This window comes from Vigna angularis, chromosome 11, assembly GCF_016808095.1.
Source record: "Vigna angularis cultivar LongXiaoDou No.4 chromosome 11, ASM1680809v1, whole genome shotgun sequence".
NCBI lineage: Eukaryota > Viridiplantae > Streptophyta > Magnoliopsida > Fabales > Fabaceae > Vigna > Vigna angularis.
In genome coordinates this window covers 5,547,189-5,619,277 of record NC_068980.1, presented here as the reverse complement: position 1 = coordinate 5,619,277, position 72,089 = coordinate 5,547,189, and the positions used below count along the sequence as shown (strand labels likewise).

General features: G+C 29.3%; 6 protein-coding genes and 1 non-coding gene across 9 annotated transcripts; 5 read left to right on the top strand and 2 right to left on the bottom strand.

Annotated features, from left to right (window-relative positions):
• Positions 1-16,332: 16,332 nt before the first annotated feature.
• On the bottom strand, positions 16,333-19,425 carry LOC108332527 (probable ribosome biogenesis protein RLP24). Of its 2 annotated transcripts, none has more exons than XM_017567826.2 (5): positions 19,294-19,425; positions 17,257-17,364; positions 16,999-17,112; positions 16,783-16,919; positions 16,333-16,692 (listed from the first exon to the last, which is right to left on the bottom strand). In XM_017567826.2, the coding sequence occupies exons 2-5, from the start codon at positions 17,335-17,337 to the stop codon at positions 16,524-16,526; spliced, it is 501 nt and encodes a 166-aa protein (XP_017423315.1). In that variant the 5' UTR covers positions 17,338-17,364; positions 19,294-19,425; the 3' UTR covers positions 16,333-16,523. The 2 variants fall into 2 exon arrangements, with proteins under 2 accessions (XP_017423315.1, XP_052726804.1); XM_052870844.1 differs by lacking the exon at positions 19,294-19,425 and adding an exon at positions 17,576-17,674.
• Positions 19,426-21,839: 2,414 nt separating this feature from the next.
• Positions 21,840-23,396, top strand: LOC108333673 (uncharacterized). Its single transcript, XM_017569149.1, has 5 exons — positions 21,840-22,050; positions 22,287-22,381; positions 22,475-22,519; positions 22,888-23,028; positions 23,120-23,396. Exons 1-5 carry the CDS (start codon positions 21,924-21,926, stop codon positions 23,273-23,275), a joined length of 564 nt encoding a protein of 187 aa, XP_017424638.1. The 5' UTR covers positions 21,840-21,923; the 3' UTR covers positions 23,276-23,396.
• Positions 23,397-24,488: 1,092 nt separating this feature from the next.
• On the top strand, positions 24,489-26,372 carry LOC108333495 (uncharacterized). Its single transcript, XM_017568959.2, has 2 exons — positions 24,489-24,879; positions 25,579-26,372. Exons 1-2 carry the CDS (start codon positions 24,611-24,613, stop codon positions 26,105-26,107), a joined length of 798 nt encoding a protein of 265 aa, XP_017424448.1. The 5' UTR covers positions 24,489-24,610; the 3' UTR covers positions 26,108-26,372.
• Positions 26,373-32,322: 5,950 nt separating this feature from the next.
• LOC108334346 (nucleobase-ascorbate transporter 12) lies at positions 32,323-38,623 on the top strand. The gene is made up of 10 exons (XM_017570132.2): positions 32,323-33,047; positions 33,199-33,296; positions 33,608-33,778; positions 33,933-34,033; positions 35,113-35,248; positions 35,341-35,391; positions 35,483-35,770; positions 36,435-36,669; positions 37,087-37,373; positions 38,004-38,623. The coding sequence occupies exons 1-10, from the start codon at positions 32,558-32,560 to the stop codon at positions 38,223-38,225; spliced, it is 2,079 nt and encodes a 692-aa protein (XP_017425621.1). The 5' UTR covers positions 32,323-32,557; the 3' UTR covers positions 38,226-38,623.
• Positions 38,624-51,780: 13,157 nt separating this feature from the next.
• Positions 51,781-53,486, top strand: LOC108333013 (arogenate dehydratase 3). Its single transcript, XM_017568323.2, has one exon. The coding sequence runs from the start codon at positions 52,122-52,124 to the stop codon at positions 53,397-53,399; it is 1,278 nt and encodes a 425-aa protein (XP_017423812.1). The 5' UTR covers positions 51,781-52,121; the 3' UTR covers positions 53,400-53,486.
• A 9,030-nt stretch (positions 53,487-62,516) lies between these two features.
• Positions 62,517-62,597, bottom strand: TRNAL-AAG (transfer RNA leucine (anticodon AAG)). The gene has a single exon. It is a non-coding gene; the product is annotated as a tRNA-Leu (tRNA).
• A 6,865-nt stretch (positions 62,598-69,462) lies between these two features.
• Positions 69,463-70,433, top strand: LOC108333680 (putative phytosulfokines 6). Of its 2 annotated transcripts, none has more exons than XM_017569159.2 (3): positions 69,463-69,694; positions 69,816-69,895; positions 70,121-70,433. In XM_017569159.2, exons 1-3 carry the CDS (start codon positions 69,604-69,606, stop codon positions 70,226-70,228), a joined length of 279 nt encoding a protein of 92 aa, XP_017424648.1. In that variant the 5' UTR covers positions 69,463-69,603; the 3' UTR covers positions 70,229-70,433. The 2 variants fall into 2 exon arrangements, with proteins under 2 accessions (XP_017424648.1, XP_017424647.1); XM_017569158.2 differs by having other exon boundaries at positions 69,466-69,694; positions 70,118-70,433.
• Positions 70,434-72,089: the final 1,656 nt, after the last annotated feature.

Below are 72,089 nucleotides of genomic sequence, written 5' to 3'. Positions count from 1 at the left end.
AGCAAGTAACAACCTAATGGTGACCAATCGAGCAACTGGTCCAAATGTATCTGAGTAGTCTACACCAAAAATCTGTGCATAACCTTTCACTACGAGTCTTGCCTTGTGTTTGTTGATAGAACCGCCAGCATTTAATTTAGTTTTATACACCCATTTGACCCCAATTACTTTTCTGCCTTGAGGTTTTTCCATAAGAATCCAGGTTTGGTTCTTCTCAATCATTGACAACTCCTCCTTCATTGCAGACCTCCAATTTGGACTTTTCTTTGCTTCTTCATAATCTGCAGGTTCACAAACAGAAATATTGCATCTTTCATAAATCTCAGATAACAATCTGGTACCTCTTACTGGATCATCATCTAGTAATTCATTTTGCCAGCTTTCATCTTCATTTTGTCTTGTGTTTGAAGATTTGAACTTCACATCTGTAGAAACCAGATTTGTCTTCCTTTTATCATCCCAATTCCATTCTTCATCTTTCAGAAAGTGAACATCCCTGCTAATAATTATTTTTCCGATTTGCGGCTGAAAGATTTTATAGGCTTTGCTGACTGTACTGTAGCCTATAAAGATACCCGGTGATGTTCTTTTATCCAGCTTATCTCGCTTGCTCTGTGGAACATGAGTAAAGCACAAACAACCAAATATTTTAAGAAATTTCAGAGATGGTTTATAACCATGCCAAACCTCAAATGGTGTTTGATCATTCAAAGCTTTGGTGGGGAGTCTATTCTGAAGAAAAACAAATGTATGTGATGCTTGTGCCCAAAATTCTTTTGGTAAATTCTTTTCATACAGCATGCATCTCGTCATCTCCAAGATGTATCGGTTTCTCCTCTCACTAACCCCATTTTGTTGTGGGGTATAGGAAGCAGTTAGTTGATGTTCAATGCCAGAATCATCACAAAATTGATTAAATCTTTCAGATGTGTATTCAGTGCCATTGTCTTTCCTCAAAATCTGAATTTTTAAACCAGTTTCGTTCTCAACCTTGGCTTTGAACTTCCAAAAAATTACAGCCACCTCTGATTTGTTCTTGAAGAAAAAGATCCAACACATTCTGGTAAAGTCATCAATAAAGAGAACATAATAAAGATTACCTTTCAATGAAGGTGTTCTTTGAGGCCCTGCAACATCTGTGTGAATCAATTGTAGCTTCCTTGATGCTCTCCATGTAGTCTTTGGAAAAGGTTTTCTGCTTAGCTTCCCAAATTGACAGGCTTTGCAGTTTGAAGTTTGATTCTCAAGCACCGGAGTATCAAGTGCTAGCTCTTTTCCACTCATTTGCAGTAGTCCTTGATGATGATAGTGTCCGAGTCTCTTGTGCCAGATTTCTGTGACATTTTCCTTCAAAGAAAAAACAACCTACTCCTCCTCCAATGGATTTAGAGCAAAGCTCTTTCCTTTCATTTTTACCTTAAACATATCTTGACCAGCTACATCTTTAATCAAACAATATTTATCTTTAAAAATAACTTTAAATCCTTTTTCAATCAATTAACCAACACTTAATAAGTTCTGGTCAATTTCAGGAACAAAAAAAACATCATGAATGAACTTTGTGCATGTACAGCTTGTGATTCCAATTGTCCCCTTTATTTTGACTGAGATATGATCACAGTTACCTATTCTGACTTTAGTGACATTAATTGGTCTCAAATCTCTTAAAAGAGCCTTGTTGAAGGTCATGTGGTTGGTACAACCGCTATCTATCAGCCAGCTTTCACTCGATTCACTGCTCAAGAAACAAGTAGCTACAAATAGTTGGTCCTCCTCCTCCTCCTGATCAGCAGCCTTAGCTTCTTTTTGTTGATTTTTGCTCTTGCATATGATTGCTTCATGTCCCATTTGATTGCACTTGTTGCATTTAGCATCAGGTCTTTGCCAGCATCTGAATGGAGGGTGACCCATTTTGCCACAATGCTGACAAGGTGGGTAACTTTTCTTTCCACCTTTTCCTTTATCGTAATTATTTGTATTGCTCTAACTACTGGCTGGATGATTCTTCTTGTAGTTTTTGGCTTGTTGACTTTTGACTAGAAGAGCACCTTCAATAGCATGATCTTCCCTCATCGAACTTCGTTTCTCTTGGGCTTGGAATGCATGTAGCACTTCTGCAAATGTGATTTTAGACAAATCCCTTGTGTTCTCCAACGAAGCAATAGATGCTTCATACTTTTCTGGCACCATTACCAAAATTTTCTCAACAATTCTGGAATCAGGAAAATTGATGCCCAACAACCTTATCTTGTTGGCAATACCAACCAATTTGTCTGAGTATTCTTTGATTTTTTTCAGACTCTTTCATCCTTTGCAATTCAAATTCCCTCATTAAATTAAGCACCTGCATGCTTCTTATTCTTTCATCCCCAGCGTACTCTTCCTTTAGATAATCCCAAATTTCTTTGGCTGATTTAAGAGTCATAATTCTTGTGAAGATGGTTTGAGAAACACTAGCAAATAGACATGATTTGGCCTTTGCTTTTCTAGTTTTTTTCTCCTTGTGAATTTTGATATGGGCCATGGTAGGATTATCCAGCAGCTGAAGAACTTCATACTCTGCTTCTACAGCTTCCCAAAGATCTAGAGCCTCCAGGTAAGCTTCCATTTTGACAGCCCAAACATCGTAGCTTTCTCCATCAAAGACTGGAGGTGTAACTTGTGAGAAATTTGATTCAACATCCATTTTCACAGGTCCGTAAGAAAAGGGTTCTGATACCAATTGTTGGTTTAAAATGAGAGCAGCAAGAAAAACAAAGAGTGAAGGATTGAAACCCGAAGAGTATATAAATTGAATGAAAGATGATTGAGAACTCTTATCTTATTCAAATGTCAATTACGTACATTTATAATATTTGCCCTAACAAATAAACTGACTATAAAACAGAATTGTTTTCTGCTAAAGTTTAGGAATAGAAAAGACTTATTCAATTAACAAAAATAATAAAGATAAATTAAATAAATTTGTTAGGTGCAACAATGTTCAGTTCAAAAACAAATATCTAACAATTATGAATTGATTTTACATTTTGTTTGAATCTCTAACACATTTTTCTTACATCAAAAAATATATATTTATTATTAAAAATTTAAATAAATTTATATTTTACATTGAATAAAAATGAGAAAGTTAAACATTATATAAGGATAAAAATCTAAAACTACATCAAAGTATCTTATATATAAGTTAAACTCATATCTTATTAGTATTGTTTTTTCTAGTTATTTTTTCTCAAAAGATTTACTCACAACAAATTTATTAAAATAAGTTCTGATATCATATTAAAAAATAAATTTATATTTAACTAATATTTAAAATAAAATTTGTTTCTATTTATATGGTAAAATTGATCTTAACTCAAGTGCATACAGGATCTCTAACACTGCAACGATCATTTGAAACAAATTTATTAAATAACTAAGAGAGTGAGTGTAAGACCCATGAAAAATATTTAGATTTAATAAATAGTAGTAATTTTTAATTTTTACAGATAAAAATAAAATTATGGCAAAAAAAATTAAAATTTATGATATATAATAATTTCAGAGGAAGGAGTTTAAAATTTGAGAATTTATTTTAGAAGATTTTGAAAAAAAAATGAATAGTAAAAAAAATTGTGGAAGAGATAAACACTCCACGTAGAATTGAATCATCAGAGATAAGAATTTAGCAAATGGTGATTAAAATAATATTTTTGAATAGTAAAAATGAATAGTAAAAATGAATAGTAAAATTTTTTTGGCTATAAATAGCAAGGGAGGGAAGGCTGAAACTTGCACCAAAATTCTACAAAAATTTGTGAGAGAAGAGAGTTGGAGGAAATTCTAGTTGTAGAGGGGAAATTTTGGAAGTTTTCAGAGAACGGTTTCAGAGGAGGAGATTAAGTCTGGAATAGAGGTAAGGGGAGCTAACCTTGAATATTTCGTTTTGTATTATCTTGAGTCTTGAATATGCAATATTTTGCTTTTGTCTGATCTTAAATCTTGAATATGAAGTATTTCGTTTCTGTATGATCTTGAATTTTGAATGAGAACATGCTTCTGTATTTAGATCCAAGTGTGATATTTGTAAAATGTGATGTTGATTATGTTATGCCATTTGTATGTTATTAGTTGTTTATTTTTGTATTTTTGGATGGATTAGAAGTTGTCTAACCGGCTCTACCAGATTCAACTTCTTGTTTCCCCAAACTTTTTTATTGCTTTCCTTATTTATTTATATTGTATTTTTGGAAGGATGAGAAGTTGTTTAACCGGCTCTGCCAGATTCAACTTCTTGTTTCCCCAGAACTTTTATTGTTTTATCTATTTTCAATACATCTTTTTGGAAGGACGAGAAGTTGTCTAACCGGCTCTGCCAGATTCAACTTCTTGTTTCCCCAGAACTTTTACTGTTCTATTTAATTTTTATTGCATCTTCCTGGAAGGATCAGAAGTTGTCTAACCGGCTCTGCCAGATTCAACTTCTTGTTTCCCCAAGAATTTTTATATATTAAGATTATTTTAATGATTGCCAAACATTTGATTCTTCTCCGGTGACCATTTATAGTAATATTTTATTATTGTTATTTTGTTTGTAATATATTTATCTTGTATGATTTCTGTGATGAATGTATTTTATGATGTTGATATGAAATTATGCATCTGAACATGATATGAGTGTTATGGGGAGATTTTGTAATGGTATAATATGAGTTGAGGAATATGAGCATGATATGTGTCTAATGGAGAGATTCTGTAATGATATGGTATTAGTGTATATGTTGATGTTGAGGGTCCTGTAGTCGGAGGTTATCCTGATACTTTAATAATCATCCAGTCTCAAGTAGAGAAGGATGAATTATGTGGTGAGAGGGGCAGGAGATCCTGGTCTATGTGCCGGTTTTGGACATAGTGTTGAGGATTAACCTTGTGAATGGTATGGAGTATTTTGGAAGTATATTTGTAAGAAAAAGTAGAAGTCATCACAAGTGCATAACCTCCCGCGACCACTCATCAACGTATCATCCGGATGAGTGTCTATTGGGTATTGTGGTGTTTATTGGGTATTGTGGGACGAGTGTCTAATAGGAATTATGGTATGATGGTATGAGGATGTCTAACATAAAAATTATATGATGTTTATATCAAAGCAATTATGCATGTTTTATAAATGATGTGTTAGATGTTAGCTCACCCTTACTTATTTGTGCATGTACCGGAAAAATCATATTTTTGCGATGATCGTATAACATATTTGTTATACGGGAGCAGATGAGGGAGTGTCGTCTAATCCAGTACAAGTGAAGATGGAGGAGGAAGGATAGTAAAGAAAAACTCGGGTTGTCTTTAAGTTGAAATCTGAGTTTAAAATATGTAATTAATGTGAAATATTTTATATTTCCAAATGAATGACTGTAAAAATGTTACAGTTTTCATTTTATTTATGAAAGGTTTAATCATTCACTAAGTCCCTATTTTCGCATGGAATCTCAATTTCGTCCCTTTCTTTCTGAAAATCTCAATTGGGTCCCAATTTTATGAAAATTGCAACAAATCGATCCTTTCCGTTAATTTGGCTGGACGGCGTTAAAAAAATTGATAAGTGAATTCTGAGATGACGAACGAGCGCTCGTCCAGCAGCGAACGAGCGCTCGTCCAGCAGCGAACGAGCGCTCGTCCAGCAGCGAACGAGCGCTCGTCCAGCAGCGAACGAGCGCTCGTCCAGCAGCGAACGAACGCTCGTACAGCAGCGAACGAGCGCTCGACCACCGAACGAACGGTCGTCCAGTGTGGAACGAACGGTTGTCCAGCAGTAAGAGGTCGACGAGCGTCCGTTCTCTGGTGGACAACCGTTCGTTCCACACTGGACGACCGTTCGTTCGGTGGTCGAGCGCTCGTTCGCTGCTGGACGAGCGCTCGTTCGTCATCTCAGAATTTACTCATCAATTTTTTTAACGCCGTTTGACACTATTTAACGGAAAGGATCGATTTGTTGCAATTTTCATAAAATTGGGACCCAATTGAGATTTTCAGAAAGAAAAGGACGAAATTGAGATTCCATGCGAAAATAGGGACTTAGTGAATGATTAAACCTTTATGAAATATCAAGTGTGAGAATTTGGGATGTTACATTGAGATCTTATATTAAATCAATAAATATTTCACTTTACGAGGATTGATTTAGAAAGAGAGAAAAGTTTAATAGACATACATGAAACTCTATCTAACTCTATAAAAGAAGAAAAGAAAAGAGTGAGAAATCATTTAAATCACAATTTTATAACAGGTGTAGCTTAATTATGCGTTTTGTTTATTAAAGGTTAATAAAATAATATATAATTATAAGTATTATTAATTGAATAAGACGAGTTTGATCCCACTCTTTTTCTTTTTCTTTTTTCATGTTAATTTAACATCAATCGAATGAAGATTCCAAAAGGGTGATATAAAACTAAACGTGAAGGTGACAATTCAAAAGGGATAAAGAATCCTACTGAAAAGAAAATTATAGTGTCTTGGCCTTATGTAAATACCAAAAAATTCTCTTCAGAAAGATGTCCACCAAGGCATCTTTTACCACCACAACAACAAAAACTGCATTCATGTTTATATATCAAATTATAGGTAACATATATATGAAGATATTTTTCAGTATGTAATCATTATTAATTATAGTGCATTTTGTTAACCTATTTTTTTATGGAATAAACTATACTGCAATGAAATTAAGGTCATATCTCTTTCATTGTTCTTAATTTTCGTATTTGTATAATATTTTTTGATAATTTATTGATTGATCCTATAATGATTTTTTATGGTCTAAGTTATATTTAAGTTTTTATATTTAAAACAAAAGAGTTAGTGAAATATAACTATAGTATCGTACAAAGATTGGTCGAAAAGTTGTAGACATGTGATAATCCATTAGCACCTAATAGCACCTAATAGCACCTAATAGTAAATAAAGAAATATCTTCTTTTAAATACAATTTTTAGCTAAAATACGTATAAATATTAAAAATGAACAGTTTTTTAATGGGAGTTTGTACTTATCTCAAGATATATTTTTATTTCTGAATTAAAAAATGGATAAGGTTGTATTATGATGAATTAATTATTTTGGTCATATATACAAGTTAAAGTGGAGATTGGAAAATAAAAAGTTGAAAAAAAAAAGAAAAAGGAAAAGACAATGTTAAACTTGTTCGAAAAGCAACATTAAAAACTGCATCTGTATGTTAACAAGGTGCAAAACGAATGACAGCTTGGTTTCTGACATCAGATTTTTTTATTATCTTAATCTAGAAAACTTTTTCAACCAAAAACAAGTTAGAAAAGTCTTTGTCAAGCTTATTTTATTTAAATATTTAAATCCAAAAACATCATCTTCTTATAACAATATCGATTCAACAATGCATAAAGTAAAATGCCTTCTTTTTAAATGTTGCTTGTCCTAAGTTTTGGCTAATCTCATATTTTTCTCTCCAAGCATCTATCACCTCTGTGATATGCTCTGCAAAATATTGTTTTAGATTAGATTAATCTCCACTGATAATTTTTTGTTATACTATAATCTCCTCTAAAATTATTGAAAATCCTATTATTTTTAAAAATAAATTGATCAACCTCTAAATAAATACAAATATTATCTTAATAATGGAATGTTTAATATAATTCTAATAGTCTATTTTACTAAGTTTTGTTAAATTTATTAGGTTAAAAGTTTAGTTAACTAACTTTGTGTTCGGATGCAAAGTATTCTACGGTTAAGTAGATTTACCAAAACGGATTAGCAATGAAATGTCGTATTCGGTTTAAAACACTTAAGAGTAATTTAAGGCTGAATCTCATTTTTACCTTTATTCAATTTTTATAATTTTAATTTTTTACATTGAAAATCTAAATACATGAACAATAATAGATTCCACATAGTATATATTTGATTTCATGTTTTGGTTTCATTAATAGTAATAATAAGTATAAATAATAAAATAAAATAATTATCATAATAATAATATATTAAATAACAATAAAAGAAATAAATGGTAAATACATCCATGCAGCAGAGTATAAATAATAATTATATCACAACTGTCTAAATTATATCCTCAACAAAATGATTTTTCAACAAAAAAATATTCAATTTTTCTATAAAATATTAATTATTTTAATAAATTTATTTTAATTTTTTTTGTTATAAATAATTTTTACTAAATAATTTTTATATTATTATTACTAAGGATAATTTGGTAATCTTTTTTTCTATTTATTAAAACATTTTTTTAATCTATTATATATGTCAAATCCTATTCAAACTTTCATAAATATTTTTTGAAATCCACACTCAATCATTTCTAATTTTTTTTAAAAAAATACATAATTTATTTTTAAACCCTCTCAAATTTATCCACTATCTTCCCCTTAAATCTTCTCTCTTAAGTGAACACACTCAAAATAAAATTAATTTTATTTCTATATGTTCAATAATACTTTGTCATTTAGAAGGTGATTAAGTTGAAATATTTTTTCTTTTCATTATTTATCGAAACATTTTTTTAAGAAAAAATCGTGTCACACAAAATCTGAAAAGAAACCATAGATCAAATGTATGATTACTTAATATTAGAAAAGTAAAGATGATAAAAAGAGTAGATTACTTTAACTAATAGATATAAATCTAACCAAAATTGTAAAAGTGGGATAGAAATGAACTTGGCAGTTGGGTCTCATAAAAGAAAGGAAGGTCTTTGCATGTGAGGCTGGGCTCATGTGCCAGTACCCATAATTGCGCGCAATTTTAAGTACAAGAATAATTCATAAACATAAAACTTTGTTACAGGAAAGAAATCGAAATAAAAGAAAGAAAGTAGTAGTAGCTTTTTTAAATATGTTTTTGTCCCAATATCTAGAACAATCCGTCTTTTATAAAAATGATTAGGGCAAAAAGCTGTTTGGTTGACTGTACTATAATGCTCTGAATAAGATGCAATTTTGGGCTGTGTGTTAACACTATGGTCGTTGAAGTACTAAACAAAACTTTGGTTATTAATGTTCCATCACGTGGACTTTAAGGTGAACTAATTTATGTGAACACTTCATATTCAATGTTACTAAGGGCCACTGTCTTTTACAGGGAAGGTTTCAGCTGCAGCTCCTGTACCAAACAAAACAGGTTAATGCCAAAAATCTTAAATTTCAAAAGAATATTAAATAAATGTAAGTGTTCGCATCATATACCATTCAACAGATGCAACTTTTCCACTTTTGGCAATAATTCTAAGTGTTTTCTGCAAAACTGTTACCACCATGGCTTAAGATATACGTTTGTCCGAAAACATGGTTTGGGAACTAACTATGATTTATGACGGTGGAACAAGAATTCAAGAATAAATAACTGCAGGGAAAGAAACAATTCACCCATAAAACTCATTAACAAAACAAAACCTTTTTTTTCTCTTTGTGAAATGACAATTTTAATGAAAATTTAAGTGTAAATATAAGTTTTATACTAAGTAAAAATTATTAAGATATATCAAATATTTTATTAACTATAATTTAGATTTTATCATAATTTTTTTACGTTGTTTTTTTTAATAGATGAGAAATTATAAAAGATTTATATGTATGTATCATACATTATTATTTTGAATAATACATCAGAATTATTTTTTAATATTTTTATGAAATAAATAAAATAAAACATTATGTAAAAATGAATTATATTTTTATTATTTTAAAAAATTTAGTTAATAATAATATTAATTTATTGAACTGAGATTTTATTAACGTTGTGTGACTTAGTAAAACTTTTCTTTCAATCAAATCCTAAAATTTTGATTTTCTTTTCCTTGAAGTTTATAACTTTTGATAGCGAAGATCTGTAAATGATGGTGGGTCCTGAAAGATTCATTAAATATATTGCATGTGCAAGAGAAATATTAGTCTTGCAAGCTAATCTCTTCCAAAGAGGAGTAAAAAATGAGAGGCACAATCAAAATAATAAATGTCTTGTTTTGAAAGGCAATTTTGAAACAACTATATATGTGGAGTGCTTTGTTAGGATTTTTGTTGTTTCTTTGAAGTTTGGTGAAGAGTCATTTTTCTTCTTAACGAGACCTGCGTTTGATTTAATTCAAGAAAATGACACTTACAAATTCCAATGCTTCTTTCGACACCCTAAATTTCCCTTAAGCATAAAACAAAATCTTTGTATTACATCATAATGTCGGCAAGAAAAAATTACAAATCAACATCAAGCAACAAGTTTTGTATGATTGGACAGATTAAAATAAACTCTGTTCTCTTGACAGAATACAGAATACCTTTTAAGTTATAAAAAAGTTGTACATGAACAAATCAACCCAATAAAAGAAAAATAAAAACATGATAGCAAAGTTCTTAATAGAAGACCAATCCACGGTTCAACTTATTAAAACTCTATTAAAATTAAATAATCACCATGAATTTTCCTATACAATTTTTGTTATAAACTCAAAAGTTAACCTGTGCAACAATAAATAAATAAATATATATATATAATGTAATTCTTAATTAAATTATGTGTTTGGTTATTTGTTGTGTGTTTGAATTTATTTCCACGACAAATCTCCTGAATTAACTTAGAATTGATTATTTTTAATCTCGTCAAAATGGGTTGAAATATGTGAACTAATTCGGCTCATCATGGGTTTGAACTGGGTTGGATTGAAAAAAATATGAAAATTTTGATGCGAGCCAATTTTAACCCGGCTCACCCGGGTTGGCTTACCAACCCACCTATTTCTTTTTATTGAAATCAAATTAATTAAATTAATTATTCAAATCCTTATTTTTTTTGTTGAAATCAAATTAATTAAATTAATTATTCAAAATGCACAATCTTTACTTCGCAATAGAGTTTTTCGTGTTGCATTGTACTGTTGTCTATCCAAAAGTTTCCCTTTAGTGTATATTTTTGTTAACGGCTATATGTAGTTTCTTGGTCAAACGGTTGTGTATGTCTCATTAAACTAAATTGAAAAAAAATTATGTTTGATAGCTTAGAATATATAACAATAGAGTTCTTTTTGTTTCATTTTTTTATATCAATTGGTCCAATTATTACTGTTTCAATTTGATCGATCAAAGTAACATGTTATAAAAATCTCAAAAGAAGAGGGTGAAGAAAAGTTAAGTGAGCCAATGAGCCAACCCGTTTAACCCACCAACTCGTTGTGGGTCAGGTCGAGTTCAAATTTTTTCGGCTTGCTAATAAATGAGTCGGGTTGAGTTGACTTACTAAGTGACCAACCTGTGGTGAGTTGAGTTGGGTCGGATCGGATTACCCATTTTGATAGCTTTAGTTATTTTGTTCAATGTCTCAACTAAAATTTAAGGATATATATCAAATGAATAAAAAAAGTAGGTGTTGCTTCGTATTGATACAGATCTTTTAAAACAAAAAAAAGATAGTACCCGATTTTCAATCCTCTTAATATTATTAATAGAGGATTTTCAATCCTCTTAATTTAGGGATAGGTGACCTTCTAGGAAGTTTTCCCGGAAAGTGTGCGAGTGAGGACAAAGCACACTGGAAAGCCTGGTGGTGATTTGTGGGGGCAGTCAATGGTCCCTGTAAGTTGCCGGGACGTTACAGATGGTATCAGAGCCTAGCCTCTCCCAGTACGGTGTGGTTCGAGGACGAACCAAGCGGAAGTTGGTGGGCATGTGACATCCGGGCACTGACAAGAGGGCGGGGAGTGACGCCCGTGCAAGAGGCATGGTGCAAGGGGCACTGACAAGGAGCGGCTCCTGGCTTCCGGTGGAAGGGACACATGGATGAATCGAACATATACCGGAATGAGAGGGATCTAGAGACTGTATAGGTATGGGACTATACAGTTGAAGGATAGCTTAAAGGGATTGATTTGGCTACTCATATCATCAAATGTATTTGCTTTTCGATAGCCTGACCCATAAAAATTCCATGGTTAAGCGTGCTTGGCTTGGAGCAATTTAGGGATGGGTGTCCCTGTAAGTTACCGAGACGTTACAGATGGTATTTCCATTTCCCTGTAGATCTTTTGGACAATATATAAAGGATTGGAAATAAAAGATATAACATGATTTATAAAAGAAAAATGGAAATTGATACAATGCTTCTAAAATATGAATTGAAAGAACGTAATGAATTACTTGGTTTAACTTTGTTTTAGTAAAATTATACTAATTAAAAAAATATTTTTATTATATTATTTGATATATTTGAAGAAACCTTAACTTGTATAAAAGTATTTCTTTTTTTTCCTTATAATTAAAAGTAGTGGTAATATATGTGAAAATTTCATTCATTGTGAATTAATATTGAAATATTTATTACACATTAGGGTGTTTCTTTTCTTTAGTTCCATAAAATTTGAATTAATGTTGAAAAAGCTTCACCCTCTTTGGTCACTCCTCGGTAACAGCGGTGTCCAAATTGATTCTTTTTCCATAGCATATGTTATATATGTATATATTACTAAAGATAAGGATTATTTTGTTATTCATGAATTTAACCTATAAACCTTTAATAAATATTTATTGGACCATGTGATTCTTCATTTTAACTTGTTTTTGGGAAATTTGGATGGCCACCAGGTGTCTTTATTATCTGCATTTATTAGAAAAATTAATTGCAGTTTGATCTGCTTTTATGATATATATTTATTTTATTATTCAATAAAAAATAATCATTCAACTCTAATTGTAAAATACAACTATTACAAATTTTAAAATAAAGCTAGGTAAAGTTCAAGATTCAGACTACACTTACTTACAAATTATAATTTTAATAATTTCGTAAATTGGTAACACTTGAACTAAAAAAAAATACATAAATATAAATAAAACATTCAATCAATGTAACTAAATTTCACATCAGAAGAAAAACTCTTATTTTATTGGAGGTTTTTTCCATAACACCCTCACACGACGCTGAAATATAAAAAAAAAAATATTATTAATGAATGAAACAATAAATTAATATTAATATTAATATTAAATGGAACAAAATAAATAAATATAAAATTTTAAATAGGAAAATATAATTGGAATGAAACAAAAACAAAATAGAACAAAACTTCAAAGCTCTCGAAACAAAAATGGTTTATAGAATTATAAAAAAAAAACGAAAATAACAGATTTACATAAAATAAAAAATAAAATAAAACCAACTATTGAAGAATGACCACGAGAGTGTTTAGCAAAATTTCTCTTATTTTTTTTCACAAAAAACAAGCATGTAAGACTTTATTGGAAGAAATTTAATTCAATAAAATTAATTTTAATTTATTAAATAAAATTCAAGAATTTAAGACACATCAGAATCAAAGTAATATTGGGCAAAAATATTAAAGCAAAAAAATTCTAAAATTGGAATTACGAAAAATCCAGAAAGATGAATGGAACCCATAAAACACAGAAAATAACAAGAATCTGGAAATTTGAACAGAAGAACAAAACAAAAATAAAATAAAATGTGCATTGCATTAAAGTCTGAAATAAAATCCGCAGAAGTGTAACATTGCACTCTTTGAGCTTCTCTAATGGCTACCCCTCTACGCAGTAGAAGGTTAAAACCAGAGGAAAAGTATCTACGTTCCCACAGTATACATATAATCTTATTATCCTACTAATCATCGTCCTAATCTCAATTATAACATTCCAAAATCTTTAAACATACAATGATTATAGCATCAAAGCAAATCGACACAGCATCGTCTTATATATTTACCCTAACAATAATATCCACAAGATTGGAATTCAAACATCAAATTTGAAATCATGGCTCTGCACTTTAAAACACACACAAGGGGTGGAGGTTAATACAATTGGGAGGTTCGCAAAGTAAAAGAAAAAACAAGTCCATAAACATAAGGGATGTGGGGTTAACATGGTGTAATTGGAAGATAGGGGTGCAGGAAAACTAAAATGAAAGGGCAGCAAGACAAATCAGGCCCAATGTCTCCACACCCATTAGCACCACCACATTGACTTTAGGTGAGTGTCACTCCCTCCACCAGCTCCCTACACTTCCTTATTTCTCTTTTGCCCCTCTAAATATTTAATTTATGGTGGTTAAAATATATTTACCTTCACCTAACACTTCCACGGAAATCTGATTTCTCTTGTTTCTTCTCTTCTCTAACTGTGATATTATGAATACAGAGTCCAATACCCTTAAACGGATATGGAGTATCCGTAGAACACTTAAACGGATCTCGGAATCCGTCGGCGGATATCGACATATGTTTAAGTGTTCTACGGATATCTCATATCTGCTGTCGCCTTTCACGTTTCTCTTCTTCTTCATTTAACACAGAATAGAGACACATAGCGACACCCAACACACGCACAACACCCAACACACAGACAACACGTGTTCATAAAGAATCTTGACAAAAATAGGAAATTGGAAAAAGATAAAGATAGGAAATTGGAAAAAGATAAAGATGGAAAATTAGAAAAAGAAGAAAAGGATAATAAAAGAGGAAAAGAGAAAGTAAGACTGTGGTGGGAGTGGTATGGTATGCAGCTGAGTGAATAAGAATGAAAAATTAAGGTTTTAAATAAAAGTTAAAAAAGGTAAAGGATAAAAGTAAAAATAATATTTTTAGAATTAAAAAAAATTAAGAAACTATAAGAAACCCTGTGTGGTGGTGGGAGTAACTCTCATTAGGTTCATAAAGAACTACTCCTACGTGAAAAAAAAATAACAAATCACTTCTAAATCATTTATATAAATATATATATATATATATAATAAATCATTAAATATGTTATGATTATTATATTTTATTAATCTATTATAAAATGATGTAATTAAGTAAATGTGGCTAAGGACATATATGTTAGGAAATGTTTATTATGTAAAGACTAGCAATAATTTAATTTGTTTAGTCCATAAACATGTTTATTATTTTTATTTTTTTCTCTTTATCCCGGTTAAGAGAGAAAATCAAGAAGGAACCCCTAAGTGTACTAAGATTATAGATCAATCCAGATTGATTCATTAATTATTTTTAATGGTCAATTCTTTATGTATGTTTTCGATTTTCTATTCAAGTAAGGAATGTGGAAATACTCTATTTAAAATAGTTTATTGCTTATGATAGTTATTAATTTGTATGAATTATAAATCTAACCATATTCAAATTATGTCTATCTTCTCTAAATTTGATGAATTTATTTGAAAATGTTTTCAACACTAATTAACCATTGGTATTTGAGATGTTGAAGCATTGTAACAATTTCTATTTTTCTTTTATAAATCATGTTAGACATCTTTTATTTTCAATCCTTTACTAAATATGCATTATCTTTTACTTTTATAAATCATGTTGTTACATAAAAGAACTATGAAACTTTAATTTTAATATTAATACTTTTGTAATAAAATTCTATCAACACTTTGTAGCTATATTATGAAATTTTTTAAAATTCAGTTATAATAAATAAATTTTTTTATTTAAATTATATTTCAAAGTAGTATCATAGTTGAGTTTTGAAAATTTTTTGTAAACATGTGATATCCCTTTTGAGGTATTACATTAAAAATATAATTAGAAAAAGAGGGCTATCTTAAACTTTTAAAATATCAAATTAAAAATAATATTTTTATTAAAAACCAACTAGTGAAAGAAAGCAAGACTGTTTAGCAGAACTTCTCTCACTTTTTTTTTAACAAAAACACTTGGCTGTAAGATTTTATTTGAAGAAATTTAATTCTATAGAATTAATTTAATTTATTAAATATAATTGACCCATATTAATTTAAAAATAGATATTTTGTATTCATTATTTTAACTCCATCTTCAAAACTAATATCAATATCTCTTTATATTTAAAATTTAAAAAAGAAGTATGTATTTAGCATCTAAAATTTCTTATAAAATTAGAATTTCTTTTCTTCTTAAATTTTAAAAGTCAAAAGTAATATTCATCACCAAATGACCTGATATTAAAAATGTGCATATATGTATATTCACGTTATCTCGTGATACATTTATTATAATAACAAAATTCAATTTCACAAATTTAAAAAATAAAAATATATTTAACTTTTTAAAAAAATTATAAACATTTTAATTTTTAAAATACATAAAAAATAACATCTCTTATCTTTTCAAAATAATTATAAAAAATTAATCCAATGAACTTAATTTAAATTTAAGTATCTTAAATAATAGTTAAAACATAAATAAAATAATAAATAATACATATATTAATATGCAAAAATTAAAAAAATATTACAAAAAAAAAATTTAATAAAATTTGAAACGCAATTAACTAATTTTACATTAAAAAAAGTTTTTCAATGGACATATGTTGTGAGTAACAAAAATGAGAAAAATACTTAATTTTCAAACTTAATAAAAAATGTTATCTCAGAATACCTTCGTCTAAGACCCACACCATAACTTTTTATAAAAATCATGTACCAAAATCACAAGGAAACTTATCAGGACCTTGTGGGGAACTAATCTAACAACACATTAAAACTAAATGAAACATTGATAAAACTACTCTTCCATGGCACGATTCTCCTCTGATTGCGGTTGAGAAACCTTGATCTTTGGCAAGGTAAGAGACGGATCCTGTTGAAGCACTGAAGGAGCTTTGACCAAACTGATGCCCTGCTCCAACTCTCTCACTGCCTCCTTCAGCAGCTTTTCCTTTTTGCCTTTCATCCTATTCAAGTTTTTACACAATATCAACAAAAGACCAAAGAAAATACTTTGTAAGCCTTTCCAATATAAATAAATAGGAATGAAAGAGGACCTATTCTTATGGTGTCTTTCCTCCCTGGTGACTCTGATCTTATCAATCTTTGGAATAGCCTTAAGGACATTCTCCGCAACATTCCTGTCATATCTTTCAGGCCTGTTTCGCTTTCTCTCAAACTCAAAGGTCGAGTCCTAAAACAAAACACAACAGCTGTTAAGTTTTTCTATAACAAAGCAATTAAATTAAAAGGTACCTATGCAGACAAATTACCTGTGTCATATCCTTTCCATGGACTCTACGGTATGCCTTGGTCCATTTTACCTTGCGGGGATTTCTCTTCATTTTAAAGTTTTTGTGGCATTTCGATCGACAAAACCGAAAAATCTGCAAAACAGAAACAGGTAATCTCATCTAATCAAACAAGACCAATCAATAAGATATAAAATACTGTTGCACAAGAGAATGAATAAACAATAGTAGAATACTCTTAAGAGTCAAATCCTAAATAAAGAGTGGTCTTCATTTTACCTTTGCATCATTCCGAACAAACTGGATTCCATGTCCAGGATATACAGTCGAAGAGCAAAACCAGCATTTTTCCAATCTCATTGTGTTTCAGAATAAAGGCGCACTTCACTAGAAAAAAAAAAGTAAACCACCAAGATCAGAAACAATAAGAGTATATCAAATACTGTTGCACACAGCTAAAAATACTGTTGCATCTCTGTGCTGAAGTTTATTCTTTGGAGATTTGTCTTTTCATTTTTAAACACCTTAGCTCAATGTTGTTGTTGTAACCTTTTTTTTTAAGTCAAACAAATAACAAACGATTTATAAGCATTTATACCATCATCTTATGGTTTCTTCTTTAATTTGAGTGTGAAAGGGAATGATCTTGTTGTTGAATCTGTGTGAGGTTCAATATGCCGACCCAGACCATCACCCCTGAGCTACAAAAAGATTTGAAATTGTTGAAGGTGATATTGACTTCTAACATCTTTAGCTTTTTATTACGTTTCGTCCTATAGTGCTGTTTCGTATACGGTCATGTGTGATGCATTGTAAAATTAGCTTGGACTGAGCTAATAATGATATACACTAGTGATAATTAATATTTATGGTGATTTATGTGATATTATTCAAATTAATGAAGTTACTTATACATAATGATGTTCATAGTTATCATTCTAATTTCTTTCATAATTGAAAGCAGAAGCCATTAATGTAGATGATTTTTCTTTTTCATGTGATTTGGTATTAGAGGTACAAGTCGGATTTAGCTTTCTTTATTACCATTGTGATATGGAATTTGGGTGAGATAGATGAAAGAAACAGAGAGGGGTAGCAAGAAATAGAAAGACAGGGAAAGAGGAGGGGAAGAGTGGACAAAACAGAATGGGGAGGTTTAAGAGAAAGGGGAGACATGTGTGGTCAAAGAATATGTGCACTGAACTTCTGTAATTAGAATTCGATCTAGATTCAGCTGCCCAGAATACAACAACCTACCTTATTTATGGATAACTACCAAACAGTTATGAACTAACAATAGCTGAATAACTAACTTAGGACATCCTTGTTTTATTTATATTTACATAGGATGTTGTGCAATGAAAATTTTGGACCTTTATCCATTTAAAACCATGAAATCATTGTGACTCTTATAGGTAAAAAATGGGCCTGTTGAGGGAGATGGCCTCAAAGGCATTGAAGGTTTATGTCAGAAAAAAGAAATAGAGTTGATCTATTTGTATTGCAGCATAGACATTAACAAAATTATAAATTATGTTTTATTAATAAGTTGTCTTTTACATGCAGCAGTTACTATCAATAGGTGGCAGTTATTGTTTGGCATTACATGGCATATGTTGTTTAGGAAGTTATCAGAGGGAAAGCAGCGTTTCGTTGAAAAAGGAGACTCCTGTTAGCGGAAACCCTGTGTGTACTCAGATTTTGTCTCAAACCAGATTAATTAGTCATAAAAATTCCAGTATCTGTGTAATCATTATTGAGTCTAAGAGAGTTATGATCTGTAATTATTTCATGTTATGGTGTTAACTTCCCCAGATGGGATGTTGAGATATAAATATTGTTAGCCCTTATTAATATCATCACAGAAAACTCATCACTACTAATATCATCACAGAAAACTCACCAGTTAAATAGAGCCAATAAGATATGCAACAAAATCAACATATATTAAACCACTACATATACAATAGAAACTATCAGTCGGTAAACAATCATCACCCAATAAAACCAATCCCAAAAACACTCTATTTTTTAGAATAACCGTAAAAACCCACAGATATTGCGGGCACCAGTAGCAAAGTATTGCTTTTCATATTACTCGGTAATAGAGAAAAAATATCTACGTTCCCACAGTATACATATAACCTTATTATCATCATCCTAATCTCAATTATAGCATTCGAAAATGTTTAAACATACAATGATTATAGCATCAAAGGAAATCGGCACACCATCGTTCTAAATATTTACCCTAACAATAATATCGACACAAGTGGAATTGAAACATCAAAGTTGAAGTTATGGCTTTGCACTTACATGATTGCTGCTATGGTTGCTCCGATTCTGTCCAAGCCTCGCGGTGGCGCTGGCGCTGGCTGAGGCTGTGGATTCAGAAGATAAAACTAGTAAAGCCCTAGTTCTAAAATCTTTTCATTCTTATTAACGAATTATTGCGGGTAACCCGAATGAATTTGAACCCGTTTCTGATAATGGCCCTTTTTAAGTCCAATACACATGACAAGGCCCAAACTAAGGGTGTTACTCCCTCCACCACCCCAACTTGCTTCCTCCACCACCACATTTCTCTTTTACCTTTTTCTTTACTTTTTTCATTTCTATTTTACTCTTATTAAAATTTTAGAGTTAATATTATTTAAAATCTCACGTGGACATTCATTCTCTTTATCATTATTTCCTCTTTCTCTTTATTATTTTTCCCAGGTTGTCTCTTAGGTTTCACTACCCTTGGGTTGTCTCTCATGTTCCACTTCTTCTTTTCTTTTATAGAATTGTGACGTGAGAGTGTGGTGGAGTTTGTGTTTAGTAAGATTGAAAGTGAGAAAAGCAATTCATCTTCAACCATCAGTGTGGTAGTGCTTTAAGGTGCTGATTCAGAAGCGTGAGAGCTTCAGAGCCGTGAAGGTGCGTAATAAAACCCTAAAATATAAACGGTATAATCTTTAAACGGATGCTCACATCCGTTTAAAGATTATACCGTTTATATTTTACAATTTTTTTTATATTAGTTTTGAAGATATTTAAATAATATAATTTATATTTTTTTATATATCATTTTTGAATATATTTTGATGTATTTTAATAATGTATTTTTGAGGATCTTTATTGTTATTAGTATATATTTAGATTTTTTTTGTGAATATATTTAGGATTAAAAAGTAAAAAGGTTATTTTTGTAATTATAAAAGGTTAGTTTTATAATTCAAAAAATATGTAATAGAATTGAGGAAGTGGAGAGAGAAAATGTGGTGGTGAAGGGAGTAACACCCCCAAACTAAATATGTTCAATTGTTCAATCAGTCCACCATGGATACCCCCAATTACACATGAAACAATTTTTTCAGTCATTTGAGGTCAATTATGTTAATTTCCATATATTAAAATTATATATTTTTCTCTGATATATTTTTCAATTTAAATATTAATCAAATATAAAAATTTACTGGTTTAAACTTTTAATAACTTTATAATAATTTAATTAAGAGTCAAATGTATTTTTACGCTCTTAAATGTTGAAATTAGTTAATTTTTGAAACTTTAATTTAACTTATTTTTCCAATTTTAAAAATGTGTGAATTTAATTTTTTAAAATAATTTTTGTTAATTTATTTAATGTTTTAAATATATTTTATGATATTAAATATTATAACATGTAACTTATATTTATGTATTATTTATGATTGTAAATATATTTATGATTGATTGTAAAACAACTTATCTGAAAAAAAAAATATTATAACATGTAACTAAAAATCTGCTTTTAGCAAAGGTTGGACCTAAGTATAAAACAACGTATATGTATTATTTTTAACCTTAAAATGGTCTCATGCTATATATTTTCTATTACCATTATTTCATCTGCATAACTTATTTCATCTGCATAACTTTTTGTAGGTGACAAAGTTTCTATAAACATGATTTACTTCCAACTTTTAATATACTTTTTTAATTTTAACTACGCACAAGACAAGAATAAAGTGAAGAAAGTAATTAAATGTATTAAATATAAAGATTAATAATTAAATAAGTTAAAAATTATATTATAATTAAATTACAAATTACAAAATAGGAATGAAAGAAGATTAAATAAATTATAAATTACAAACTAAACTAACGAAAATAATTATAAATTACCATTATTTTTCTTATTGCTTATTTTTAAATTGATGTGCAACTAGCATCCAAATTGAACTAATTTTTTTATCAATAATTATTTTGCAATGTAAACTTATATAAATGTATTAATATTTCATAATTTTTTATTTTAAATTTGGTCATATTTCCAATAAAATTTCTTTTATTGATTTTTTATAATAAAAAAAAGATTTAACTTCCTAAGCATGCAGAGCTGTCAAAATGAGCCCACCACTGATTCAAGCTAGGTTGGATTTGAAAAAATTGTATTTTTTTTATGAGATTATATTTCAACCCCGCTTATTTAAACTTAGTTCATGTGGTGAGTCAGGTTGGTCCACCCACCTACCTACATAATTTTATTTTATTAAAATTTAATTTTAATTTTGTAAAAAATATTTATTATTATTTTTTTGCTTCAAAAAATTATTTAAATTCTTTATTTTCATAATTAATTAAACACATGTTGAGAGTGAAATTTATTTATATTTGAATTATAGAAAGTTTGTAAATTTTTTTATTTAAAAAAAATTGTAATTAAGTGATTTAGTGAACCAACCCGTTTATCCACCAATCTCGTGGGTCAGGCTAAATTTAAATTTTTCTGCCTCGCTAATAAAAGAAACAGATTGGATTGGTTCACTGGTAGTGGACGGGACGGGTCTGGCCAGTGACCGTTCTGACAACTTTATAAGCACGTTTGAGAATTATAACTATTAGAAGCTATAGGAATTTGAAAAGTTCTGGAATTTAATTTGAAACGGTTGCTCTATCACTGTCACTGAGTCCTTCAAATGAAGCCTTCAATGGTGAACTCAAAACTCTTCTTCTTCTTCACTCTACTCATCTTCTTGTTCATCATGTTTGCACTACACAAACAACGTCAGCTAGATCAACTCAAGTCAAGGGTTTCACTATTAGGTGAATGAGATTTTTATAAGATTATTTCATTTCAAATGTAATGTTGGTTTAGTTTTAGTTACACGATGACATTTTAGGTACCAACAATTAAGGATTCCATACAAAGTGATCGTGGTCCTTTGTTCCTTGAAAATGTTACTTTTGTTGATATTGAAACTCCAATGAAAAACTATGTGAATGGATGCTTATTTTTGTCTGTGATTCTGATAACTAATCTTCCTTTTACAATAAGAAAGAATCCAGCATTGAGAACAGGGAGCATGAATTGCGAAATAAGGAGACTTTTGAAAAAGAAATTGCATCTTTGAAGGATAGGGTTGACTCTATTCAGGTAAGCCTTCTTTGTTTTTCCCTATAGCTATTCAATTATTATTTTTGGTAATCATCTATAGTTACATTATCAAAGCCTTCTTCCATTATATAGTTGCAGGACAAGTCTGATATAGGCCAGTGTGGCACCAATGATCAGGTATAAATTCTGATATCTTTTGTTCATATGTTTCAATGATGGAAAAGAAAAGAATGTGTATAATTTGAATAATGATTTTGACAAAACTTAGTTGCATTTCTTTATCTTCTTTTAGTGTTGTTTTGCTATCAGATTTGGAGTTCCATCATAGTAATGTTGATTTTTAGAAGCAAACTTTAATGATGCCGATTACCTGTATGATGAAATTCTATTTTTTAGTGAAAAGAAAATTGGGCATCTAAGTTAACATTTTGTAACCAGGACTTGCTTGTGATTGTTTTGTATGTATAAACTTTTAGCTGAAGTTCATTGTTTTTAGCATCTAACCAGCATCTAAGTTCATTGCTTTTGTCTTCTGCTTCTTTTAGCTGAAGGAGGAAAGCATACCAAATGTAAAGCCTCTCTTTGATTTTCTAACTGCTAGAACTCTTGAGGCCTACCATGTGTTCAAGAAAACTTTATTATCACTTCTTGTCAAATTCCTAAAATCTGCAATACCATACATGCAGGTAAAGATGAACCTACATTACATCCTTTTAGTTTATTTTCATTATTACCTGTTGGTATTTCACAGATCTATCTTCACATCGTTTTTTACAGAAATTGTACCTTTCTGCCATGCCATCTTTTGATCAAACTGTATCAGTGATAAAGATTTTCCTTGCTTACTCAAGAAAAATAATTACCTTTTTACTCAACATACTCAAGGAGCGACTGAATGATTTACTTCAAGAAAACTTGGAGGGAGCAGCTTAGCAATGATTGTAAAGGACTCAGATGCAACATCATTAGTGTGTAATTTATGATAGTGTAGGATCTTGGTTGAACTGTTTTCCATTCAGTTTTGCTTTATGTTGAAAGGTGCTATATTATTCTCTTTCTCAGTGTCATAAACTCTGCTTAAAGTTAATATTGAAAGTATCAAAATATTGGTTCAGCAAAACCAACATGCACTTGAGAATGGGTTGAAAACTGTCTTACCAATGTTTTGAAGTGATTTGAATGGGTTAAAAATAGTCTTACTATTTTTTAAAGTGACTGAGTTCACGTACAATAATTTATATATATAGCATAAAAGAAATCGGTAAATCACTTCAAACCACGGTGGAGTTGTTTTTTATGAGTCTATTGGGTTTCTTTGACCAATATTTTGATGCCTAAGATCACCAAAGTATAATGTTCACTACAGCTAGAAAAGATGTACTATTACAGTTAATAGAAAAGCATAATTATTCAGAGATAATAAAGATTATTAATAAGGGGCAAAATGTGCGAATTGAAATGAATTATCATTAAATTTAATTTTAAAAGCTGTTTGAGAGGACTGAAATTGAATTAATTTAAATTATATGAATTTTTTAAAATTTGTTGATGATGAATTTCTTATTTTGAAGCGTATGTATTTTTATTTTACTATACACCATTTTATTCTAAATGATTATATCTAGTCATTTTTTTAACAATAAATTATTATAATGCAATTTTTGAAAGAAATTCAGATTTTCTTTTAATAGAATCAATATCATATACCAAATAGAATATTCCCTTAAATATATAACTTATTTAACTCTTAAATTAAATATGCTATTTATTACTTCATGATAAAAACGAAAGCAATTGTCTCAGTCTCTCCTAAAATATTGGTTTCTAAAAATTACTTTCTAGAATGAAAATTTTTAACACTCCAAAAAGTAGTTTTGAGATACTTTTTAAAAGTGTTAAAAAATTTACACATTTAAAAAATATTTTATAATATAAAGTTAAAATATATCAATAAACTTAGATAGAATTTGTGCAATAATTGAATCTCCCAAATCCACCAAAATTGGGCTTGTAAAGGAGTACAAGACAATTTTGGGCCTCAGTGGATCACTACTGTTAACCCAACTGAAAGATTCAAATTGGCGGAGGAAACTGTTTAGTAATAATAATAAATAAAAAAACTCTGCACCAGACAGACGCTATTTAATTTCAGGTCAATGCAGTTTCTTTTAAATAGATTGGAATCAGAGTACCATATTATATTCTGTGCGAGTTTGTTTGTGCATAGCAGGTGTTTGAAGAAATTCCCCATAACCACAAACGAAACCCATGGGCAAGAAAGGAGGAGCGAAAAAAGTGGAGTCTGTGTCTCATGCTCCAATATCATTGAGAGAAGAAGCCACTGGAAAAATACAAACCAAGGCAACCACTAACACCAAGTCCAAATTGAGATTTGATCACTTAAAGAACCTAGCCGTATGGGCCTCCACCAGCGACCCTCTCATACCGTCTTTGGGTGCCTTCTACGGACACCAATTCGCCACTTTTGGAGAAGCCAACGGGATACCTCCTGATTCTTCTCTAATAACTTGTCAAAGGTCTGGTTTGCTCAGTCCCTATTTCAATTTTGCTTACTTTTATCTTTGCCCTTCTATGTAGTTTCGGTTCAGAAGTTCTCTCTTCAATAAGTAAATTTAATGGGTTTAACCACTGGTGACGAACTGAATTTGCTGAATTAATCTTGCTGCGACACTTTGAATAATAATGCTGAACAATGTGGTCAATTTATTGTTTATTATCTGATCAAAAATAGCAAAAGTGTTATGTTTATTAGCCACTTTCATATGTTATATCAGCAATTCTAATTGGTGAATAGTAACAGAATTCCATAAATAACATGTTTCAACTTTCTTATTAACTATTTAATTTGTGAGAACTATGTAATGTTTGCAGAGGGTTTTTTCTGTACTTCTTCTCTATGCTGTTTTGTTCGTCAGAAGTTTTAATGCTTTTAGGTTACAGAGTGATCTGCTGCTTACTTACCTTATCTGTGTGGTATATTGTTGAAGAATTTAGTCATCTTTCATTAATAATAATTTAATTTGAGAAAATTAAAAAAGAATGAGATAGTTCCAAACTGTTCAAAGATTTTGAAGTTACATTTATTTGAGATTGTTTGAATATCTGATCAGATTCATGTTCTGAGGTATCTTTAAGTAGTTTATGCTTGGAAATTGCACAAGATTTTTGTGTGAACATGTGTTTATCAACCCCAACAATCGTTCACTGGTCTGCAGATGCGAAACTGTTCTTGAACCTGGCTTTAATTCAACTGTAAGAATTGAGAAGAATAAATCGAAGGTCAGGCATAAGAAGAAGAAGTCTGGTAGCATCACTCAAAACAATGTAGTGTACAAATGTCATTTCTGTTTGCATCAGAATCTGAGGAGAGGGACTCCCAAGGGACACATAAAAGGAATCTACCCATCAAAAGATAAATCAAGGTTAGAGACAATACCTCCATCAAAATTCCTCACAAGTGGAACTTCTGAATTAGAGAAAGACACTGTAAGTAATGGTGAAATCAATGAGATAAATGTGTTTCCTTCAAGTACAAATACAGTATCCTTGACAGAAGGAAGGAAGAGAAAGCAAGATAGTTTATTGTCCAAGAATGCCATTAAAACTACCAAAGAAGTAGCAAAATCTGCAGGTACGTCCAGCAAAAGAAGAAGAAAATCTTGGACTAGTTTAAAGGAAATTGCACAAAAGAATGAGCAGAACAGTCAAATTGCTAACTTCACAATCCCATTCATTTTAAAGTAGGAAGATTTTCTGTGTATGGTTAATTGAATTTTTTTTACAGTGTGTCAACAGACTCTTTGATTTCTCACTTGTTGCACTTTCAAGTAATTTTTAGATTCTGTAAAAGAAGTTCTGTTCTGATGTGTGTATATCAATTTTTTATATATAATTTTGACATAAAAAAGGTGCAGTGAAACATATTGTAGTATTGGGAAAAAGGGTTTGAAAATAGAATGGAAGTAAGAGAGAAATTGTAAATGAAAAGAGAATAAAATAAGAATATCTTTGGTCCCAACAATCTTTCACAAGCTATTTTTATTTATTTATTTATTTAACTTTTTAATTTTGTCCTAAGTTGTGTGTGAATTTTTAAGTTTGAAAGCCACCAATTCCTTAATTACCATGAAATTAAGAATATATGAATTTGTAGGAAGATGAAACATTGAATACCAAAAATTTAAGTATTTGTAGAGAAATATCTGGAAGAATTATTGTAAATTTTTTGACAGTAAAAAAGAGACAAGTGAGATGAGTCGTTATCATCCTCAAACGGCTAGGGCATTGCACAATTGCTTTCTTCTTTATGTACTTTCCACCTACTATTTTCCTTCTCTTTCCTCTCTTCTCTCTGTATTTTTATTTTTTTTCCTTTTCAAAGCATTAATCTTTCAACTCCACTCTTTACCATCATTGCTTCTTTTTCTTCTCACAATTCTCAACATTAAGAATTTTTTTTCTTATTCTTCATTATTTAAAATTATTATTAAAAATTTAATTTATTTAATATTTTATTTTAATGTGCTATTTGATCATAGTTTTATTTTTATTATTTATCGTTGAAGAGAATAACATGGTTCTCATAACTTTTGTCTAATGAAGTTTTCAACCATTTGTGATTCAAAATCTCAAAGTGAACACCCATTTAGATAACCTTATATTGCTTATAAGAAATAAAACTGTTATCAAGCTACTATTGTAAGAAAAAGGAAACTTTTTACCAATTTCATGTAGAAATTTCCTAAGCATCCAGAACAGGAGACTAAAGATTCATCCAAATATCACTTGAAATAATAGAAAAAAATGCATAAAAGGTTTCTGTAAATAATATAATTATATATATTATTAGGTTAAATCATAAGTTTAAAATTTGGATTTTGCAAAAGCATCTCATTAACGCAATCGTGTTCGCTTGAACAGATTTTACTATTCAGAGGTGAATGCGAGCGATGAATTGAGAGTGAGAAGGTGTTCGTTTGTGCGGATTTGCGAGCGACGAAACGATGTGATTTGCGAGATGGGGTTGTTTTTTTCATCCCGCTAAAACGAGGAGATTTGCGCTGATTTCTTCACAAATTATGTGTGTGCCCTCGTGATTTTGTTAACTTCACACTTTCACTGTGCAACGCTCTTAGCCCTGACTGGCGAGATTCTCTGCCATTGACACAGCCATTCAAGACGAAGAACGAGGTTGATTGTAGCTTGATGTTGAGGACAACTTGATGCATGAAGATGAAGTTTACTGAAGCAGCAACACTTGAAGAAGAGGTGGTTCATGGGCATGTATTCGGTTCCACGAATCTGGTAACCGGTTACAGTGGTAAGATAACCTGTTACAGTGGTAAGAAGAAAATGAAGATGAAGTTGTATTCGGTTCCATCACGCGTATCCAGTTCCACTCCTTCAAGAAATTGCAGAGAAGAACGTACTCCTTCAAGAAATTGCAGAGAAGAACGTACTCCCTCAAGAAATTGCAGAGAACAACGGTTCCACATTCTTGTATTCGGTTTCAGCTTTGAAGAATGCGTGTGCAGTAATCGGTTCCCCAACATTCTTCCTCCGTCGTGCATGGCTGATGCGTGTTGCAGGCTGATGCGTTTTTGATGATGGTGGAGGTTGGAACGATACAGCGAGCATCCATGGTGGATGATGATGAAGACGAAGCTGATAGGGATGGTGGAGGTTGGAAGGATATAGCGAGCATCCATGATGGATGATGATGAAGACAAAGCTGATAGGGATGGTGGAGGTTGGAGAAGGATACAACGAGCATCCATGGTGGATGATGATGAAGACGAAGCTGATAGGGAAATGGGGACCCAACTCTTGAAGAAGACTTCAATGACCACTTATTTTTAGTACGTTTCATGATTCTAATACTACTAGAGTTTTCTTTTGGGAGAAAATCTTTGCCCGTGTTAGTATACTGGATACAGATGCAGTGAAAAATCCCTAATTATGATTTCAATGAAGAACATTGTTGGTTTGGAAAAGTTGTAGTCTGTACAATTGATTTTGATTAGAAGTGGGTTTCGGTGATTTAATTATATTTTAGATTATTTATTTAAAAAGTGATTTTGACATGATGTTTTTTAGATATTGTTAAAACAAAATCTTTCAAATATATAACTATACAAGAGGATATACTTTTCTTATTTGATATTTGGTTGCTGAGACAGTAACATGATGTTAAGTTAAATAATATTCATGTAAACACATACAAATCTCGGATATACTCATTGCGAAAGGTAACAAAAATTATAATTTTTTTACTTTTTAAAAATTAATTTTAATAATTAAATTTAATTTTTTATTCTTTATAAAAATATTTACAATTAAATATAACATTAACAAATATCATTTTATATTATTTTAATAATTAGGGGTATTTTGGTAATCGATTACAACTCATTGGTAAACAATTACACGAACAAAATCCTGAAGTCTTGAAACTTATGCACCAAAAAATACATCTGTAATCGTTTACAGATGCTTGGTAAATGATTACACGAACAAAATCCAATATTTGTACAGAAACTTGTACTAGAGGAGTCAATTGTGGTAACTTGGCAAACATTTCCCTAGACATGAACAACCAAATAATTTTTTCCTCTTCATAAACATTTTTACAATTAAATATAACATTATATAATAACATTTTATAATATTTTTATAACTAGGGGCAATTTGGTCATCTTCCTTTTCTACCAATTAAACTAATTTTTAAAATCTATCACATCAATCAAATCCTACACTAATTCTCATAAACTTTACTTCCAAATCCACTCTTAATTACCCACAAATCCACTCAAAAAAACAACTAAAAAATTACCCTCAAATCCACTCAAATTCATTCAAATCATCTCCCCCAAATCATCTCTCCCAAATTCCCCCAAAAGAACACACTCTAAATTATATTACATAAGATTTAAGACTACTAGTCTTAAATAACAACATGGACTTTAAAAAAAATCGGTCTTAAAAATATTAGCAATTAAATAAACATTAATTAAAGTGTAAGTATTATATAAGTTTCTTATGCAATATCTCTTGGCAAATAAACTTTTTAGATCTATAATATAAAAGAGGTATTACTGTAGACGAACTCTCAATATCTCAAAAATAAATATCATTTTGTATCCTCAAAATAATAAAAATTAAATTGAAAGACCTACAAAAATTTACTTAAGAACTTAAAATGAGATATACCATTAGGACAAAAGTTAGATAATATTTTATATTATATATATCACAATGGAATTGACAAAAAATATAACATAAGATTTCAAAATTAGTCCTTGTACCAGTGAAATTGTCATCATTTTGACTCTACAATATTAATTCTCATTTAACCGTAATCATATGATTAATTTTTACAAAATGACAATGGTTCAATATAAATTAATAGTTTTTAATGAATCTTAGTTGTTTCCAATAGTCAATTACACTATTTAGAGTGATGCTCTGATCGAAGTAAAAGTTAAAATACAATTTTAAAAATGTCCTCACAATAGTAAAAAAAACTAAGAAATCATATAATATTTATAGTGAAATTTCAAATAAATTAAGACATGTATATGTAGTTATCAGTGAATAAAATTTATAATAGAATTGATATCCGAAAATATTTATTATCTTCGTTCTATTTAGATGTTTAAAAAAACTTAAAATAAAAATTTAATTTATATTTGATTAAGTTAAATTTAATTAAAATTAAAATTAATTTATATTTTATTAAGTTAATTTAATTAAAATTAAATTTTAATTTATATTATATTTTATATTTTTCTTTATAATTTTATTTAGAATTTATTTTAAAAATTTATAAAATATAATTTTTAGATATTTATAGTATTTATATATATATATATATATATATATATATATATATATATATATATATATATATGCGAATTTTAAAAATATTTTTTAAATAGATATTTGATAAATTATACAATAAATAATAAATATATCTTTTTTTGTTAAGTGTCAAATAAACATTATTTATATCTAATACAACATTACTATTTTTTTGTTACCTAACATTATATAATGAAAACAAAACAAGATTTACCAAAACACAATTGTGTGTGTACGGCTAAAGAGAGCTGGTTTCTGTTGGAAAAAAGACAGGATCCTTATTTAAATAACTGATATGTTTTGGAACAAATATTGTTAGAGATCATGATGGAGTTAGATTCCAATGAACCTCACAAACAAACTACACACCTTTCCAATGAATGTGCCATGACTTATGCAATTTGGAAATCTCTTTTCCTCTGCCTTCTTACGTTATTTACAAAAAAAAATGGCATCATACCAAACAATTTGTTCAACATTTTCTATTTATTCCACTAAAAACAAATTCAACCCTCGTTTTACTCCTCTTCACGAGCCTTCTTTTCCCATCTTGTGTGAAATTTCATGTGATCAGTTACTCTCATTGGATAATTGCAATTCCAATGAAGGTATGCATGTTTTGATGAATTCAAATACATTATTCATCATTGAAGTCAAATTTTCATTCCTCTGAATTTGTTGTTCAATGCATAGCTGGCATTTTGTTTGAACTTTAAGTTTTCACTGATTACTTCTCATCCTTTCATTTGCGAAACTAAAATACCTTTGTTTTGGACTTGAATGAAAATGTTATGAATCTGAGTTGCAGATTAAGTATTATGGTAAAAGTAAAAAGGTTTATCAAGGTATAAAAAAGAATTTAGATTCTGGTATCAATTTTTTTTATATAAATTGAACTGGTGTTTTATTAATATTGTTTTTAATAAATTTGTCTGAAAAAATTATTAAAATAGTAGGATTAAATATAATTTTATTCTAAATTTTAATTAAAAATTGAAATTTATTATTAAAAATTTGATACGGTCTTCACACTTTAAAAGTCAATCATAAAAGACCATTTAACCAAAAAGAAATAGTTAATGTCATTTAATTTAGAAGGGCTATATTCATTTATTATTTTTATTTTGAAGATTAAAATATACCAACATTTGAAATAAGTATGAGTTTTAATTTTACATTTAAATTTATAAATTAAAAACATATTTAACCTATAAAATTATAATATACTAATTTTGTCATATTAACAATTTTTAAATATATTTTAAAACATTAAATTCAATGTATTTTAATATACCAAGAAAATTCAAATTACAAAAGAATGTTAGATTGCACTATTTCACACAAAGAGTATTCAAAGCTTTTTCATTATTTTTGTGTGTTGAAAGCTTTAAAACAAACTTTTTGTCATGTATTGGCTTTATCGAACAGAAAACCAGGTTTCACTTTGGAATAACATTGTGAAATTTCTGAACACATAAAGTAGTCCAAGCTATCTTTTCATCATGGCATATTCTTTCAATGGAAAATTTAAAGATGGTATATGCAAATTAAACCAAATTCATGCACATATAAAACAAATTACAATGCGATTAAAAATGTCATTGTACAAAGTGCTACACACCACAAAATATGAAAACAAATGAAGATACTTAACATGGTTAAATTTATACAAATTTAGCTGAATTAGTTGGCAGTCCAATTGTTGAACTGCTGCTTATGTCAGAATGAAAATATTGACGAAGGAAAAGGACCAATCGCAGACACAGTTTTAATAAAAAATTATATTTTATGCTAATTAAGTGTGAATATCTATCTCAAAATATTAGTTAATTAAGGAATAATAAACAGAGAGTTTAAGCTAAAAGTTGCATTTATATTCATAGATTTCCACCAAGAAAAAAATCTAAAGGAATTTTCCATTATGTAATGAGCGGGGTGGAGGCGTTAGAAAATCTTGGTGTTTTGTTTTGTTGGCATTGAATTTGAAAGCGCAATCCAAACGCGAGTGACGTAAGCAACACCGGTTATTTCGGGAGAGAAGAAGAGAAGGGAGGGAAAGAAGCAAGACAAAATGAGAAACAAAACAAAACTACTAAAGTAAATAATAAAAAAGTGATTCTAAATAACGCGGTTTTAGTTCAGTTTTAGCTTCTTCTCTTCTCACTTCACTCACTCACTGCACGTTTTTTCTCACACTTTCTTTCTCTTTCATGCCGGAGTTTCATCTCTCTCATCCTCCGGACAAACTACAAAAACCCTAAACCTTCGCTTCCCCACTCTGCTCTTCAGATCTACACTTCAACATATCACTGAAGCCATTATGTGCTGCTAGCGATGCCCGATTCCGATCCCAAAGCGCCACAGCGTCCGGGGCCGTGGCCACCGGCACCGTTGCCGGACGCCAAGGCAATGCCGCCTTCTACCTGGGCCAAGAAAACGGGCTTCAGGCCCAAGTTTTCGGGCGAGGCCAATGCCAGCGACTCGGGTCAGATAAGCCTCCAGCCCAAGCCCAAGGAGCCCGACACTAGCCTGGATCTCGAAGCAGGTCGGGCCCCGGCCTCGACGCCGGCCAACGGCGTGGCTCACCGTGACAAGGTCCCGCCGCTTTCTCCTCCCAAGGATCATGTCGTGAAGAAGCGCAGAGACTCTGACGGAGTCCCCAAGAGTTCCGTTTCAAGCATTAATGGCCAGGCGGCGGCGCCGCCGCCACCACCTCCTCCGCCGGGGCGGCGGACTGCGAGTCATGAGAACATTGTGGACGACGATGGTTTAGTGTCGAGGAATTCGCATATGAAGTATGACCTCAGAGATTCACCTGGTTTAGGTGAGAGTAGGAATAATTAAAAGCAAAAATTATTGTACATGTTTGTGCTGTTAGTTATATTATACTTACTTGGAGGTTGAAATTTTTTATACTATAAAGTTTAATTTATGTGCTAATGGTTCTTTTTTCTTTCCTGGATGCTTTTTTTTAGTTCCCATTGGGGTGTACGGCATTCAGCATTACGTTTCGATATTGGGTTCGTTGATTCTCATTCCGCTTGTTATGGTTCCGGCAATGGGAGGCTCTCGCGTGAGTGATTTCCAGTTTCTAACCAAGTTTCTTTTGTGTAAATCATAAACTTAAGAAAACAAGAATTTAAAATGAATTAAGTTTCTTCCACAACTTTATATTAACTTGTATGTCTTTGCTTATGGAGAAGGTAGATGTTAGAACTTCGATAAAAGCTAAGCTTATGCGTTTATTTTAAATTATGGGAGAACTCAATTTGTATTATTGTTTTCTTCTTCTATAAGTTTATCCAAACAGGACTAATTAACTGTATTGCCTTTTTACATGTATTTATTATAGGGTTGTGTTTTCTGATGTGTTTGTGGGTGTAGGAGGATACTTCTGCTGTGGTGTCGACGGTGCTCTTTGTGTCAGGAATGACTACACTGTTGCATACAAATTTTGGGTCGAGGTTGCCCTTGATACAGGGGCCTTCTTTTGTATATCTGGCTCCGGCCTTAGCGATCATCAACTCCTCCGAGTTTCAAGGATTAAATGAAAATGTGTGTTTTTCTTCACTTTTCTTTGTGTTTCAGATTATGTTTCTGCTGTTGGTTGTTTGTGAGATGTCATGGGCTTTTGTATGTGTGCATTGTGAGCCTTTTGGTAGAGTAACTGAAACTAAGACTGCTGAGGAATTATTGTGTCAATTTTCAGAAATTCAAACACATAATGAAGGAGCTGCAGGGGGCTATAATCATTGGATCGGCTTTTCAAACATTCCTTGGATATACCGGCCTTATGTCACTGTTAGTAAGGTATGATTGTGGAATTTTTTATGCCCCAATATTGTTTGTTTTTTAGTACGTAATTTATTGTTTTATTACTCGGTATTTATTCTTGTTGATAGAGGCTATTTAAAGTGTAGTGCCAACTGCTGAAGTTTGAGAAATACTGGTAGATTATCCGTGGGAGACAATGAAGGAAAGAATAATGAGAATAGAAACAATAGGGAAATTTAGTTCGCATAAATGCCAGTGCTTTAAAGTTTAAAATATTGTGTGTATGGGCATTCTTTGCATGACCATTTCAAAGTATTATATGTTTCTCTTTCAATATTTATTGAAGCTAAGCCATAATAATTAATACCCACAATAATTGGTCGTTTAATGCATTCATGGCTTTACGTTAGCAGTTTAATTAACAAATTGAGAATATTCTTACATGAAAATGTTTTGTTTTAAATTATTAAACATAGTGTTTTGAAGTATAATTTTTCCTCGCCATTTCTCATGGTTCCATCCTTCCTGTCATGTGTATAATTCCTCTTAATTTTTTTTTTGGAGAGCACATAGCCAGTTCATAGGCTTCCATTCATTCTATTATGTGTTGTGGGCAACCATTTCTTTTTCTTTTGGTTGATGATGTAGTTATTGATTAATTAATTGATTAATGAGTTATATTGAATTCTTTTGCAAAATTAATTGCTTGTAAATAACCCTCTATTTATGGGAGTTCAAGTCCTGTCCAAGCCACTCCTATAAGTTTCTTCCTAACACTGTTAGCAATCTTCCATTCCTCTCAATCAATTCTGCCTGCATTTGAAGCATCTCATTGCCAATAGGATTTTGAAATGAAATAAGCTGTATTTGCCTCCTATTTTGTCCAGTTTCAGCTAGCCTGCTGTAATAAGTGTGTCTAATGGTAGCAGGTGAGAGATGAGAGATCATATTCTTTTTAACTTCACTGGGTATTTTTTCTCTTGTGGATTGCAGTATGATGATATTAACCTGTCAGTACCACAGACTTATTTCCTTTACCTTTCCTCATGATTAAATGACTATACTGTTAGAGTTGTCTGAAATGAAACTACTAAGGATCGTATCTGAATTTTCAGGTTAATCAATCCTGTGGTTGTATCCCCAACCATTGCCGCAGTTGGACTTTCATTTTACAGTTATGGTTTTCCGATAGTTGGTACGTGTCTGGAGATTGGTGCTGTGCAGATATTAGTGGTTATTGTGTTTTCTCTTGTAAGTGTGTTGAATTCACGTTCCTACTGTGTATGGTTGGATCACTACAATTTGCTAACATTCTTAACTATCCCTTTTCTTGCTTTCTGCAGTATCTTCGTAAAATATCTGTTTTTGGGCACCGCATATTTCTAATATATGCAGTAAGTTTAACACGACAATATCCTTCTGAGTTACTAGCTAACATAATCGATTTCTGTTAACTGTATTTTTTTTGCTTCACCTTACTGCCAGGTTCCTTTGGGTCTCGCAATCACATGGGCAGTTGCTTTCTTGCTGACTGAAGCTGGAGTCTACAACTATAATGGGTGTGACATAAATATACCTTCCTCAAATATGGTTTCTGAGCACTGCAGAAAGCATGTCTCAAAAATGAAGCATTGTCGAGTTGATACTTCTTATGCATTGGAATCATCCCCATGGTTTAGATTTCCGTATCCGTTACAATGGGGTACTCCTGTCTTCCATTGGAAAATGGCTCTTGTGATGTGCGTGGTTTCCTTGATCTCATCTGTTGATTCGGTTAGCTTCTCTTTATTATTTTTCCTTTTGTTTCCTGGACTATATTTATTTATCTAGGCTCTGAACGTGTTGATACTCTTGCCTTCTTAATGTGCTAGCAATATTATGTGAAAAGCTGTTCTCGTTCTTGCATGATATAAGCACTAATAGAAATAGTAATTTTTCCTAACAAAGCTATGTGTTCAATATATGACGGCTTGACTATGCTGATGTAGGAAACTTGAATATAATATTTAATTCATTACTTTTGTCATTTGATTTTTATTATAACCCTCGACATCAAAAGGTACTCAAGAGACTCCAGGTTGTCATAGTTTTATGATCTCTGAAGTTAAGATCAATGGTTTAACTTGTTTTGTTGTTTTCACCTGGTGACATCTGTAATCGCCCCACCCCCCCCCCCCCCCCCCCCCCCCCCCCACCCACCCCCCCACCAAGAAATGTTCACATTAAGTAGACACCATCTGTAAAATTTCAACACTGCAAATGCCATTATGGCATTTTATTTATTTTGAAGATGCTTTCAGGATAAGTAAAAATAGCATTTATCTGAGATTAACAATCTAATACATCAAAATTGGATTCATGATTTTTTTTTCTATATGCAGGATTACATAATCACCTCGTGTTGTTGATGATAGTCATTTTATTTTAAATTTTGTAGGTTGGTTCATATCATGCATCTTCTTTATTGGTAGCGTCTCGTCCTCCGACTCCTGGAGTTCTTAGTCGAGGAATTGGTTTGGAGGGTCTTTCTAGTGTCTTGGCTGGTCTTTGGGGAACTGGAACAGGGTCTACCACCTTAACTGAAAATGTTCATACCATTGCGGTCACTAAAATGGGAAGCCGCAGAGCAGTTCAATTGGGTGCATGCTTCCTGATACTGTTGTCTCTTGTGGGTAAGTGTATAGCGTCTTTCTTTTCTTGCATCCTAATTTATCAGTCTACTTGTGATTAATAGCCACTGATCAAAAGTAGATTTACAACTACAACTTTTAGATGAAATGTCATTTGTAATATATCTTGGTTTTTCCCTTTTAGAAGTTCAGAACAGCTAGCAAAATGTATGATGCTTATAACATAATCTCTAGTACTGAGCCTTTCTGAAGAATAAGTAGTAGTCTAAATTGTTTTCATCAATTTCGTTCGTGGTGTGCTAGTGAATCATTTTTTTGAGTATTGTGCATAGTGATTTAATTACAAGGTTTTAGTGGTATATTTGGGCGGGGATATAGAGGCTTTTCTTATATCTATTGCAATTTGTACTCAATTTTAGAATTTTTCTTTGCAAATATAACTTTACTTGCATTGAACAGGTAAGGTGGGAGGGTTCATTGCTTCAATTCCTGAAGTCATGGTCGCTGGTCTCTTATGCTTTATGTGGGCAATGCTTACAGCTTTGGGCTTGTCAAATCTACGCTATAGTGAGGCTGGAAGCTCTCGCAACATCATCATAATTGGGTTATCACTGTTTTTCTCTCTTTCCGTACCTGCCTACTTTCAACAATACGGCATCTCCCCACATTCCAACTCGTCAGTGCCCAGTTACTTTCAACCCTACATCGTGGCTTCTCATGGGCCTTTCCGCACCCAATATGGAGGGGTATGCGCTTGTGTCAGATCCTTTACTTTTGTGAATTATATACTTGTTTTTCATACAGTTATTTTCTGTGATCAAAATTTGTTGGTATAAGACTTAACTGAAAGATTGAAGCAAATAAAATGAAAAGACTATCTCCCTCTGTCGGGTGAATGAATAGAAACTACCTTCATTTTATTCCATGGTGACATATAAGTAGTTTGCCTGCACGAGTAATTTTTAAGAACTGTTTGTCTTACTACCCAGTTTTAATAAGATTTCTGCTCGTGTGCAGCATCTTTTTTAACTGAATCCTGCATGTTATTTCATGGTTGCAAACTGGTAAATGTAGCAGTGGTTGTTATTAATTTCTATAATACTATATGGCATAAATTCATGATGCAGTGAACTAACTCACGATAAATACACTAGTATTGGAAAGTCATCATAATGTGGTTTCCATTTGGTTTCTTTTTAAACTTTAGCAATTCAATGCTGGTTAAAATATAACGTGGTTTCCATTTGGTTTCTTTTTAAACTTTAGCAATTAAATGCTGGTTAAAGTATAATGTACTCTTTTAGGGCAAATTTAATAGCCGTTGGCTTACATGTCAGGTTTTCCTAGCACAATAATGAATCTGTTTTCTTTTGCAGTTAAACTATTTCCTGAACACAACCTTTTCTCTACACATGGTAGTAGCTTTTCTTGTTGCTGTCATCTTGGATAATACAGTGCCTGGCAGTAAGCAAGAACGTGGAGTATACGTCTGGTCGGAAACTGAAGTTGCTAGAAGGGAGCCTGCTGTTGCTAATGACTACGAGTTACCCTTGAGAGTTGGTCGGATCTTCAGATGGGTGAAGTGGGTTGGCCTGTAAATGATAAGTGTTTTCTTGGTTCAACATTTTCAGTTTATTGGATGTTATCAACCAACCAAGAAATTGCTCCAAATCTGCATTCACATCGTCTTAGATTTAATCATGGTTAGTATAGTTGGTGATGTTGTGTAAATTGAAGTTCCGGAGGCGATCTATTTGTGTTATAATTTTATCAGGGTCTATTTATTTCAAAATTTATTAGAGTAGCATGTATCTAGTTTTGATTCATTCAAAATCTCCACATGGAGTTTCTTTTTCTTCTTCCTTGCTTTAAGGCTGCTTTTGACAAATCATCTCGGTTATGTATATATTATATATCAACACATTATACCTTCTCAATCGGGACTTTAAAGTTTTTGTTTAATATATTTATTCCGATCCACCTATTACCTTTGGCACGTAGCTGTTGTATCTTAGTTGCATTTTTGGAATCTTCTTTTTGTTTTGACATAAAAGAAAATTAAAACACTGATCTATCAGCGCGTTGTTGTCGCAGCAATCCTTGTCAAGCAATTACTGTATCATATAGAACCCGCTTCTACACCAGTTTTCTGAGAGGATTTATTACAATTAATTAATGTGTAGGGTTGCCCAAAGCTCAATTCATGTGGTAGAGTCGTCAACATTGAAGAAGCAATTTAGGCACTGAAAGGGATTTGGTACCAATTCCTTTGTATGCCTTTGGAGGACATGTTTTTACCACAAACCTGAAATTAGTTATTTTTTAATTGTTTAAAGTTTAATATCTTAACAAAATCGTAGATATTGGCTTCACCAATATTTTTATGCATAGAAGTGGTTGTCTGAACCTGTTTCGATTTTAAAGCAGAATTTTGTGTATGAGTAATCCAAATTTTTAAATTGGATATGTGAATTTATATATAAGTATGTATATATCCATTCCAATCCTTTATTTGTTTCAATCCATTATTATCAAAAACACCTTTAGTTTATTAAGTAATATAATGATTATTGATTATTATTTTTAAGACACATATTTAATTATTTTTACTTTATTTTTAATACTTATATTTAATATTTATATAATTATAATTTTGTTATATATTTCTCCTAATGAATATGATAATATAATTTTTTTTATGTGATTTTTACTTGTAAAAAAGTTAATTAATATTTGTAATAGTAAAGGAGTTGATGATATGGTTGTTTTCCAATGAAAATGGAGATAAACAAAAATTTTATATGATACAAATGAAGATCAATTTTTATTTTAAAAATAAGAATGAGAGACAGTGAAACTCACTGACTCGCTCAACTGTTGTCCCTAATGCCATGGTAATGATCATTTCCAAAGTCATTTCATCCCATGTTAATTCTTAACTGTCTTTTACATATTTCGAGTGAATTTTGTGAACCAAATCTACATACATTTTTTTTACTGCAAGCCACATTAAGTGTTATTAGTGACGACATTTCACTTAGATCTTCATTCTCTCATTTTTAGTTTTAACATTATGCCTTTTTCACTATATCATTCTTCTGCCTTTCACCTCCTAGATATCCTGGCTTTCAACATCCCAAGACTCCATGGACAACCCACAAAACATCATAAGCAGACCCATTATAGCGAAGTTCAAAACCATCCATAAGGAAATACAATATTGGTAAAATGATTACCAGTGTCAAATGTAAATTATTGATCATAAACACACCTAAAAAATCTACCAATAGTGGTCTAGGATGGAATAAATTTTATTTTGATAATTGTTTCGGTTGAATTGGTCAAGTGTCGGTCGTCCTTCCTTGTTCCGTTCTATTTCGATCGTTCAATCCTCTCCTAGAACGCAATTCCCTCTGATGAGTTGTTGACCTGCAGAAACACGCTCAAGTCAGATATGATTAATAAAGAGATCATTATTTTGTTAGGATAGATAAGGATTAGAAAAATATATATGTATCTGGACATCAATTGTATATTTATAGGGCTTGTAGCAGCCAAGTTCATTGATTAACCATTAGTGCAATATATTTTTAGGCAATCAAACCCAATAATCAATAATTAATATCATATATTTGTAGAGCGTAAGGCAATATGAGTCATTAATACTTTCTAACTCCGACCGGTATACAATGATTTAAAGGAAGGAGACTCCAAAATAAGAGACATGAAGTTTACGTGCTTTTTGTAGCCATTGTGAAAATGTTCTTCTATTTACAACAATAAAACAAAAACACAATAAATCTTAACTTATCTTTTCAATTTATATAATTTTTAACGGTATTTATTTATTCAGTTAATTCACTCATTGATGCATTGATTGTGCTAGGACATTATCAAAATACTTATAAACTTATTAAAGTATGAAAAAAATATTTATTATTCTAACTTATATTATTAATTGAGTGCATGTCAAGAATAATTATACATGTTTTTTGGAAAAGGTATAGTATTAACATAAATTATAACATATCTCATTGCACGAGTACAAAAATTAGTCAACAAATATCTGTGAGTTAATATATAATGATTAAGGGAATCCAAAGAATCTTAAACAGAGGCAAACCATGAGGAATTGAATAATTATATCCTATAAAAATATAACTTATTTACTTGTTTTCTTTAGAGAGAAACATCAAATTATATTGACTCAAATATTTCATTGAAAGGTCAACCTAAAATTGTAAAAATACTTTTTTTTTTCAGAACATTTTTATTCAATGAAAAAAAACAAAAAAAAATTATTGTTGCATATTAAATGTCATTTTTAACTTGTCCATAAGTTAATGTTTTGGACCTTTAAATATTTGTGCGTACAGTCAAAATCAGAGGATGCAACAGTTCTGCTTCTACGTTTTCTTCTTGTACCTCCATGAAATGTTGGAAACATAAAAAAGAAAGTCATGTATTAGATTTTTGGATTGTGAAACTTAGAAACATATATATTTTGTATTATGGGTGCATGAAATATATTTTACATTATATAAACTAAAATATATTTAGAGATATGAAAATATATTTTAAACTTCTATATTATATAAATATAACATGATTTTTGGATTGTATAATAAAAGAATATAATCTAAATTACTCGATCCATATTTTAAATCTATAATATACTTTTAAATATAAAACATTATTCTAAATTCTGTAATTTAAAATTACATAATCTATACTTATTTTATAAATTATACACTTTGAAATATATTTTAGATCACAATCTAAAAATATATTCTGTGTAATACAATGATAATACATTTTCGAATTATGTTTTTCAAAAATATATTTTTAGATTCTGCAAATCTGAATTACATTTTAAGACGGTTCAATCCAGAATATATTTTTTAATTATTAATATTGTGATTTAAAATAAATTTTTAGATCATAAAATTCATAATGTTTCCGAATTATAAATAATTGAAATTTTTTCATGTTCATAAAAATGGAGGAAAAAAATATGAAGATATTAAAAGAAATTACCTTTAAGTTGTACCCAAAAGAAATCAAATTTATAAATAAAATGACCAGTTACAAAAGACTCATTCTGAATGACAAATACTTGTATTAAATATTTACAAAAACAACATGTTCCTATCACGTTCAACTTAAAATTCTAATTTTATTCTTAAAAACACATTAAAAAATAAAAAATATTTAAATTATCTCAAATTCCAACTTTTAAATAATAAATTATACAAAACAACACAACTATTTATGTAGCCGTAATATAACTTTGAAATCGACAATTCAAGAGTTATTTTTTTCTTTTTAAAGACAGCTGGAAAAAGTGTAATTTGACTGGTATAAAAATAAAATTGGGAAACCCAATATAAAATTATGTAAACCCAAGATTACATGAATTTGATTATATCGACAAATGAAAAGAATAAAAAAATGTGGTCAAAACTGGTCAACTAATTGCAATTGGCGAAACTGCTAGCAGCAGCCACGCACGTGTTCCAACCCTTGACTTCAAATACATTATCATAAAAAGACATTTTTTCATCAATATTTGCACATGCAAATTTCAAAGTATAATCTGCACTTTACATCTATTATACAAATATTATATTTGTATATATAAGAGTTAGCTGATTTTATAACATCAGCATGTCTCTACATTACATTCCTAGATGATGTATTCATGCATCTCACTAAAAAATTTTCTTTATTGAACTTAGATATTTTCTTTTCGTAATATTTTGTCTAATAATCCAAAATAAACTTTTCTACAAAAGTAATCACGATTTTATTTTTAAAAAATATTTTAAATAGTGGAAAGAAAAAAACTATTTAACTTATCTCTCAACTTTTAAGTGATATAAAATTATTGAATGTGGTAAAAATATAAATTCTCAATTGAGATTTAAGAAAAATAACCAAATATCTCAAATATAACATTTAAAAGATAGAGTATTTTATTATCGATTTGAAGACTGAAATTTGATTATCAACTTATATTACTATGATCAATCACCTAATGTATCTGAAGTATTATTTGTTTTTGAATATTTTTTCATCATGATTTTATTTTTAAAAGATGTTATATGATAAAATGAAAAACGTCTTAAATTCTGATTTTTACAAGATATTAAATATAATAGAAACATAAATTAAATGCAAAAATTGCTTGAAATTTTAGTCTACTAATCAATATTACTCAAATTAAATTTATTGTATTCAAATTTAAGTTATTAATGTTTAAATATGATATTACTTGTTATATATATATATATATATATATATATATATATATATATATATATATATATATATATATATACACGTATTCCTTTTCTTTTTCGTATAAGACTTCTGAATGAGCAAAGAGAAGGTCACGTTTATTTAGCTTTTTAAATTATAAAGTAGTAAGAAAAAAACGGCTCATACCTATGACGTTGTAATTTTTGTTTGGTCATATAATTAAACACGAAATACACGTATAATATACACGTGGAACAAAGCAGAAACTGCCAAATGTCAATGAAGTGAGTTAGGAGTCTCGCTGTGTTTGCTGCATTTTCTTTTTTATCTTTTAAATAAAAATGACCACTTTAATGCAACTTATAGTTTAAATTAATCTATACTTGTATTGAACGGTTTACAAACACTTTTGCTCATTTTTTAGTCGAACTTAAAAACAATTTTCATTTTTTTCTTCATAATGTTTGCATGAGCACTATTATATGATAAATCAAATATATTTAATGAAGTATTAAATAGTTTACGAATCTTATAAATATTAGTAGACATCATATATTTAGTATAAAGCTTGATGTGATGAAAAATTATCTTCAAAAGTGTAATGCAATCAAGAGTTTTATTTTCTTCAGTTTCTTCTTTCCGTCTTTTTATTATATAGCCACTTATAATAAGATATTAAATTACAGTTCTACAAGTTATACTACTTGTTACACTAATATATCATTTGTGATGTAATTTAGTAAACATTGCTTTAAAATATATATTATATATATGGATACGTGTTTTTGTCTATTATCTATCATTAAGTTGGAAATACAATAACTTAATTTTACTTTGTAATGATTTTACTTTTATTATTTTCCACACGTAAAACAAAAACAGAACTCAATCTTAAACTTACAAGTTAAGTTTGAGATGTTTGTCATAGGAAACCAGTCTTAGAAGAAAAACAGTTCGAATCTATCTAAGTCATAAGAATAATTTAAAATCCTTCTCTAATACCTTTTGAATAAATCATCTTGCATGTTACGTAAAAAAACTATTGGGTTTGTTTACATGTTGAAAACATTAATATTTTTTGTATTTATTTAAGGTTTTTGTTAAGACTTTCTACAACTTCCCTAAAACTCATATTATATATCTAAATAATTCATAATACTTAAATTTATTCAAATAAAGCGTATTAGGTATTGATAATTTCGTGAAAATTTAATAAGTTATTTCGATGATATAATGATATTAATATTATTTTAATATTTAATGAGAAATAAGAATTATAATTGATTGTTATTTAATATGCGTTAATTAATTAAATAAGCAAGAAAAAAATCATAATAACAGATAGCAAACTATTGTTGGGTTTATTTTAAAATTGTAAACTCTTAATTTATGTGACCAAGACAAATTTTATCCCACTCTTAATTTATGTGAGTTCTGAAAATGGAATGTTTTTAAGATGAATTCCTCGTAAATTTAATATGTTCTTTTTATTTTTGTATAAATAAGTCTATGCTTATGAATTATAATGAGAGTTGAAGACAGCATTAAATGAATATATACTTCTAAATTATGCCGTCATACTTAATTTAGTAAATAAATAAAAAAACACATATTAATATTAAAGTGTTGAAATGTATCTACTCTTGTACACATTATTATGTGTTTATATGACTATTTTTCAATCAATTATATATTTAATCTATAATAAATTATTAAATACATTGACATCTTAAATTATAACAATTATATAATTAATAAATATATATTAGAGATAATAACATTATATGATTAATATAATACAGGGATAAAGACAAAAAATATTAAGAGGAAAAAGTGAAAGAAAAGTGAATAAGATGTGCAAAATACGCTGTCAAAGGCGCGTGAGAGACTTTCACGAGGTCAATAACGGCGGTCTATTTTCAACTTTAAGACCCTGAAAATATATTTTTCATTTAAAAGAGAGTTTACTTATATTTTTTAAATTTGAAATAAGTTTTCGTTTCTCAATTTAAAGAAGGTTTTTAATCAGTAAAAATAGAAAATAAATATTGTTTAAATCTCATATATGAAATTCTAAGATTAAAGAAATTCTCAAATTTAATGCTTTGAAGCTAAAACTATACTCTCTTTTTTTCATTTTTGATAGAAGCAAAAATATAAAAAAAGAGAAAAGAGTGACTGAAAGATGATATTGTTTGAATTGAATAAAAAACAATAAAATATGAAAAGATAGTTGTTAATTTGATTGATGTTATAAAAGATATGAATGAAACCAAATCAACAAAAATTCATAAAAATTTAATAAATAAAGATATATATTTAAAAATTAAAATATTTTTAAATAAATTAATTTATAACATATAAAAATTTAAATAAACCAAATTTATTTTGTAATTATTTTAATTATTTATTTTATTATACAAATTATTTTAATTATTTAAAAAATAATAGATTATATATATAATCTATAACATTAAAGAAAACATAAACGATTATATATTTTGTAACATCCCATAATCTTACATGATAATTCATAGTTGATATATATATATATATATATATATATATATATATATATATATATATATATATATATATATATATATATATATATATATATAATATATGTTTTAAACTCAAATTTCAACTACAAACTCATAAATATAACTTGAATTCTTCTAATTTATTCTTCTATCTCTTTTTTTATTGGCACTGAATCAGACGACATTCATTCATCTGCTCCTGTATAACGAGTTATACGATCATCGCACATACACAAACACAAACAAGTAGGGTGAGCTAACATGCAACAAATCATTTATAAAACATGCATAATTACTTTGATACATTCAACAAACATCATATAATAATTATGTCAGACACCCTCATACCATCATACAACAACCGTACCATAGATATTCATCCCATCATACCACAATTCCTAATAGACATTCATCCCACAATATCCCATAAACACTCATCCCACAATACTCAATAGACACTCATTCCACAATACCCAATAGACACTCATCCCACAATACCCAATAGACACTCATTCGGATGATACGTTGATGAGCGGTCATGGGAGGTTATGCACTTGTGATGACTTCTACTTCTTCTTACAAATACACTTCCAAAATACTTCATACCATCTACAAGGTTAGTCCTCAACACTATGTCCAAAACCAGCACATAGACTAGGACCTCCTGTCTCTCTCACCACATAATTCATCCTTCTCTATTTGAGACTGGATGATTATTAGAGTATCAGGATAACCTCCAACAAGAGGACCCTTAACATGAACATATACACAGATACCATATCATTACAGAATCTCTCCACGAGACTCATACCATGCTCATATTCCTCAACTCATATTATACCATTACAAAATCTCCCCATAATACTCATATCATGTTCAGATGCATAAATTCAAATCCAATATAATAAAATACAATCATCACAGAAATCATACAAAATGAATATATCACAAAAAAAATTAACAATACTAAAATATCACCATAAATGGTTACCGGAGAAGAATCAAATGTTTGACGAATCAAACTCACCATAAACGCCAGTACATATGACTAGTCACAACTTACTGGATTTGACCAAGGCTGCTCTATGATCAAGGATGTACCAACTCCGGTTTTTAAGGTTCCTCTATCCTACCATCACAATTATAACCTTAATATAAACGTTATGGGGAACTAAGGAGTTGAATCTGGCATAGCCGGTTAGACATCTTCTTATCCTTCCAGAAAGATGAATCCATCACATATTTTATATCAATTGAGTATCTTGCATAATAGTTTAACAGTACTTAATCTGTTCAATAGGATTTTAGTTAAAAACCTATCGAGTAGACTTCCAGGAAAGAGAGGTGTGTCACCATGGACAACTTAAGTACCAAGTCTTTCCTTAGCCAAAGTGTTCCTCAACTAGTTTTTAACAAATTTCTTATTTACAGATTCAAAACAACAACATATAATATTAACACATAAATTAAATATAGATAGATATACACCAAGCACATATGTTTTTTATTAACAGTATTCACACAGAATTTCAAGACATGAATAATAATAAAACAATACTGAATCATAATATAAAAGCTTAGAAAGGTTAGCTCCCCTACCTCTATTCCAGACTTAATCTCTTGCTCAGAATTTGTTTCCCCGAAAACCTTCAGAACCTCTACTCTTCTTGCAACTAAAAATTTCTTCCTAACTCTTTATTTTCTATTTCTCAAGATTTCTCACTTGATTCTTCCTCTCTTTGTGCAGAATAACCTCCCCTCTCATGGCTATTTATAGTCCAAAAATTTTACTATTTAACAATTTTTTAATATTATTTATTATTTTATTATATTAATATTTTAATCACACTTAACATATCTGATCCCTCAATAATGACTTCAAACGTGGAGTGCTTATCCACTATCACTAATTTAAAATTTTTTTTTAAACAAAAAGATAGAAAAGAGTTTGAACTCATGTTCTTAAAATCACCACAATTTTCTACCATTTAAGCTACAAAATTTCTTATTTAGCTTTCCACATTTTGTTTTTACATAAACTTAATAATTATATTTTCCATTCACAAATAAATTTATTACTACTAGTAATAAAATTGTTACTATTAAGATAAATATTTTTCATGGTCTTACATATTTTTCCCTTCAAATATTTGTTGAGAAAAAGTTTCCAATATCACTTCTTATTTTAATATTTATTTTCTCGTTTTTTCTAATTCTAAGTACGGTATTCTCGGCGGAGGAAACAATTTACTACAAGATTAAAAATGTAATTAAACTTTGAAAATATAAATTATAATTTTCTTTTTTTATTTTAGTCTCTAAAGTTAAAATTTAGTAATATTAATCCAATTTTTAAATTTACAATTTTTATAATAATTTAAATAAAAATATTATATTAAGTTACGTTGAAATTGCAGATTTTTAAAATAAAATTTAAGGCCTAAAATTTCAAAAAAAAATTGGGAAGATCAAAAGTACTGACCAAACATTAAAATTACTTCAAATCACAATTTTGTTCTATTAAAAAATGACAATTTATCCTCAAACTTTTCATTATGTATGAAAAAGAAACTTTCATAATGTATGAAAGGTTGGTTTTTGATTATGACAAATAATATATTTTTCTTTAAATCTTTCACGTTTATTTTTAATTTTATGACTTTCCTCTCCACAAATAATGAAGATAGTTAAAAATTACTAAATAAAAAAATTGGCTTCATTAATGATAAAGAAATCAAATAATTTATTTCAAACAAACTTTACCAAAAATATAAGGGATTATAAAATCAATTTATTCTTCTTTAAAAGTGATTTTTCTAGTTTGGAGAAGCCGTAAATATTGTTTACCCTCATGAGATAAAGTGCTTCCCCTTCCTATGATGTAAATTTAAGCATCTATAATTCATTTGCATACAATTTGGACAACCTATTTTACTTGACATTTTCCATGTTTTCTGTTAAAGTTTTTTCACTACTTGCCAATTATTTAAAGGATTTTGTTACACTTAGTTTTAATTTTTTTTAAGAAAATACTTTTCTTTTAATAATTTTTTTATAACTTTTTTACAATTGGTTGGTTTCAAAAATACAGAATAATAAAATAATAACACATAATTTATTGTCAAAAAATTGTTAAAAAGAATTATCTTATTATTCTTCCTTTTTTTTAACGGGCTAGGTGTGAAACAAAAGGGATGCTTTAGTTTGCAAGGTTCTAGGTAGAAGACTTCAGTGGAAAAAAAGTTGTCTCTGTTCTGAAGAAATGGAGATGTTGTTGAAAAACACTAACGTTAAGTTTGCGATACTTTTAATAAAACACTTATAGCTGCCTACAAGTATGAGTCCAAAAAATATTGATCTTAATGAGACTAGCTTTTAATATTTGTCTTCTTAACTAAAAAAATTATTTTAAAAAATAGCAGCTTAATTTATTTAATATTAGGTTTCGTTTGATTTAATTTTAACATGGATTAGGCCACGAGTCACTACCAAACTTTTAGGATATTTTTATCCCTACGTACCATTGGGATTTAATCAAGCACATTATAATCAGAAAATGAATGGAAAAGAAAATAATTAATTTTAATATAGCATTTTAGATGATGAATGTGACGTCAATTTGGGTATTTAAAACGATGTTTAGGTTAATTTGAGTTAAAAAATCATGTTCGTCATTATTTCACGAAGCTAGTTACATTCATAAATGCGACAGGAACTAATTGTTTGTTTAGTATCATATTTAGGTTTAAGTTCTCAAATCACATTCATCATTATTTCCTAAATCGATAACATGTTACTTAAAACTCATTTTATTTTCTTAATGAAAAATATTTTGTATAATTGTTAGTCCGAAAATTTACGGATTAATCTTCATAAACAAAAATTTTAAAACAACTATGTACAAATTTTGTAATAATAATTTTGGTTTAAAGTTTCACACCCTCTTAATTATATTATGTATAATAAAATTAAAATAAACTAAATATCTACATCAAATAAATATTGTAAAGTTTAACATTTTATAAAAAAAATACATAAAATAAATTATTATTTAAACTACTAAAAAATTATAACAATTAACCGATTTTAAATGTAAGTAAGAGAACTTGAATATGAAATGAAGAAATAACAAAATAAAAGAATTATAATTGGCTAAAAAATTAAAATATAAGGATTTTTCTTTTACAAATTATGTATACTAATTAGTCTGTGTGCTATGCCAATTAACATGGCATGAATATAAATATATCAAAAAGTTAAAATATTAAATTCCCTGACATTTTATTAATTTACATGTTTTAATTCGCATTACCATCCCTATAAAAGAAATAGTTTAGTTACCTGGTAGAGCTAATTTTATCACCAAGAAAATAAGTGCTTATTTTTCGAAATTCACCAATTTTTTTTTTTTTGTGAATTCGAAAAATAAGTTCTAATTTTTTTCAAAAACTTTAACAAATAGTTTAGTTTTTTTTTTTTGGTCCAAATTCACCATTTTTTTTTCATTTGCTGTTTTTACTTAGTTTCATAGAAAAAAATTCCAATGAGTTAAAGCTGTATAGTTGTTTCCTTTTAAACTACGTATTTCTCAGCATGCTGACGACTTAATAAAGAGTAATTTATATCCTACAAGTATTGAGTGTAATGTTATAATTTTTACAATATTTTTCAAATTCTCATCCTGTAATTATAGCAAAATATTAAATAAAAACAAACTCCTTAAGTATTATAAAACTACTATACTGATTTGCCAATATAAAAAAAAACGAGAAAAAATTTGATTAAGAATCATTCTTTAAGAAGTATAGATTATTGTTCATTTATTGGATCTTAATGTTATAATATAAATGATTAAGTTATTTCTTAATTGAATCTTAAATCATTCTTTAGGTCAATTTATGTTGATACATAAAAGAAATTCACGCAAAATTCAAAAACATATTTGGTTGTCAAAATGTAGGAGTTTACCGTAGTGAAAATGAATTTATTTTCTACTACATTTTTATTTTGTTTTCTAGTACTTCAAGTTTTAAATTCGAAAAAAAAAATATATTTTGAATAAACTTTCAACTAAAATCTTGATATGATAATTTTTTTAAAATAAATAAAATTTTTATTTATTTTGAGGTGTCAATCTAGATCTTAATTTTAAATATTTTTTTATTTTTGACCTAAAGAAGAATGTAATAGTAGAAGTTTATAAAATTAAATTCAACATCGATCTTAATTCATCTAAAAATTAACCTTATCATGATTAAAGTCATTATCGATTCAGATTCGATTAAAGTTTAATCATACAAATGTCAACAAAAAAATATTAATAAATAATCATCATTTTATGTACAATATTCTTCGTAACACATAACAATTTCATAATTTTCCTTTTTGACACAATGCAACATTTGAAGTTCTATCAAATGTCACTTTTAGTTAAACCCTTTCACCTTATTTGATTTAAAATTGGTAGAGTGTATACTGATCAAACATATTAGATAAAGTTTGATTAGGATCATAGTCCATAATTCGAAATATCAAATAATTTAATAATTATCATAAAAATAAATGATTAAATTATGCTTTAATCAAATTGTACTCTAAATTTACCTATATTAATCTATAAACAAATTTATGTCAATTTTGAGAAGATATTTATTAAAATATTTAGGATTAAAAAGAGAAAAAAAAAGTGTTTGCTTTATAGTATTCCAAGTTTTTTGCTTTACGAATTTGTTTTTTAGTATTTCAAGTTTTTAGTCTTACAAATTTACTTTCTAGTACTCTGAAATTTTAGTCTCACAAATTTATTTTCTTATACAATAAGATTTTGAGTTTTTGAGAAGAATCTCTATAAATACAACACAATTCAATCATAAAAGAAGAACAAAACTTAAATGCTCTTATTTGAGATTACTTAGACTTTCTATCAAACAAATACAACAATACAGAATGAGGAAATTGATTTACAAACTAATTTAGATGCATTTAGTTTTGGATTTTAATTTAATTCACTAAGAAACATTTTGTTTTTATTGTATCATAGAATAATAATTTTCATACCTAAACTTGACTCAGACTTATGCTTGATAAATGATAAGACAATTTAGACATTTCTTAGTTTTACCTACCCGTGATTTCACCAGCTTCATCACAGACCTGAACTCGTTCAAATAATTCTTGTATCTAACCGCCCTAACTATTTCATATATGGAGCCATTACATTGTCCATTGACTCTTCTCTTTCCTTTTGCAGAAAAAGAAATAGACAATTCATTTATATATTAATTTGGCAATTATATATTTAATTTTGTAAAAAATGTCCAGAGAGAAAGGAACACGTGGAGAAATGAGACGTGGAAATAGAAGAAAGAAAAAAAAAAAAGTAAAAGTGAGAATAGGATGGAAATGAGGGTAGGTGTGAGATTGACCGAACCACCACAAATACCATCCATCCATGAACCCATCCTATCCCATCATCAACATCATCATCATGACATGTTATGCAGCTTCACTACCCGTTTCCTCACCTTCCAAACACCCACTAACAAAATATATAAAGAGCATAACCACCCTTTTTCTCTCTCAGCTTGAGGTTCCCTTCTCCAAAGAGAACACCAAGCTTCACCTAATCCACTCCAATACTTCTCATTCTAGCTCTTTTCTATAGTCATTTTTCCTGCTTCACACATCGATATGCAGACTCTTTCGCCCCCAACTTCCAACGCGCTTAACCTCAACCACGTTGTACGCACGCGCCGCCTCGTACCAACCCGACTCTCCGTCAAATGCGTTTACGCGTTCGAACCGGCGAGCTACGGGGTCGGCTCGAGCCGAGCCGATTGGCAGAGTTCTTGCGCCATCTTAGCCAGCAAGGTCGTTTCTCAGGAACAGGCCTCCTCAGCTGACAAGAACGGTGGCACTGCCGACCACGTCGCCGCCGTTAACGGCCACAAGGCAGCCGTCAGCGACTTCCAACTCGTTCCCATCGGAAACCTTGCCGAGGCTAACAACAAGCCGCTCCCGCCGAAGCCGCTTACAATCTCTGACCTCTCCCCGGCGCCGATGCACGGCTCGAAGCTCAGAGTCGCTTACCAGGGCGTTCCCGGCGCGTACTCTGAGGCCGCAGCAGGGAAAGCCTATCCGAACTGCGAGGCCATCCCGTGCGACCAGTTCGAGGTGGCGTTCCAGGCTGTGGAGCTTTGGATCGCCGATCGAGCTGTTTTACCGGTGGAAAACTCCCTCGGAGGCTCGATCCACCGCAACTACGACCTCCTACTTCGCCACCGCCTCCACATCGTCGGCGAGGTCCAGCTCCCGGTCCACCACTGCCTCCTCGCCCTCCCCGGCGTTCGCAAGGAATTCCTCACGCGCGTAATCTCGCATCCGCAGGCGCTCTCTCAGTGCGAGCACACGCTCACCAAACTCGGCCTCAACGTGGCGCGCGAGGCCGTCGACGATACTGCCGGCGCCGCCGAGTTCGTCGCCGCAAACAACCTCCGCGACACCGCCGCCATCGCGAGCGCGCGGGCGGCGGAGCTCTACGGCCTGAACGTGATGGCAGACGGCATCCAGGACGATCCAAGCAACGTGACGCGCTTCGTTATGCTGGCCAGAGAGCCCATCATCCCCCGCACTGACCGTCCTTTCAAGACGAGCATTGTTTTCGCGCACGACAAAGGCACCTCCGTGCTTTTCAAAGTGCTTTCCGCATTTGCGTTTCGCAACATCAGCTTGACGAAGATCGAGTCGCGGCCGCATCGTAACCGTCCCATTCGTCTTGTCGATGACGCTAACGTGGGAACCGCAAAGCACTTCGAGTACTTGTTCTACGTTGATTTTGAGGCTTCGATGGCTGAAGTTAGGGCTCAAAACGCGCTTGCAGAAGTTCAGGAATTCACCTCCTTCTTGCGAGTGCTCGGAAGTTACCCTATGGACATGACTCCCTGGACCCCTTCCTCCCCACGACATTGATCTCCATTGTTTCCTCTTTCTTTCTCTTCCATATTCTGAATTTTGTGAATAAAAAAACAAAACAAAAACCTCATTATTTTTATCACACACCATACATTTTCATTGCTATTCTCTTTCTTTACTCGCCGCCTGCCTTTCCTTTTCTTTAACACTTAATAGAATACGTGGTGGTGGAGCTTCCAGCACCTTTTAAACACATAATTGTACCTACACCCCATTGCTCACTATACTTCGATGTGGGATTCGTCGTCTTCTTTTTTATTGTCGTTTTCGTTTTCTTCAAATGCCTCCACTTTTCCTTCTCTACCAACTACTATAGGAGAAGTGGCTCATTGAATGGATGAAAAGCTAACGTATCAGTAATTACGACTTCAAAATGATGATTTATAAAATATGTATATAAATATATCAAATTAAATTTAATAAGACAGACAACGTAACATCGAGTATAAAGCATGAAAATTGGATTTTTTTTTTCAAAGGATTGTCCTTCCTTAGATACTTCAATTAAGCCTGCAAATAATTTCGCCCTCTTTTTTTGGAGGTAGAAAGAGTGGGGAATGACAGAATATTTCGAAATTTGAAATAGAAAAAGTAAAAAAGAATAAATAAATTTGTATTTCTATAAGCAGTTTTTTCTTTCTTTTACTTTCTCTTCGTAAAGCAAAACAAAGTAAACTGTTATCAGTGTTTATTTTGTCTTTAAAACTTTCTTACCTGAAAAATGCAAAGGCAACAACTATTATTATTGAACCCTTTTGAGTAGAAGTAACTTTATAAAATATACAAGCTAAAAGTTACGGCATTTATCAGTTTTTGTTTTATATAAAGCTAGGCACGTGCATGATGATTCTCATGATATTTTCTTTGTGGTTAATTTATTTCTTTATACTAAAAAATTGAAAGGGGAATCTAAACAAATAAGCATGCGTAGATGATTTTACAAGAACACATAAAAAATTCCCATATAGACACCGTAGCCTTTGATATAATTAGGATTCAAAAGTAAAAGTAACAAGTGGAAAGACGATTATTGTCGTGGGTCATGTTGGGTATATACTTAATACAAAACAATTTCCTGAGATTGGGTATATACTTAATACAATAAACCTTCAAATTTTAAAATTATTTCCCTAATTTATGTCGTTCTTATTTAAATTTAATATAATACTATTTATTGTTCTGATTTTAAGTATTTGGAGTGATATTGTGATGATTTTGTTCTAAACAGATTCCGAGTTAGGTATTGTTCTTTCTTAAAATTGAAACTCCTTTCAATTTTGTCTTTATGAAAGAAAAAAATATATTTAAATTTTTTTAGACTTCCATCTTAAACAATATAAAAATTTTAAATAAGAATACTTATAATTTTTTTATTTATATATTATTTATTTACTAAAGATGAAATTTTTACCTGGTTTGAATTCATTCATATTATACACTCTCCTTATGTTAATTTGGATTCTCTAATCACTCGTTATTTTTTAAAAACATCCAAATATTTAAATATTTAAGTTAGTAGTAGAACTTCATTAAATCAAATGGATGATGAATTTGTTAGGTATAAACAAAATCCCATGTCGAATAAAAGAAGAGTTGGACATGAGTTTATATACACATAGATACCTCGATTAGTAAGAGACATTTTTTGGAGTGGTACCAAAAACAAATCCATGAAGACTTGGCCTAAAGTGTATAATATCTTACCAGTGTGGAGATATATATGTATATCAAACCTCCCCAACAGAATTATCATCCAAAAGCACATGTATAAACTTCAAATAAAAATAAATTATATGTCATATTTTGATATTTTCTACAAAAACTAAAACTACCCATTTGCATTCAATCTCACAACCAACCTTTTTCATTCTAGTGACTAGAAATAAAAAAAGAGGACATTACAATTATTTTCGGGTGGCCCACGGTGATTTGTGACCATAATTTGCAAATATTTTTCCTTTTAAACATGTTTGTGCATCAAAAGCAGTGGGGCACACGCACACACAACTTGCAAGCATGAAAAGGAAGTGTTGAATATTACTCCCAAATAACTACACAGTAGCAGTACCCCATCGTGGTAGGTTTTTGTTATTATAATACATAAATTAATGCATAATTAAGCTTCAAAATAAAGGCTAAGCAAGATTACTTGGTGTGTAAAATAGAGAGCAATATATGTCATATGTGTAAACTTATTTTTCTTTTTTATTACTTTATTATAAATTTTGTTTGATCTTCAAATTTTTATATTTTTAATTTAAAATTAAATATATTTTTAGTCTCTAAACTTATAAAATTAAAATTTATTCATATCATAAATTTTAATATAATTTAGTTTTTACACTTAAAAAGTGAATATGTGTATTTTTTTAGTTTAATTGCAGTAAATTTTTTTAACCCAAACATAAATTTGAAACACAAGAATTATATTTTTCGTTTTTTAAATTCAAAGATAAGATATATTAAAATTTAAAATATTAAATAATTTTACTTTTACATATAAATTTAAGTTTACAAATTAAAAATAGTATAAATTTAAAAATTAAAAACATATCTAATAATTTTATTTTTAAATAAGATGACCTAATAACGTAAGTAAGGTGTTGAGAATGGTCACCAACCGCTGGTGTAAGATGTCAACAGAATTTCACTGTTCAAGATTGATTGCTAAAGCAAAGAAGTCAAAAGCTGAAGTGCAGAATGAGTTGTTTTTTCGTGGCTTGGTCGTTGTTTCTTTCTTTCCTTTGCACCAACCAATTCCAATTTTTATAATCGACTCCTTCTAACTTGTTCTATTTTTTAAAAGCCTCCTTTTATGAACTCATCAACCCCTGACTTATAATAATTAATTATTTCTTATCACATCATCCTTCACTACATTCTTTTATTCTTCACACATATGGCCTTTGCTTCTTTGGATTAAATGGAACTGAAAAAGAAAAGAAATTGTTTGAATTGAGAAAAGAAAGTAAAAGGTTTGTAACAGAATATATTTTACTATACACTCGTAAACTGAGTTTTCAAAAATAATCTAATACGAAAATAATTTTTAAACTATAAATTATAGTAAATAGTTTTTAAATTAAAATTAAAAAAAGAGATATAAAACTTGGATTGAAAATTAAATATGTGATTTGATTGAGGAGAAAATAAGAAAAACAACTATCATTGGAATAACGAATAAATTCACATTTTTTGCACGTTTATCAATGTAAACGTTGAGTAAAGAAACGTGAAAGAAAAAACAAAGTTTTATATGGATGATATAGTGCGTGTGATAAATTTATTTTGAAATTAATTATATATATATTGAAAAAAAGTATAAAAATTCTTTAAAGCATTGTAAACATATTATTATTATTATTATTATTATTATTATAATTATTATTATTATGTGAATATGAATTTAAATCATATTTATTAAATGTTGTAAAATACAAAAATTATAAATTATCATCATAAATATTCATAAAATATCGGATATGATATGTGTCGAATATAAACATGTGACCTACACATCAAATATGTTTAGATAAATTTCTATAGCTAAACTTATAAAATGAAAATATATAATCTTTTATAATATTTTTATTTGTTTTCTTTTTTATAAATTATTTTTTATTTGATGATTAATATATTAGTGAAATATTTTTAATAAGTTTAAGATGTTTTGTTAGTATTTAATGAAAATATTCATTAGTTTTTATTTTTATTTTAGTTTAAACAATTTAATAGAGTCTTTTTCGTCATATTAACATTAATAATAGATAAAGATTTAATGATTTCACTTAAAAAAGATAATAAATAATCTAAAACACTAATACATGTATCTTTTCTTTTTACTTTAAACTTTTATTTACAAATTTTGAGGATTTTTAATTAACGTTTGATTTAATAATGAACTTTACTTTTCATTAGTTTTGATGTTAATATATTATAGTATTGTTCATCCCATTAGTTAAATTAAAGATCAAATTAATTGTTTAGTAATCAATCTAAGCTTTGTAATCCATTTTTTGAGTTTATGCTTAATTTATCCAAACTGGTGTATGGTCGGTGACCGAGCTTCCTCATTGAGTTGGTGTTAGACTATTCAGGTTAGTATGTGATCGACCAACCTATTTTATGATTGGTCAACTTCAATGACATGCACTCCAGATTAATACGTGACTAGTCAGACTGTTTGGTGTTGGATCGATTTCGTTGATTTATTCTTTAAACTACAACTTAACTATTATAGCTAGTTAATAACTTGATGATTGACCGAACTCGTTAATTGACTATACCAAAACAATAATTAACTATTCGAAGTATACGATAATATGGTCCAACTTTTACTGTAATTCTTGGTCCTGTAATATTCTGTGAAACTTTTATGGATTAGGCTACCGAAAAACAAATGCATTTTGGTGATATGAGTAGCCAAATGAATCCCTTTAAGTTATCCTTCAACTGTATAGTCTCATGCCTATACAGTCTCTAGATTCCTCTCATTCCGGTGTATGTTTGATTCATCCATGTGTCTCTTCCACTATAAGCCTACCAGGAGCCGCTCCTTCTTTGTACTCCTTACACTTCGTGCATTTTGCACCGGCGATCACTCTCCACCATCGTCAGTGTCCGGGTGTCACAACCAACATATCCTTAAGTTTAATTTTGACAATTAAATTTACCACTACTAGGGAAATCTCTTTAAAAATTATCTTCTGAACTAAAATAAATGTAAGGATCAAAGCTAAAAATCCGAATAATAAACTTAATCAAGAAATATAATTTATGTAAATTATTGCGTTGTAGTCTTTTATTTTTCATCTGTGGTTGTTTCTTAGGCAGTGAGTGAGTGGAGCATAAATCAAATGATTAGGTGGATGACAGTGTTTAATCAATGGATTTGTAACCACCGTGTTCCATTCAACTCAACTTTTCCTGTTTAAGTTCAATGTCTGAGTGTTTATTCTGAAACTTTATGATTAAAAAATAAAAGTTTATTTCTAAAATATTATTATAGAAAAACATTGACGATGTATGACTGAGGAAAGTGCCACAAATTTTCTAATTAAACTATAAAGGATCGATCTCTAAAATGTTTAACACCACCATTTACTTTACATAATCAAAATTTCAAATTATTAATTACATTAAAACAATTTTAAGTAATATTATATATATATATATATATATATATATGTGTGTGTGTGTTTTTTTTTGTTTTTGTTTTTGTCCGTGAGAGAGAGAGAAATATCTTGTAAGTTTAATTAATTTAAAATATAAAAATAAAATAATTATGATCATTGTTTTCTCGTGTATGCTAGATACTAAGAAGATAAGTAGGTGGAGTTAGATCAAGTATAATCTAATTTATTTATTTAATTTAATTAGTTGAATTGTGTTTGTTTTTTTTATTTAATTTTGTAATAAAATAATTTTATAAATAATATTATATCTAGTATGATTTTGATCAAGTTCATGAAATTTGAAGTTCACTAACTTATTAATCAACCTAATTCTAATTACACATATTAAGTAAAATTCAATTCTATCTAAGTCTACAAAAATATAATTAAGTTGAGTCGAGTTTACTGAATTTATAAATTAGATATAATTCACTTATAATTATGAATGTCAAAACGAATCAATTTATTATATTTTTTGTTTTGGTTTGCTTGATTCACCATTATAAAAACGTGTTGAAAGTTTCTGCCATTTTTTTAATTTGTTTACCGTATACAATTAAAACATGGTTAGTCTTATAAATATTTTATAACTTTAATTAATTAATATGTTTAATTAGATAAAGTAAGATGTTTGCTAGTTTTACGTATTAAAACATTTTTTATTATCAATAATTAGAATTTCATTAATAAAAGATTTTGGTATAAATTATAATATTACAATGTATTTTTATTTACATCTTTCAAATAAAACATATTACGAAGTTTTAGTGTTTTTCATTTTAATTTTGATATATCAATTTTAATAAAATAGAGAAAAAAAGACCTTGTGCTCTATCCATCATGAGAAATTTTGATTAAAATAATATCACTAGAACACAAATTTCTCCACTAACATATTATGTCAAGTACTTAATAACACTTCTTTCAACTTTTCAATATATCATAAATATGATCAATAGAAGTATTTCAATTTAAACAAATTGAATTCATCATTTTGTGCATCAAAATATATTAAGAACATTTTTTATAATTTCTTTATCTGTTTTTTTTTTCTTTTATCAACAATAAAGGAAAAACTGAAAATATTTAGGGTGTTCTAACCCATACATATATATATATATATATATATATATATATATATATATATATATATATATATATATATATATATATATATTCACTTGAGTATAAGAATATATTTAAGTAATTAGATTGAATGTTATGACATGATATTGATATTTTTTTTTCCTACGTATTGATGCAAAATACTTGATCTTGTTTGAGTAAGAGAATATATTTAAGTAATTAGATCTGAAGGAGCTAGTCTACTTTCAAGATTTGTTAGTGAAGGAACACGATCAAAGGAGCATGCAAAGAAGCACACTCTATATTGCATCAAATAAAGCTAGCGAGAACATTTAAGTTTAAGGTTTTTGTTTTTTTAATATAATTTAATATTTAAAATTTATATTTAAGTCAGTAGACAAACCTGATTCACTGCAAATTGAATGTAGGTGAATCAATTTTTTAGTAAATTAAATTTATTTTTACACTATACCAAAATTTTCAACTTTTTTAAACTCAGCATTGACTTACCAATTTTAACTCATTTTATCATTCCTATCTAAAACTCCCAAAACAAGTTTAGACTTAGTAACATTGTAGTCCAAATCTGCTGGATAAAAAGGTAAGAGTTCTATATCCCAGCCTTCGTTACGGAAATAGGAAAACCTAACAAAATTTTCCACAAATATTTCAAAGATCAGTGTGAGAAAAGAAAAAGAAAACTTGTTGCTTTGAGGAAGATATTTTCTCCACACTTTTGAAAAAAAGAGAATACGAGGCTTTAAATTACATTAAAATCCACCATTTTTTTCTTCAAAAGGCAATAAAGGAAGGGTAAAAGTGGCAAAAGTGCACACATATATTATAGTAGCAAATTGCACATTCCACAACCATAACAATTGACATTGACTTGAAATAAGAAACGAAGTGTGTGTATTTGTCAAAGATGATTGGTTGTGAGTTAAAGATTTTTATTTTCCTCTTGAAAATAGATTAATATTATTGATACAGATAAAAAAAGAAAAAATACTTTTATATTTTTGTTAGTATTTTCTTTTTTGTTATACACATTTAATTTTAAAACACAGTTTCTTGAATTAATTATGCATCAAATAAAACGAAATTGTGGTGGTTGAAAAGAAATTTCAAAGAAGATAGAAAAGTAGTATTCAAGAGACAATCACTAGTCTATTTGGAAGTTACATGTAATTTATTGGAAACTTCTAGTTTTTGGAAGAAAGCTTTTTGCATAGCCAATTAGATTCATTGGTGAGAATTTATTTTTATTGTACTTAAACTTGATTTTATCAAGATGTCTTTGATGATTCGTAGGTAACATTTTTGTTTTATCTTAGCTTATTTAACTAACATTTGCAGTAATCTTTTCATCAAAATAAAAATATTAAACAAAAATAATCTCACCTACAGAACAATTTCACCAATGTTCATCCAAACAACAATTTCATGGTTGATGTTTTCTTTTATGTATACTTATAATAATAATGGAGAAAACTTGAAAAAAAATTAAATAGATTGTCTCATATACTTTAGGATTTAAGTTTGAAATTTTATTTATTTTTTAGATGAGATAAATATAAATACTCTTTTGATAATAAAAAATTATCTATTTGGGACTCAAAATTCTATCATCCATGCAAAATACATTTATTAATATAAAAAATCAAAATTGTTATGGTGGCCGAAAAGTTTCAGAAAGAAAAATGTCAATTACCATTTATAAGTGTATATTCTTATTTTTGTATGAGAAAATAATTTAGAACCCTTTTTTATAGTTTGGTTCTAAAAGTGAGTAATTTAGATTAAAAACAACTGAAATAAGAGTGATATAGAAATTTATATATAATAATACCAGTAATGAAAATAAACACACAGCGATTGACAATATTCAGATCTCAGACCAAACTTATGCTGAAGCATTCTCTTTGGGCCCGATTTCAAATGATAGTCCAGAACAGGCCCATAATATCTTATGACCCAAACCACGACAAAAACAATGTAGCCCACGCCCTTTCGGACCAGAACCTTAATCTGGTACCTTAGACCAACTCAGCCATCTCAACAGATGATATATGAAATTTAAAATCATCTAAATTTCAAAAGGTCCTGATGTAAGAGAACAGTACAAATGTATATATTATAAGATTTCAGATGAAGCCTGACTCATTCTCTTTGGGCTGCTAATCAAAATGGTACGAGTGTTTCGTCTGCAACTCCAAGTGTTTCATCCTGCATCTCCAAAATTCTTCAAAATGTCTAAGCTACCCATAATTAAGAAGGTTTAAGTGATCAAAGATTTTCACGCTGTTAGTGCATAGATGTTATTCCCAAACTTATATTTCTCTCTCATTTCTCTTCTCTGTCTTCCTCTCGCATTTCATTTCTCCCAAAACACAGACCACCCTCTCCATCTGCCTTTCATTTGAATCTGTCCAGCAGCACACAGAGACACACAACCTCGTACTTCTGTTTGTGTTTATTGTCCTTCATTTAGATCAGAATCCGAATTCTGGGTTTGTTGTTCTCTCTCAACCACTGAATCATAAATACTTTATTTAATATCATCTTCTTTCCTCACTAGTCCTAAAAATCCTGATCCTCCTCTTCTAAACCCAAAATATGTGGCACAGTAATGTTAGTATTGTGATCATTTATACAATTCTTTACATTATTTATTTCCTCAGCATGAAAAAGTGCATCGTGAACTTCCTTCTCTGGTTGAATACTATGACCATATACATATTTTGTAAACCCTCCTTGTTATAAAATAATAAAAGATATATATAATGAATGACATTTCATATTTAAAAAAAAAATTCAGACTCCGATAAATATATCAAAATTAATTTATATTTAGTGTTGAGAGTGGGATTTGAACCCACGCCCTTTCGAACCAAAACCTTAATCTGGCGCCTTAGACCAACTCGGCCATCTCAACAGATGATGTTAAAAGTTTAAATAAAATATTTAATATCGAAATTACAAAACAACTTGATATAAGAGAACAATAGAAATTTATATATTATAAGATTTCAGACCAAGCCAAGGCTGACCATTCTTTTTGGGCTGCTAATCAAATGGTATGTTTCATCCTCACCTCTAATCCTTTCATCTTTAACTCAACTTTTAAGAAAATATCAATTTTGTCCCTAATTAAAAATATATTTAATTTGTAGAAAATTAAAAAGAATTTGGTCAAAATTTTTTAAACAGTTTAAGGAATTTCATCTTACAACTCCAATTTTTTTGAAAAAAAACAACTTTTAACCTTAGAAAACATATTTTTTTAATTTTTTCTCATTCTTATTAAAGTACTATTTAACACTGCACTTCTTTAACAAATTTTAAAATATATGGATTTAATATATTTAAATATATTAAATGATATCAAAATATTAAATTCAATTAAATAATTATTAAAATTTAAATAAAAAACAATTTTTTTAAAAAAATATTCAATCAAATATCCAAATATATTTTTCTAATTTTTTATATTTAAATATTTATAATTATTTAATTTAATTAAAAGTTTAATATTATTTAATATACTTTAATATTTTAATAATAATTAAAATATAATAATATTACAATAATAGTTATGTAAAAAAATAAAATTAAAGTAATTAAAATAAAAACAACAATGATACAAAATATTAATGTAACATTTGATTTAATATATTTCAATATATTAAATTATGTTAAAATATTAAATTAAATTAAAAAATTGTTAAATTTTAAATAAAATATAATATTTTAAAAAATAACTTTCTCGAATATTTTAAAAAATAAAAATATTAATAATAAAATTAGAAAAAACAAAAATAATAATTTTGAATCAAATTTGTTATAATTAAATATATTAAAAAGCAAAAGAAATCCACGTCCGAGTGGGATTTGAACCTTAATCTAGCGTAGACCAACTCGGTCATCCAAAAGATGATGTACTTTTGGTAAGTTGAATATTTATATTTAAATTAGGAATTCCAATAACCCTTTTGCATAATTTGTTGGAATAACAAATTTGCTCTTACAAGAAATACTACATTAACTTGGATTAGTGGTGTTTTCAATTTTAAACCTTCTTTCAACAAATTTTAATTATGGTCTCCAACTTTTTAAGTTAGTAACAGGTTTTTTCTTCTTTGTTTTCTAAAAACTTAAAAAGTATAGTCCTTTTAGAGCTCATTTTTTTTTCTTTATTATAATTATAAAAAAAATCCAGGGATTAAAATTGGTTTTTGAATTATTGCAACCAAGTACATAGATGCTTGAAATACTACAATTCTTATCTATAAATAATATAAATAGAAAGAACACAAAACACAATTTTTAACCCGTATTACAATTTACAATCAGATTTTTTTATTTAATTAGAGCAAAGAGTAAAGAAAAATTAACTCAAAAAGGAAAAATGAAGCGCATTTGTTTTCTCTTCAAATGCATAAGCATGGTTCCATACTATTTAAATGCAAGACTTTAAACCTCGTACTCACGTTTATCTTCATCACGACTTCAACTCTTTACTTTCTCTTCCCTCTATATATACTTTCTCTTTTCTTTATGCATCTAGGATACTTTTCGCTCTCTACCCTATTTCTATGACTCTTTTTATTCATTTTTTTTTCGCAAAGTTCTCCTTCTATGTCCTTATGGATTTTGAATACTTATTTATCACTTAAATTTGAAAGTAAATTTTATGATAATTAGTATAAGATTTGACCAATATGATAGATAAAAAAAATAGTTTAGTGGATAGAAATTTAAAATTACTAAAATATCCTTAGTACTGTAAGTAATATAAAATGAAAATTGTTAATATTATATATAATTATAAAAATTATTATAATGAGAGAAAAAATAAAAATTAATTTTTAACATGAAAAGAAAAACTATTATTATTATTATTATTAATTCTTTTGGTTATTTGATAACATTAATTATATTTTTTAGGTGAACATAGAACCGAATACACACATTCTTGGAACAAATATGGATTTTGAAATAGAATAAACCACTATATGTAAAACTTTGTTAGAATCGAATATGCAGGTAGTGGAATCAAATACACTTACATTATGTTTTGTACAGTGGAGTTAGAATCGAATACTTTGTCCCCAATTCCACCTGCCACTTCCACGCCTTAAAACTTAAATTTTGTGAAATAAATATGAAGGTTATTTAGACATTTCATCCTAAATTACTGTAAATTCAAGCAAAGTAGGAGGATCAAATATCACTCGTCCCTCAAATCTTTGCTTTCATTCACCTTCAAATCATGTCAAACGAACGCGCAAAATCTCGCAATTCTTCCTTCGTGTATTAGCGTGAACAGTGCCATCTACACAAACAAACACACCGTAAGAGTTATTTCCTTGATCGTCTGATTGAAGAACTGAGATTGTAATGGTGATTATTGCGATGAACTCTTCAATTTGAACCCATAACTTTATCCGTTCAAGTAAATTGAGTTTCTATTTTTTTTATTATATGTTGCATGTGAGTCTTTTTTTACCTTTATGCGTCTTTTTAGTCTTCTATATAAGTCTTTGTATTTGTGTTGTTCATAGGTATAAATAGAACATCATGTAAACTTAAAGGGTTTTGAGATTTCTTAGAGTAAGTTCTTTTATTTCTCTAGTAAGAAAAATTAATTACATTTATAGATATATTGGAGTGTTGTTTTGTATGATTGAGTAGTATGATGATATTTGATTTACTGAATTTGATTGTGTTGGAACTTTATTATGTTAAATTGTCTAGGTGAATTTTGTGTTATATATATATATAATGTTTTTAAACGAGATAAATAATTTAATGTGAGGGGTTGCATCTCTACCCATTTTCATAATTTAGTGGCAGGGTGTTGGGAAAAAGTTGTGTGAAAAGGGAGAGTAGAAGTCATGAAAAAATGCACACAAAGTTTGAAGGATAAAGGGAAAAGAGTGTTATGGGCACTACTCAAGTGACTTTGGTATTGCTTTTATGATGCATCCTTAGAGTCCTGAAGATACCTTTTAAGCCCTAAAAAGGCAAAAACAACTCATTTTCTTCTCTTGTCAACAATTAAAAATCAATGCTAACCTTATCAACTTGCAAAAGCACATAATGTCTCAGTGGCTTTTCTAAAAGCTATCAAATTGATTTGATATGAAATGCTGGGTCTTATTGTAAACTAAAATGACTACTTTATCATGATGCCCCCACACACTTTAAGTTGACCCACCCTTCATTCTTCACACCTCACCCTGTTGCCTACCTAATTATTTTCCTCCAATTTTTTTTCCCTTTAGATTTTCACTGAACCCATGATTTACGAGATTCCTTGGGGTTGGTTCCCAGGTTTCGACCACTTAAGAGTCTTCTTTTTAATATATAATATCCACTTTCTTTCTCTTTCATATATTATTATTTTTATCCACAATATAATTGGCCTCTATTTTTTATATCATGGATTATCAATTTGATCTATGCAAAAAAGCTTTTATATCCTATACGTGTAAACACTATCATTACCTCCATTGCCAAAACTTCTTTCCATACCAAGCTTTCTTTTTACATTTACTTTTACCATATATATAATGATAATTGATATTCATGGTTTTACGAGAATATGTACGAGAGATACACTATTAAAGAAATATAAAAATTTATCACACCTTTAACTCAAAACTTTTTATATTAATATATCTTCAGTTAAATATGAACATCTCGCTTGCCACTCTGACTTGTATTATAGTTTATCTCAGGATATGAGCCTTCGATTCTAATGTTATTGATAGGTCTTTCAAAATATAACCATTCGAAAATTAAAATATTTTACTTTTTACCTTTATTTATTAAAATTATATTGTATTTGTCCGAATTGATTACCAAGAAAAACCTTCTACTTTAATATCTAAGAGTCTTTTTAAGAGATTTACGCATAATATATAATATCAATATCAATAAAATATAAATCTAATCCAAATTAAGAATTTACATTATTTTTAAACAAAAAATTTAAAATAATAAATTTATAAATATGTTTCTACACAGTATTTTACTTTCTTATTTTTATTTAATGGAAAACTTTATTCATATAAGATATTATATATATATATATATATATATATATATATATATATATATATATATATATATATAGTTTTATAAGAATAAGTACCAAAATCAAACAAGAACATTTTACAGCAAAAACTAATGATTAGCCAGAATATATATATATATATATATATATATATATATATATATATATATATATATATATATATATATATATAAACAGTATAAAACTGTTTCACACCGTCCGATAAAAGAAAATTTGAATTTGAAGCTTGAATGCAGAATCCTGCAGTTACTGCAAGAATCAGGATCCTACTAGTCTCATTTTAGTTTTACCAGGTTTGAGTTCACTACTTGGAAACAAACATTTTACCGCAAATATCTCACATCCTGTGATGCACATGCCATGATGAAAAAAGGTAGCAAAAAAATCTCTATACCCTTTTCTATGAAAAAATTATTATTACTGGTAACAGAGCAAATGATAGTCTTCTCCCACCTTAGACAATATATATCAAACTCAAATTCATAAAATCACAATAATTTCTTTTTTTTATATTGAAATAAAAGGAATCATTTTAGAAGGATCTAGCGTGAATTAATCTTGCGGAGAAGTGGACAAAGTTTGGTGTGTCTTCTTGCAAGCATGAGGCATGACATGCCACATGACATCCTGGAAAATTGCAGACTGGTGAGTCAACATGAGTTGTCCATTTGTGGTACTATATATACATGTAATTACCAGTAGCAAAAATCAAATCATTACCAACTATAAACTGTTTGAGGCATGCCATTCGCATTTCCCAAAGTGAAAATCATACATATATATACAACTCACTCCAATAGATGTGTAGACAGAAAAAGGAATAGAGTTGAAAAAATAAAAGATTTCATAAAAATTCGTACCATCTACACCTTCAAACTTTCAAACTTTATACTAATGAATTTATACATTTGTTTTTCTGTTCAACTATTTAACTTGAAATTTAATCTTATTAAAAAGTAGATTTTTGAATGAGATGGATGGTCCGATAAAAAATAAACATGTCTAACAAACAACAAATATTATTAGAATAGATTCTAACATAACTTTGATACTAGATAAAAAAGTGAATTTTAAGTCTAACTCAACCTTACAAAATTGACTTGTAGAGTAAGGTTTATACCTACTTATATACTATAAATTTACCTTATCTTTAATTGATACGAGACTTTCAACAAATCTCACACTTGTATTATTGTATTTTAAATTATATGTGTTCCTACCACATTCAATAGTCTTATGTTGCTTAGAAATCAAATCTTAAAACAATTTTTTTTTTATACTTGTCTTTTATAGACAAAATGAAAAAACTATAAATAAAGGAAAATAATAAATGCCAAAACATAATTAATCTTCCAAATGTTTGTGAAATACTGCATTTGTTTTTCTTGACCAATGTTTTTCTTGTCCTTAAAAGATGCTGGAATCTGATCCACCCACCTTAATTTGTTTTTCATGGTTTTGGACATTCTTTTTCTGATAGGACTTTGTTCAACATGGCACAATAGAAAGAAGAAAGAGACATCATGTCGTGATTCCAATCATGGATGCTAATGACCTTTTGAATAATCCAACTCAATTCTCTAAACTAGTTTCTTCACACAATTAAACAAATATGCTGGTGCCGAATCCCAATCCGACAGTGCCTTTTCCTTTAATTTCTTTATGTTTGTAGGAAGAGACAGCAAGATGCAAATCCTCCAAAAGAGAAGCACAATCTTTGCCTCAATCTAGCTATCAATTAATTACATGCAAAGGACAAATCATAAATAAGACCCTCTAACTCAGAATTCCAAAGTGGAGTAACAATCAGCTTCACAATTTCCCATAACACAGGTGCACTTGGTGAGAGACCGAATCTACCATATTTTAGAGGCACACAGCTATCGATGAACCACTATCAAGATAAAAAGTATGACAGTTCAAGCTTCATATCACATTCAATAACTTGCAACACCACATACAAATTTAGAGTCAGGTTAAATTATTACATGGATTAGCTCATAAAAAGCAAGCATACAAGAGTAGTTGATGAAAAGAAACATAGAAAACATTCAACATTAATACTGCCAAAAGAAGATAAGATCATAGTCTAAAATGTGTGAATTAATTGAACGGTAATTTATTATGTTTATCGAGAAAGAGGTTCAATAAAAAGATACAATACCATAAACAACAAGAGATTGAGGACTATTTTCTATCTAAAAACAATAGATGAACGAGTCTTCCTAGTCTTCGTCTTTATATAGTATTTTATTTTTTTAATTTTTATCAAATATAAAACTTAGATTTAAACTTGAATTCTCAATATTTACTATTTAAAATGAATGAATAATTAGTTTGTTAGAAAAGGAGGGTAAAGTGTGCCAGGTGTTGAATGGCAGTGGTAAGAGATGAGGTTGGACAACAGCTGTCAGTGTGTCCTAAACGTTGACTTGTTAACACTGTCAAAGCACAACTACATGGGTGTTTTATGAATGCTTTTTGGACTGTGGTTGGACCACTACTATGGCAGACAATGACTAAAGCACTTCCACATACATCATATAGAAATAGTAGTTTGGTCTGGTCTGATCACATTGGCATGGAGAGTAGTATAATATAATAATAAGATGGTGACTGGGCCCAGTTCATCAGGTATTGGAATTGTAATGGAACTGCTTTCTTTTAAGAACCTTCACGTGAGTAACAAACATTGACCACTTTGCTTGCATGTATATGCATTTATATCTATTTTTTCTGATGCTTGTTGGAGCCAACACCACCCAACTATCTCTCCTCTTTATACTTTGCATCTCCCAACACCCTTTTCTTTCTCTCTCTCTCATTCAACACCTCAAACATGAAGCTTAATCTGCTGCACCTTGGAGCTCTCTTGTTTTTCCTTTTCTTCTTAGTTTCTTCATATGCTCGGCCACTATCTACTGAACAAGGTAACTAGTTAAGCTGTTGTTTTGTTGCTGTTGTTTTGTTGCTGTTGTTGTTGAGTCTCAATGATCAATGATCCCTCTGTGGAATGTGTTTTTTTCACTGAATAGAACTTGGTTTCTTTAGGGTGGAACAGATCAAAACTGAATGAGGTTTCTGGGAAGGAGGACTTTGCTGTGGAGTTGGAAGGAGGTGAATCTTTGAAGGTAGGAGACATAAGATCAAAACTTTACATGTTTATTAGATGCTTTTGGTAGTTTTCTTCTATCAGACTATTCAAACTTATGCTAATCTCTTTTAATGTGAATGGTTATCAGTACAATATTAAAACAAAAATACCGAAATGAACTTCTTTAGAACATGTTTCATTGTTTGTTTTCTCCTCCCTGGAGTGATTTGAACTTTATATCTTACGATTTTTTCTACAGCAGCTGTTGGGGGTGGAGGACTGCAGAGATGGAGATGAAGAATGTGTGCAGAGAAGAATGACTTTAGAAGCTCACCTAGACTACATCTACACCCAACACCATAAGCCTTGAAATCATAATCTTACTTTTTGTATATCTTCTTCATAATTTAGATTATAGATTGTATTAAGCTAGGATTTCACCTATTGTTTGTTGCTTTCACTACAACACTAGTGGCTTTGCAAAAGTCTTGTTGAACTGGTATTGAGGTATATCTGTTTAATATAGCGCAACTGCAGCACATAAAGATAACAAAAAGCTTATTACTTTTATCATACATGTTATGTGCATATGGTAATAGTTATTGTGACTTTGTCCAACTGCAACCACTTCAACGATCAGGCATTTACTTTTATTTGTATGTAGTTTTGATTGTATGTTTAGTTAAGATGAGATCTATAATATTATCGATTTAAAAAAATGTGAGTTTATTAGGTCTAATTTAATTATAAAATAAAATTTATATATTTAGTATAATATTTTGAATACAGTTTAGATTGGTGTGATGAGATATGCATATCAAACATTTTCTCATCGAAGTATTTAATTTCCCATTATTTATTAGTATGTATCTTTTAATTTACACAATTATTGTTATTATTATTTCAAGATATAAAAATTTTATATTTAAAAATTTTATATGTAACATTCCATCACACGTTTTCAAGTTCTTGGTATACTTTTACTTTGCTAGTTTAATTTTTGTTTACTGTTTTTGGGTCTATATAAGTAGTATGTTTTATTTTACTAGTATAATTTTATATATATATATATATATATATATATATATATATATATATATATATATATATATATATATATATATATATATATATATTTGGGTTTAGACAGGGGCATGTTTAATTACAATATATGAATATGAATTATGTATCGTTATTATTACAAAAAAATATCAAATAAATATTTTACTAGGTACTTTTTTTTTTCAGTTTTTGTTGGTTTGACATGAAAATATAAACATAAATATGCGTTTAAAATGATGCTACAGACAGGCGCTACATATACTAGCATATTTGGAAAGACAATGAAAAATTAAAGGTTTAATACATCATTTTAGAAATTAGAGTATATTTGGAGACGTGATGTGATGACATTTGCACCGTTATATTTTTAACGGCGTGAGCGGAAAGGATCAGATTGAAATTTTTTAACAAAATATGGAATCTGAATTTTTTAAAAGATAAAATTACTTTGAACCAAATCCCTAAAAGTATGGCTAGATGATGTATCAAAACCAAAAATAAAAATCATAGAATATAAATTATAATCATTAACTTCTTAAAATATTGTGAAGATGTGGAAACAAATATGTTAGTAATGATTATCACTGGAAGGACACGTATTGTTACAGTCTGTCAAGGCAACAGGGATAGGCATTCGACTCACCAAATAGGACCCAACTTAATGGACTTGGGAATTTCTTCCTGTACCTCCATGTTTTCTTTCTTCAACTCCATATATTTTAATATTCTAATTATACCTATGCTGAAATTAAAAGAAAAATATACTTCAGATTGTCTAATTTGAAAATATTCTAAATAAATTACATAAATAAAATTATATTATAGATTTTACAATCTATAATACAAAATTTAGGAGACAATACATAATAAAAATTATATTTTAAATTGTATAATTTGTAACTTAACTTTATATTGTATAATTTGTAATATAAATTTAGAAGAAAATATAAAATGTAAATTACATTCCAAATTATATAATTCATAATACAAATTTATATTTTAGATTGTAGAATTTGTAATGTAAATTTAGAAAACAATTTGAAATACAAATGATCTGATGCAAATTTATATTTTAAATTATACATTCTATATTATAAAATTGAAAAAAAATCTAAAATATAAATTATATGTTGGATTATATAATTCACATGTAAATTTATATTTCAGAT

Coding starts and splice junctions, on each gene's coding strand:
- LOC108332527 (XM_017567826.2), bottom strand. CDS start 17,337: ATGAGATTGGAAAAATGCTGGTTTTGCTCTTCGACTGTATATCCTGGA. Junction 17,113..17,256: donor TTGTTCGGAATGATGCAAAG/GTAAAATGAAGA, acceptor TCTGTTTTGCAG/ATTTTTCGGTTTTGTCGATC. Junction 16,693..16,782: donor GAAAGACACCATAAGAATAG/GTCCTCTTTCAT, acceptor AAACTTGAATAG/GATGAAAGGCAAAAAGGAAA.
- LOC108333673 (XM_017569149.1), top strand. CDS start 21,924: ATGAAGCCTTCAATGGTGAACTCAAAACTCTTCTTCTTCTTCACTCTA. Junction 22,382..22,474: donor ATAGGGTTGACTCTATTCAG/GTAAGCCTTCTT, acceptor TCCATTATATAG/TTGCAGGACAAGTCTGATAT. Junction 23,029..23,119: donor CTGCAATACCATACATGCAG/GTAAAGATGAAC, acceptor CGTTTTTTACAG/AAATTGTACCTTTCTGCCAT.
- LOC108333495 (XM_017568959.2), top strand. CDS start 24,611: ATGGGCAAGAAAGGAGGAGCGAAAAAAGTGGAGTCTGTGTCTCATGCT. Junction 24,880..25,578: donor TCTCTAATAACTTGTCAAAG/GTCTGGTTTGCT, acceptor ACTGGTCTGCAG/ATGCGAAACTGTTCTTGAAC.
- LOC108334346 (XM_017570132.2), top strand. CDS start 32,558: ATGCCCGATTCCGATCCCAAAGCGCCACAGCGTCCGGGGCCGTGGCCA. Junction 33,297..33,607: donor CGGCAATGGGAGGCTCTCGC/GTGAGTGATTTC, acceptor TTGTGGGTGTAG/GAGGATACTTCTGCTGTGGT. Junction 33,779..33,932: donor TTCAAGGATTAAATGAAAAT/GTGTGTTTTTCT, acceptor GTCAATTTTCAG/AAATTCAAACACATAATGAA.
- LOC108333013 (XM_017568323.2), top strand. CDS start 52,122: ATGCAGACTCTTTCGCCCCCAACTTCCAACGCGCTTAACCTCAACCAC.
- LOC108333680 (XM_017569158.2), top strand. CDS start 69,604: ATGAAGCTTAATCTGCTGCACCTTGGAGCTCTCTTGTTTTTCCTTTTC. Junction 69,695..69,815: donor GCCACTATCTACTGAACAAG/GTAACTAGTTAA, acceptor TGGTTTCTTTAG/GGTGGAACAGATCAAAACTG. Junction 69,896..70,117: donor AAGGAGGTGAATCTTTGAAG/GTAGGAGACATA, acceptor TTTTTTCTACAG/CAGCTGTTGGGGGTGGAGGA.